The 71,708-nt window shown below is 49.6% G+C and overlaps 2 protein-coding genes and 1 pseudogene across 2 annotated transcripts; all 3 read right to left on the reverse strand.

Moving 5' to 3' along the window:
* Positions 1-24,887: 24,887 nt before the first annotated feature.
* On the reverse strand, positions 24,888-26,305 carry LOC125545331 (isoprenyl transferase-like). Its single transcript, XM_048709243.1, has 3 exons — positions 25,883-26,305; positions 25,720-25,787; positions 24,888-25,504 (listed from the first exon to the last, which is right to left on the reverse strand). The coding sequence occupies exons 1-3, from the start codon at positions 26,288-26,290 to the stop codon at positions 25,054-25,056; spliced, it is 927 nt and encodes a 308-aa protein (XP_048565200.1). The 5' UTR covers positions 26,291-26,305; the 3' UTR covers positions 24,888-25,053.
* A 3,495-nt stretch (positions 26,306-29,800) lies between these two features.
* Positions 29,801-35,212, reverse strand: LOC125545333 (annotated as a pseudogene).
* Positions 35,213-39,145: 3,933 nt separating this feature from the next.
* Positions 39,146-43,670, reverse strand: LOC125545332 (GABA transporter 1-like). The gene is made up of 5 exons (XM_048709245.1): positions 43,377-43,670; positions 41,538-41,768; positions 40,473-40,570; positions 40,048-40,365; positions 39,146-39,948 (listed from the first exon to the last, which is right to left on the reverse strand). Exons 1-5 carry the CDS (start codon positions 43,483-43,485, stop codon positions 39,334-39,336), a joined length of 1,371 nt encoding a protein of 456 aa, XP_048565202.1. The 5' UTR covers positions 43,486-43,670; the 3' UTR covers positions 39,146-39,333.
* Positions 43,671-71,708: the final 28,038 nt, after the last annotated feature.

Raw genomic sequence — 71,708 nt, forward strand, 5'->3', positions numbered from 1 at the left:
GCCTCGGGCCGGGCACAGCAGCACGATCGGAAGTAGGGGCGGATGTAATTTTTTACATCCGCGCCCTACGCGGTAGTACCGCTCCCTGTATGCGGTAGTACCGTGTCGGAGTTTTGCACAGATCGATACTCAACGGAAGTAGCCACGGATGTATTTTTATTCGTCCATGCCTTCCCAGCGCAGACAAACCCTGCCTTGCGGTAGTACCGCAAGGGCGAGCGGTAGTACCGCTCCGGCGGCTCTACCTCTCTTTGCTTCAACGGAATAGGGCTGGTCTAGCTCCTGTCGCGCAAGCGGTAGTACCGTTGTGCCATGCGGTAGTACCGCAGGCCCTTGCGGTAGTACCGCATGTCGCTGGCTGAGTAAATGGGTAACAGTTGGATTTATCCTATTTCTATATAAGGGGAGTCTTCTTCTCCGAGTTGTCTACCTCTTCCATCCCCAAGCTCCATTGTTGCTCTAAGCTCCATTTTCGCCCGATCTCTCTCCCTAGCCAATCAAACTTGTTGATTATCTAGGAATTGGTTGAAAAGGCCTCGATCTACACTTCCACCAAGAGAAATTTGATTCCCCCTCCCCCACTAATCCCTTGCGGATCTTGTTACTCTTGGGTGTTTGAGCACCCTAGCGTGGTTGAGGTCACCGCGGAGCCATAGTCCATTGTGGTGAAGCTTCGTGGTATCGTTGGGAGCCTCCAATTAAGTTGTGGAGATTGCCCCAACCTTGTTTGTAAAGGTTCGGTCGCCGCCTCCAAGGGCACCAATAGTGGAATCACGGCATCTCGCATTGTGTGAGGGTGTGAGGAGAATACGGTGGCCCTAGTGGCTTCTTGGGGAGCATTGTGCCTCCACACCGCTCCAACGGAGACGTACTTCCTCTCAAAGGGAAGGAACTTTGGTAACACATCCTCGTCTCCACCGGCTCCACTCTTGGTTATCTCGTACCTTTACTTGTGCAAGCTTATATTGTGCTGCATCCCTTGCTTGCTGTGTGCTTTTTGTTGTTGCATCATATATGTTGCTCACCTAGTTGCATATCTAGACAACCTACTTTGATGCAAAGTTTTAATTGGTAAAGAAAAGCTAAAAATTGTTAGTTGCCTATTCACCCCGCCCCCCCCCCCTCTAGTCAACTATATCGATCCTTTCAACTGATCAACTAGGGGTAAATATATGAGTTGCAACAACAACAAAAAAAACAGAGCAAGAGGGGGAATATGGGCAAAAGAACCGAGGTTGGGGCTACAAGTTATGAGGACAGGTGAAATTCTGCGTGTCAGGGAAAATTTAGATAAGTGAGATTGACAATAAAAGAACGAATTTTACACCCGAGAACAATATGCTACTCACAACTTAGGTCGTACTAAGTTGTTTCTATTTTGGTGCAGAATATGTATATCCATATTTTCCACCTATTTATCCTATTAATTTTAAATAATGACATGAGCTTGGAGCGACTGCATACCACACAGGAGACAACATAAAGTGCGCAGAATTGCCCATAAATAAATATACCGTTAATTCTCCAGACAAAAAACATCTAACATAATTTAGAATAGTAAGATTGACAATTGCGCAAGGATTCAAAATAGGTAAATGCCCCCCCCAAAGGTAAATGTTCGGAATCGCTGGGCGATGATGCACTCGTGTCGAGCACTACTCTTGCGCGCAATGTGCCTCCATGGCCCTGCACTCACTCTTTCCTTATCATCTCTAGAAGAATTTGGTCCACATATTTTTCTTTCCCCGTCGAGCGCTTGCCTGGTTCTTCCTCAACACTTCTTCTTCTTCTCACCACCTCTCTTCTCACATCCACCTTAATGCAACATCGAGGTGAACAAGTCACATTGCAAGACTATGTCGTTGTCACACTGTTATGCATGGCATATCTCTCTCAAGGTAGTTTTGGTGATTGATGACAACATGTTTGCGGACGAATCTTGTGCTTTGAATTATTCACAGATTCTCCCCTAGCACGAGACGCCTTCTTCCCCTCGAAGTGTATGTCAAGACGGTGTAGCTCTTTCGTTTCTTTCTCGGTGGACTAGTTGCGTAGAGGGCACCGTACTATCAAGAGGGGGTCCGCTGGGGTTTTGCATGGGTGGAATCATCAGGTACACATTAGCTTCTCACCCTCTGAGCATTTCCGTTCCATTGAAGAGATCTCTCCTCTCTCTTCTTTGTCCTGTCTGGGTCAAAGCGGTAGTACCGCGCACCCAGCGGTAGTACCGCTCAGAAGCCACAAGCGGCAGTACCGCTCTGCAGCGGTAGTACCGCCCGTGGCTCCACAGCAGTAGTACCGCTTGGGGCCTGGCACCTCCGCCTTGTCCTCAGCTTCTTTGAGAGATTTCTTCTCTCTCGCGCGCGCCCCAGCGGTAGTACTACACTGCCTGCGGTACTACGGTCGAAGGGTCACAAGCGGCAGTACCGCTCCACAGCGGTACTACCGCCCTTGACCCCACTGCCGTAGTACCGCTGGGCAGTCTGGTTCCTACCGCCTCGATTCGAGAGGTCTTTTTCTCGTGTCGGGTTTTGCGGCACTAGTCACGGTTGTAGTGGCGGTAGTACCGTTCCAGGAGCGGTAGTACCGCCCTACCACCGCGGTAGTACCGCATTTGGGTCTGTTCCCTACTTGTCTCCCCAGCGCGGCAGTACCGCTGGCTGGCGCGGCAGTACCGTTGTCCTGGCGGTAGTACCGCCCCATCTCAGCGGTAGTACCACCCTGTGCGGGGCTGGTTGGTGGGGGGCAACGAGATTGTTGCCCCCACTATAAAAGGGAGTCCCCTTCTTCCTTCTTACCCACCTCTTCCTCCCCCAAGCTCCATTTATTGCTCAAGCTCCACTAAATACTCCAAGCTTCATTTTCGCCCGATCTATCTCTCTAGCCAATCAAATTTGTTGATTTTCTCTGGAGAGGTTGAGAAGGCTCCGATCTACACTTCCACCAAGGGATTTTTGATTCCCCCACTCATCCCTAGCGCATCTTGTTACTCTTGGGTGTTTGAGCACCCTAGACGGTTGAGGTCACCTCGGAGCCATATTCCATTATGGTGAAGCTTCGTGGTCTTGTTGGGAGCCTCCGATTAAGTTGTGGAGATTGCCCCAACCTTGTTTGTAAAGGTTCGGTCGCCGCCTTCAAGGGCACCAATAGTGGAATCACGGCATCTCGCATTGTGTGAGGGCGTGAGGAGAATACGGTGGCCCTAGTGGCTTCTTGGGGAGCATTGTGCCTCCACACCGCTCCAACAGAGACGTACTTCCCCTCAAAAGGAAGGAACTTCGATAACACATCCTCGTCTTCATCGGATCCACTCTTGGTTATCTCTTACCTTTACTTGTGCAAGCTCTTTAGTGTTTCTACCCTTGCTTGCTTGTATGCTTGTTGTTATTGCATCATATAGGTTTCTCACCTAGTTGCACATCTAGACAACCTAATTTGATGCAAAGTTTAATTTGGTAAACAAAAGCTAAAAATTGGTAGTTGCCTATTCACCCCCCCCCCCTCTAGTCAACCATATCGATCCTTTCAATTGGTATCAGAGCCTCGTCTCTTTATTAAGGACTTTACCGTCCAAAGAGTATGGTTGATACCGTAGACGGTGTGGAGGAACACTCTAGTGTGAATCCGATCTCGTCTACGGGAGATGGGGGAACTGTCGGATTTCGGGTTCCGGTAGACCCTTGAGGTTCGAACACTGGGGTGCGCGCGGAGATTTCGCCTCCTACCTACCTGCACCCCTCCGCCTCGCTAAGATCTAAGCTATGGAAAGAACAACACGAGAGACACAGGGTTTATACTGGTTCGGGCCACCGTTGTGGTGTAAAACCCTACTCCAGTGTGTGGCGTGGTGGATTGCCTCTTGGGCTGATGATGATGAACAATACAAGGAAGAACAGCCTCGCGAGGGTCTGTTCTTGGCTGGGGCGATGAACTGCTGGGAGGAGTTCGGTCACCTTTCTCTCTCTCTCTCCGATTGTTGATGCCCCTCTCCCCTGGGGGTGGCTAGTCCTATTTATAGAGGCCCTGGTCCTCTTCCCAAATATCGAGCGGGAAGGGAGCCAACAATGGCGGGCTAATTTGAAGGGGGACAGCTAGTACCAGCTATCCTGACAAAAGCAGTCTTCGCCTGCACAAAGCTCTGGTGGTGACGCTGTCTTGGGCTCCACAATGACCTCCGTCTTGCAGTCCTCCTGGTCCTGGTCTTGTTGCACCGAAATGGCAACCCTTGCCTGATGCCTCGGTACTCCGCGGCTGCGCTTGCCCCCTTTGCACCAAAGAGGAAAGGAGGACACTGCGCGGGCTGGCACCCGCCTGGCGCCCTTGGTCGTCATGGCTTGCGTCACAGGCACCTCGTGAGGTACCCCGCCTTGATCTCTCCGCCTCCTCGCGAGCCAGCCTGATGAGGTCGTGCCTGAGGAAGCTCCGCGTCGTCCGCCCCGCGAGGCTTGGCCCCTCGCGAGGGTCTTGGGTCTGTGTTGGTGAAGATGGGTCGTGCTGGGCCCCCCTTTGAACCATGCCGCAGGCCGCAGGCAGGCAAGTCTGGGGACCCCCGTTCCCAGAACGCTGACAGTAGCCCCCGGGCCCAAGGCGCGCCCGGGCTTGGCCGTGCGGGGAGGCGAAAGGGCAAGAGCAAAGCGCCGCGGGCCCTAACAGCCTGCGGTCTTGGGCGCCGCGTGGCGGTTGATTGGACGTGGGAGTCTCCACTTCCCCATGGCGCCTCGGCAACTTCACGGATTGGACAAGTCCCTGCATGCAAAGCAGGTCATAATTACCTATGATCATGGGGGCCGTCGGTTGGCCCTCGCCAGCTAGAAGTACGGATCGGTGCGCGCCCTTCCAGTTCATCCCCACTTTGCTTCTCCTTCTTCTTCATGGCCCCGTCGAGGAGGTTCTCAGCCGCAGAGAAGGGGAAGGCTCACCAGGTTGAGCCTGCCTCTCCCCCGCCCAAGCGCGGCCGGGGGCGCCCTCGCAAACATCCTGTGGCCACCACGGCAGCTCCTCGCGGTCGTGGAGGCGATTTTCAGCACAGCGACGGGCGGATTGCTGCGGCCGCGGGGCGCGCTCCGGTCGCGTGTCCCCCTAGGCCGCGCTTTCGTGCTGCAGAGGTGCTGCCGGAGTTCGTCGTGTGGTCGGCGGAGCCAACTAGCACCCGGCTTCCGCTTCCTCGCTTCCTCCTCGGCGAGCTCCCGGCCGGCGCCCCGGGCGGCCTCTGGCTTCAGGCCGACAGCTGCTACAGCCGGGCCTCATGGGCTTCACTGGAGGTCTCCGCAGCCAGGAGCCTGGCCCTGGCCCGCGGTTGGCAGACGTTTGCCCGCGCGCGTGGCCTGAGCCGTCGCTGGACCCTGCACTTCAAGTTTGATGGCGATACCACCCTCTACGTGAGGGTGTTTGGGGAAGATGGTCGCCGCGCAGGGTGCTGCCCCGAGGACGACGACCGTGGCCGGGAACCCAGCTCCGGCGATGATGGAGAAGACAGCGCTCGCGTGACTGGCGGCGCTCGGGGTTCCCCAAGCTTCTCTGGTTCTTCTTCAGGCGGCGACTCTTCCAGCAGTGGCCGCGGTTAGCCTCCTCGCCGTCGCATCTGCTTGGGAGGTGGTAGCGTGTCCGCCCGCCGTCGCGCCCCGGTGAAGCACGAGAGGGAGTCTGCCTGAGCCCCGGAGGCAGCTCGAGTCTTCCCTGTAGGTCGGTGTGAGGCGAGCTGTGCCTGATCTGTTCTTTCTTTTCCTTTTTCCTGCGTAAAAAAGACAGTAGTGTGGAGCCCCGCGGGGGCGTGTTTGGGTTATTGCTGTTAATCATCGTTTTGCTTCCGTTATCGTGCCTTCCGGCTACGTGCCCGTGTGTGGATAGTTCCCGGCCCCAGTCGTGGGGGGGCGACCGATCCAGGCCCTATGTTCGTGTCGCGATGCCCGTGGGGCACGGACTGGAGGGGTGCTCCTGCAATGGACCCAGGTCGCGAACCCTTTGAACGACTAGGACAGGAACACTCGCGAGGGCGCTCGGCTGTCCCCCCCCTCCCCTCGCGAGGCCTTGCATAAGAGAAATCGAGACAGGAGAGTGAAAAGTCGAAGAACCACAAGCCAAAGACGGCAACAACTTCAATAAAACTTCGAATGAGAAGGAACAAGCCAACTGCGGAAAGCAAATGAAAAGCCGCGTCCGGCACCTAATCTAGTCTTCGACGTCTTCTCACCAGCGCGGAGCTAAGTGCTGCCACTGGGCGTGGGAGGGAGCCCCAGGGCCTGAGGCCGGCGCTCCTGAGACTCCGGGGCGTGTACAGCCCCAACTCATTATTACGTGAGAGTGTCACGGGTGGCGAGCTTCACAGGCGTTGGCCTTCTTCACAGGCTCCGGGCCTTTTCCAAAACGCGACAGCTTCACAGGCATTCGCCTTCTTCACAGGCTCTGGGCCTTTTCCAAAACGCGACAGCTTCACAGGCATTTGCCTTCTTCACAGGCTCTGGGTCTTTTCCCAAACGCGACACCTTCACAGGCATTCGCCTTCTTCACAGGCTCTGGGCCTTTTCCAAAACGCGACAGCTTCACAGGCTCTGGGCCTTTTCCCAAACATGACAGCTTCACAGGCATTCGCCTTCTTCACAGGCTCTGGGCCTTTTCCAAAACGCGACAGCTTCACAGGCATTCGCCTTCTTCACAGGCTCTGGGCCTTTTTAGGGGTAGAACCTCCGAAGGTGCTGGATGTTCCATGCGTTCTGGACCAGCACCCCCTCCTGAGTCTCCAAGCGCGCGGAGCCGGGCCTGGAAACATGAACAACTTTGAACGGGCCCTCCCACATGGGAGAGAGCTTGTGCAGCCCCTCCCTGGAGAGAACCCGCCTGAGCACGAGGTCTCCTACCTCGAGAGTTCTGGGGCGGATGTTGCAGCAGTGATATCGCCGCAGTGCTTGTTGGTACCTCGCCGCTCGCAGCGCGGCTTCTCGGCGATGTTCCTCGCCCAGCACGAGGTCCATCCCCCGCATGGCGTCCTGCTGCGCCTCGTCGAACGCCAGGACCCGCGCGGAGCGACGTCTAACCTTGTGAGGGAGGACCGCTTCGGCTCCGTAGACCAGGAAGAACGGGGTCTCTCCAGTCGGCTTGGTCGCGGTTGTGCGGATGGACCACAACACGGACTGAAGCTCGTCGTACCAACCTCTGCCGCAGGCCTCCAGCTTCTTCTTGAACGTCCTGGTCTTGAGGCCCCTCAGGACCTCTGCGTTGGCTCGCTCGGCCTGGCCGTTGCTTCGGGGGTGCGCCACCGAAGCGTAGCATATCTGCGTTCCAAGGTTAGCACAGTATGTTTTGAAGAGGTTACTAGTGAACTGCGGACCGTTGTCCGTGATGATGCGGTTCGGCACCCCGAACCGGCTCACAATGCCCTTGATGAACTTGACCGCGGAACCCGCGGGAATGGTGCGGACAGCCTCTACTTCAGCCCACTTGGTGAACTTGCCCACGACTACGAAGAGGTAGCGGTAGCCCCCTGGCGCCCGAGGAAACGGGCCCAAGATGTCCAGCCCCCAGACTGCGAATGGCCACGAAAGGGGTACAGCCTGCAGGCCTCCTGCTGGCTGATGGATCTGCTTGGCGTGGAACTGGCAGGCCTCACAAGCTTTCACTAGTTCGACGGCGTCATTGAGCGCGGTGGGCCAATAAAACCCACTACAGAACGCCTTGCCGACGAGGGTCCGTGATGATGAATGATGTCCACAGTCTCCGCCGTGTATATCTTCCAGCAGTTCCTTCCCTTGCTCCCTGGGGATGCAGCATAGGGATACATCGTTTGGTCGCTTCCGGTAGAGCTCTCCATCCTTGATGCAGTATGCCATGGCCTGGCGTGCCACTCGCTCCGCCTCCTCCTCCTTCTCCGGCAGGGTCCCTTGTGTTAAGTAACTCCGGAGCTCCGTGATCCAGCATCCCTCCTGAGGTTCCATCGTCAGGAGCAGGCGTGCTCCTGAGGCCGGGCCACAGGCCGGAGCTCCTGAGGCAGGTGGCTGGGGGAGCTTCTCCCGAGGTTGAGCCGTGTTTGACAATGACAGCAGGGCTGAGGGCTTGAAGAGCCGCTCCTCGAAAATGCCAGGCTCCTGAGGTAACCGCCTGGACGCCCGTTTGGCGATGTCGTCGGCCTCCTGATTGGTGCCACGGGGCACATGCTGCAACTCCAACCCCCAGAACTGCTTCTCCATCATGCGGACCTCCACAAGGTAGGCTTCCATGTGCTCATCTTTTGGCTCGTACACCTTGTTGGAGAAATTGACAAGGAGCTGCGAATCGCCCTTGATGGTGAGGCGTGTCACCCCCAGGGCAGCTGCGGCCTTCAAGCCCGCTATTAAACCTTCATACTCCGCTATGTTGTTGGAGACCTTTTCACCTTGTTGGAAACAGAGCTGCACAGCGTAGTAGAGCTTGTCCTGAGTGGGCGATATAAGCACCGCCCCAGCCCCAGTGCCATGCCTGGAGAACGCCCCATCGAAGTACATGACCCAGCCTTCTGGCGCCTCGCTTCCCGGGGAGAGGGACCGATCCTCGTCGGCCTTGAGGCCTGGTGCCTCCGTCCATTCTGCCACAAAATCCGCCAACGCTGCTCCCTTGATGACTCTGGTCGTGCTGAATTCGAGCTAAAATGCTTGCAGTTCTATGTTCCACTCAGCGACCCTTCCAGCTGAGTTAGGGCTCCTGAGCACTCTCTCCAGGGGGTATGACGAGACGACCTTGATGGGGTGACCTTGAAAATAGTGCCGCAGCTTGCGCGAGGCCACCAGTAGCGCGAGGAGGAGTTTCTGAGGCATGGGGTACCGTGCCCTCGCATCCCGCAACACCGTGCTGATGAAGTACACCGGGTGCTCGACGAGGTTGGGTGCATCAGTGCTGGCGGCTCCCTTCGGAGACCATGGCGCCTCTTGAGGCGATGAGGTCTCCTGAGGCTGGCCATCTGGGGGCGGGGCCTCTTCCGCCTCCGGTGCACTCCTCTGCGGCGGCTGATCCTCCTCAGCCGTGGTGGCGGTTTCTGTGGGCCTTCCTTGTTCCTGTTTTGCCTTGTCCCGGGCTGCTGCTACGGTTTTGATTCGACGCTCCTCTCTAACCGCCACCAGGGCTGCGCTGGCGGAGTACGGAGTGGCGGTGAGGTAAAGCACCAGGGGCTCTTGAGGGCGCGGAGCCACCATGACCGGTGGGCTGGTCAGGTATCTCTTGAGATCCTGGAACGCCTTGTCGGCCTCTTCAGTCCACTCAAAGGGCCCCTTTTTCTTCATTAGCTGGAAGAAGGGCAGCGCTCATTCCCCCAACTTGGAGATGAAGCGCCCTAGCGCGGTCACGTGCCCAGTGAGCTTCTGCATTTCTCTAAGGGTCTTTGGCGGGCTCATGTCTTCCACCGCCTTGACCTTTTCCGGGTTAGCCTCCATGCCTCGGTGGGACACGAGGAAACCCAAGAGCTTGCCCGAGGGGACTCCGAACACACACTTCTCTGGGTTGAGCCATAGGTTCACTGCGTTGAGGCTCGCGAAGGTTTCCTCCGGGTCTTGTATCAGGGTCCTGGCCTCCCGAGACTTTACCATAATGTCATCGACGTAAGCTTCAACATTCTTCCCGAGCTGCGGGCCCAAGGTGATGTGCATCAGCTGCTGAAAGGTCGCCCCTGCATTACGCAGCCCGAATGGCATGCATGTGTAGCAGTACACCCCACACGGGGTTAGGAAGGCTGTCTTTTCGACGTCTTCTACCGCCATCTTGATCTGGTGATACCCAGAGAAGGCATCCAAGAAGCATAGCAGGTCGCATTCCGCGGTGGAATCGACGATCTGGTCGATGCGTGGGAGCGGGAACAGATCTTGCGGGCATGCTTTGTTGAGGTTGGTGAAGTCGACACACATGCGCTCCTTCCCTCCCTTCTTTGGCACAACGACAGGGTTGGCCAACCAATCCGGGTATCGGACCTCGCGAATGACCCCAGCGGCTTCTAATTTGCGGGTCTCTTGGACGATGAAGGCCTGCTTTTCTGTGGACTGCCGCCTGGCCTTCTGCTTCACAGGGCGCACGTTGGGGCACACGTTGAGGTGATGCTCGATAACTCTCCTAGGGATCCCTGCCAACTGGTCAGGCTCCCAAGCGAATACCTTCTTGTTTGCGCGCAGGAACCCGACCAGGGCCTCCTCCTGCTCGGGTTCGAGGTTGGCGCCTACGGTGAAAGTGGCGTTGGTGGACCCGTCCTCATCGACGGGTATCTGCTTGGTTCCTGCCTTGTCTTGGGTGAAAAACGGTTTCTTCTTGGCGGGTGCAGCCCCCTTGGGCTCGGGGGTCTCCAAGTCGGTGGGCTGTGCCGACGCCGCCGTCTTGAAGGCGAGCTTGAGCACCCGCAGCGCGTCTCCGGTGTCCCCGTGCACGGTGAGGACACCGCTGCTCCTGGGCATCTTCATGAGGTTGTACGCCGGGTGCGTCGCGGCCATGAACTGGGCCAGCGCTGGGTAGCCGAGGATGGCGTTGTAGGGGAGGCCGATGGGGGTGATGTCGAAGTCGACCAGCTCCGTGCGGAAGTTGTTGTAGGTGCCGAAGGTTATTGGGAGCCGGATCTGTCCCAAGGAGCTGGATGATCCGCCCCCAACGCCTGAGAAGGGCCAGCTGGGTTGCAGCCATTCCAGGGGTATGCAGAGGAGGTTGAAGGCCTCGACCGAGAGCACGCTGAGGCCTGCACCGCCATCGATGAGAGTTCTGGTGACGGCCACCTGGCAGATGGTGGGGGTGCACAGCATGGGGAGCGCACCCGAGCAGGCCGAGTTGGAGGGGTGGTCCTCCGAGCTGAAGGTCAGGCCGGCCTTGGGCGCCGCCCGGTCCGGGAGAGCCCCCTGCCGCGTGGAAGCGGCGCTGACCCGGCGGATGAACGGCTTGACGTGGTGACTTGTAGGCGGCGCCCGCGAGCCGCCCAGGAGGGCCGCGACGACCGGGGGTGTTGGTGTAGCGCGATGGGCGGGGAAGAGGCTGCGGGGCTCTTCCCAAGAGGCCACGGAGGCTGCCGGCAGGTGGAGCAGCCATGTGCGCGGAGCGCCGGTGAGGGCCATGGGGAGCCAGTTGGCCATGACCCTATCGTCACCTCCAGCTTCGAGGAGGGCCTCCTCGCTCGCCAGCAAGAAGGCCAGCGGATCTGTCGCGCCGCCGTAGCGCGGCGGCGTCGTTGGCTTGAACTTGTCCGGCCATCGTACCCGTTGCAGGGCTGGGGCCAGGGATCGGAGCCCCCTGGCCCCCATGCTGGCGCCGGCGGCCGGAGCGGGCGACGCGCTACTCATCGCGAGGCAGGCCGTGGCGGTGGCGGAAGAGAAAACTCCGGTGCACCCCTACCTGGCGCGCCAAATGTCAGATTTTGGGTTCTGGTAGACCCTTGAGGTTCGAACACTGGGGTGCGCACGAAGATTTCGCCTCCTACCTACCTGCACCCCTTTGCCTTGCTAAGATCTAAGCTATGGAAAGAACAACACGAGAGACACAGGGTTTATACTGGTTCGGGCCACCGTTGTGGTGTAATACCCTACTCCAGTGTGTGGCGTGGTGGATTGCCTCTTGGGCTGATGATGATGAACAATACAAGGAAGAACAGCCTCGCGAGGGTCTGTTCTTGGCTGGGGCGATGAACTGCTGGGAGGAGTTCGGTCACCTTTCTCTCTCTCTCTCTCTCCGATTGTTGATGCCCCTCTCCCCTGGGGGTGGCTAGTCCTATTTATAGAGGCCCTGGTCCTCTTCCCAAATATCGAGCGGGAAGGGAGCCAACAATGGCGGGCTAATTTGAAGGGGGACAGCTAGTACCAGCTATCCTGACAAAAGCAGTCTTCGCCTGCACAAAGCTCTGGTGATGACGCCATCTTGGGCTCCACAATGACTTCCGTCTTGCAGTCCTCCTGGTCCTGGTCTTGTTGCACCGAAATGGCAACCTTTGCCTGATGCCTCGGTACTCCGCGGCTGCGCTTGCCCCATTTGCACCAAAGAGGAAAGGAGGACACTGCGCGGGCTGGCACCCGCCTGGCGCCCTTGGTCGTCATGGCTTGCGTCACGGGCACCTCGTGAGGTACCCCGCCTTGATCTCTCCGCCTCCTCGCGAGCCAGCCTAATGAGGCCGTGCCTGAGGAAGCTCCGCATCATCCGCCCCGCGAGGCTTGGCCCCTCGCGAGGGTCTTGGGTCTGTGTTGGTGAAGATGGGCCGTGCTGGGCCCCCCCTTTGAGCCACGCCACAGGCCGCAGGCAGGCAAGTCTGGGGACCCCCATTCCCAGAACGCCGACAGGAACTTCAGTCTCTCGTGAGGAGTTCAAGTGGCCTTGGAGACATTGAAAACCTCCATGACGACCGAAGTTGAAAGCATGTTTACTAAATTTCTTGAGGGGCTTAAACTATCCACCGCACCGTTGAAAGTGGATGATTCCGCCAACAAGGTGTCGGATGCTATCCCCGACAAGGGGGAAGCTAGTAGTGAAAAGTCTCCTTCATCTAGTGGCAAGAATGGCACCGGCATCTTTGCCCATGTGGAACCACCACTTGTTTATGGTGGACCGGTTCCTTCCACTCATTTGAATCATGCCGGTCCTCCCCCTAAGATTGTGAAAAATGAGGATTTTGATTCTTGGGTTTACCGCTTTAAACATCATTTAAATCATGTGAACACTAACCTTTGGAGAATCATTGAAGAAGGTTTCTATCCACATGATCCAAGCAACTTCACTCCTCGAGAAGCCGCGGACAATCAATTCAATGAGAATGCTCTCTTCATCATTCAAGATGCAATTCCACCCGAAGACCTACCTCATCTTCGTCCCTTTGCCTTGGCCAAAGATGCATGGCATTGTGTCGTGTCTCTCTACCAGGGAAGCGCAAGCATTCAACGCTCCAACTATGAAGTGGTACAAGATGAGGCCGATGAGTTTGTAATGAAGGAAGATGAAGAACCTCGTGAGCTTTATCGGAGAGTAACCAAACTCGCGGTCTCACTACGAGATCACGGGAGCAAGGACACGGATGACAATTGGATCAAGCGCAAATTCCTCAAGGCAATGATGCCCTACCACAAGGCCATGTCCTCCGTCATTCGTCAAAGACCGGACTTCCACACTTTGACCTCAAGCGAAGTGTTGGATGAGTTTGTGGCCATGAACATTTTGGACAAGACCGCCGACAATGCGGTGCTTCGTTCTCAACGGGCAAAGAAGCCTAACCTTGCATTGAAGGCCAAGCTCACCGTGGAAGAAGAAGAAGAGGAAGAAGAGGAGAGCAACCCCGAAGATACGAAGTATGCATATCATGAACACATGGCACTTGCTTCAAGGCAATTTTGGAGCAAGAAAAACTCGAGGCCTAATTTTAGCAAAAACAACTCGAGTGGCACAAGGGGAAAGCAACGTGTAAGGACTTGGTACAATTGCGGCAACGTGAGTCATTTTGTTGCGGAATGCCCGTATGAGAAGAGGGAAGACGATGGTGGCAAACTCATCCGAAAGGACAAGGCCAAGTCGTTCCCCAACAAGAACAACTTCACCAAGAAGACTCCTCCCAAGGCTTTGGTTGTGCGAGAAGAGTACAATGAGGATGATGACGATGATGAAGATGATGAGTCGGTTGCCATGGCCTCCGTTGCCATTGCAACAACGTCACGGGTGTCTCTCTTTGACTCACCCAACGAGAGCATCACCGCCAAGTGCCTCATGGCTAAAGCCACCAACAAGGTAACCTCCAACATCAAAACTACCATCATTAATCATCCTTCCCCAACGGATAGCATTAATGAACTTGAGGGAGATAATGTGGAGGCTAACGAGTTTGAGGTCTTTATGGGCAAACTCAAGGGAAAATCCAAGAAGCACTTTGTTGCTCTCATGGAACAACTTGGTGACGCCAATGACATGATCGAGGCTCACGAAGACACCATCTCTAAGATGGAAGGGCATAGTCGTGACTATGCCGATGAGATTTTGGATCTTTCCAATGCTCTTGAGGAAGAGCGTGGTCTTCGTTTCGCTCTTGAGGAGTCACACAACGTTGATCATGCTAAGTTAAAGAAAGATTATGATCATGCCCTCATTGTTTCTCGTGTGCTAAATTCCGAGAAGGCCAAACTCGGGGTTGATCTTGCTAGACTCAAAGAGGAGTTTGATATACTTGACAAGGCCCACAAGGCCTTGAAGGGTATTCACGCTAGTCTCAAGGAGTCTCATGATCAACTCCAAGTGAAGCTAACTAAGGAGAAAGCAACTTTTCCTCATATGGTTTTTATTGATAATGCAAATGCTACTAACCCGTGTTGTGACCATATACATCTTGTTGAGGAAAATGCTAAGTTGAAGGAGCAACTTGAGAGAGGTCTTGCGACTTGCATACAAGGCAAGAAGAACCTCAACGATCTCTTGATCAATCAAAAGGGGGGTGTGGCCAAGGAAGGGGTTGGGTACGTGCCCGACTCCAAGAACAAGAAGAAGAATGACAAGACCAAACGACCTCCTCCCGTCATGCAAACTTTTGTGAGGGAGGGAGAGAGTGCCCCCGAGGAGAAGAAGAACAATGTCAAGAAGGGCAATGTCATCCCTCCCAACAAAGCCGGCGATTTTAATCCTTCTTATGTGTTATGCCGTGCTAGTGATGGGCATGTTTATGCCAAATTTGTTGGTTCTCTTCATGAGTACATCGAATGGTCTATTTGGTTTCCTAAGACCCTTGTTACTAACATCAAAGGACCCATTACAAAATGGGTACCTAAAACCAAGCATTGATCTCTTGTAGGTGTTTGCTTCCGGTGGTGGATCATGGTTGCTCGATAGCGGAGCTACAAATCATATGACCGGAAGCAAGGACTTGGTGGTGGACGTGCACAAAGTTCCATCTATGCCCACCAATGTCGAGTGGGGTGACGCCTCATCCTCTAAGGTATTGGGACTTGGCAAGGTGGTCATCTCTCATGATCTCACGATCGAGAAGGTCATGCTTGTTGAGTCCCTTGCATACAATTTACTTTCCGTTCGTCAACTTGCAATCATGGGCTTTGCCACTTTCTTTGATATTGATACCGTGGCCCTCTTGTGGAGCAAGACTCTTAAAGTAGCTTTTGTTGGGCATGTCGAGAACGGTCTATATGTGATTAACTTCTCGGAGTGACCCACTAAGACCGCGACATGCCTAATGGCTAAAGTTGATGTGGGATGGCTTTGGCATCGCCGTTTAGCCCATGTCAATATGAGATCTTTGCAAAGTCTCCTCAAGGGGGACCATGTCCGTGGACTAATGAATGTTAGTTTTGTTAAAGATCGTGCTTGTAGTGCCTGTATCGAAGGAAAGCTACATGAGAAGGCTCACCCTCCCACGACTATCATTTATTCAAAGAGGCCCTTGGAGCTCCTTCACATGGATCTTTTTGGGCCCCCATCCTTCGATAGTCTTGGAGGTAGGAAGTATTGCTTGGTGATTGTAGATGACTACTTAAGGTACACGTGGGTGTATTTCTTCAAGAGGAAGAGCGAGACCCAACAAACCGTCATTGACTTTGCAAATGAAGCACAACGTCAACACAATGCAAAGATCTTGACAATAAGAAGTGACAACGGCACCGAGTTCAAGAACTACACCTTGGATGAATTTCTTATTGATGAGGGAATCAAGCATCAATATTCCGCACCATACACCCCTCAATAAAACGGTGTTGCGGAGAGGAAGAACCGGACGTTGATGGATGCGGCAAGGACCATGATGGCGGAGTTCAAGTCTCCATACAACTTTTGGGCCGAAGCCATCAACACCGCGTGTCATGCATCCAATCGGCTCTACCTCCGCAAGGGCTTGAACAAGACTCCATATGAGATACTCACCGGTAACAAGCCCAACCTCAAATACTTCCGGGTATTCGGGTGTAAGTGTTTCATTCTCAAGAAAGGTGTTCGGTTGTCTAAATTTGAGGCTAGAGCTTATGAGGGCATATTCGTTGGTTATGCTACAAACTCTCATGCTTACCGTGTCCTCAATAAATCCACGGGACTTATTGAGAAGACGTGTAACGTGGAGTTTGATGAGAATAACGGCTCCCAAGTGGAGCAAAGTGGCACTTGTGATGTAGGTGATGAAATTCCTCCTCAAGCCATAAGAAGAATGGGTGTTGGTTTCATCCTACCCATTGAGGAACCCCTTGTGGCCGAAGGAGAAGGACAATGCTCCACTCAAGTGGAGCCATCACCAACCCAAGGCCCACACGCTTCCGAAGAACAAAGTGAAGGCCCTCAATCTCATGAACAAGACCAAGGGCAAGATCATACTCAAGACGGTGTTGACACACCAAGTGATGCCCAAGGTCAAGTTCTCTCCCCCGAGCAAGTTCAAGATCAAGAACAAGCTCATGACGGCACTCAAGATGATCAAGTAACCGCTCCTCAACTCACCACCGAGGAGGAATTAGAGTGTCGTGCCGCCAAGGTTGCTTCTAATCTCTCCACCAAGGATCATCTCATGACGAATGTGCTTGGAAGCTTAAGAAAGGGGGTAAGCACTCGTAGACAATTAGCAAATTATTGTGAGCATCACGCTTTTGTCTCTTGTGTGGAACCCCACAAGGTCTATGAGGCGCTAGAAGATCCGGATTGGCTCAATGCCATGCACGAAGAACTCAACAACTTCGAGTGCAACAAAGTGTGGAGATTGGTGCCAAGGCCAACGGGGAACCACAATGTCATTGGAACCAAGTGGATATTCAAGAACAAGCAAGATGCCCATGGGATTATCATTCGCAACAAGGCTCGTTTGGTAGCACAAGGCTACTCCCAAGTCGAGGGTATCGACTACGGTGAAACCTTTGCTCCCATTGCTCGTCTTGAATCCATTCGCATGTTGATTGCATATGCTTCTCATCATAACTTTAAGTTACAACAAATGGATGTGAAGAGTGCTTTTATTAATGGTCCCATTAATGAATTGGTTTACGTCAAGCAACCCCCCGGGTTCGAGGATCCCTACTTTCCTGATCATGTGTATCAACTCGATAAGGCACTCTATGGCCTTAAACAAGCCCCACGTGCGTGGTATGACCACCTTACCGAGTTGTTACAAGACCGTGGTTTTGAAGTTGGGCTAATCGACCCCACTCTTTTTACTAACAAGGTCAAAGGGGAGTTGTTTGTGTGCCAATTATATGTTGATGATATTATCTTTGGTTCTCCTAACAAAGCTTTCAATGAAGAATTTGCCGCTCTCATGACCTCAAAGTTCGAGATGTCCTCCATGGGAGAGTTGAAGTTCTTTCTAGGGTTCGAAGTGAAGCAAAGAAGAGAAGGAACCTTCATCAATCAATCCAAATACACTCAAGACATGCTCAAGAGATTCAAGCTTAGTGACGTCAAGCCGGCCTCCACTCCAATGCCCACCAAGTGCCAACTTGACTTAGATCCCAATGGTAAAGTGGTGGATCAAAAGGTATATCGTTCCATGATTGGATCCTTGCTTTACCTTTGTGCATCTAGACCGGACATCATGTTGAGTGTGGGAATTTGTGCACGGTTTCAAGCCGCACCTAAGGAAAGTCACTTTGTGGCGGTCAAACGAATCTTTCGATATTTGGCTCATACCCCAAACTTTGGCTTATGGTACCCAAGAGGATCAAACTTCAAGCTTGTAGGGTACTCGGATTCCGATTGGGCGGGAGACAAAGTGGATAGGAAGTCCACTTCCGGAGGGTGCCAATTCCTTGGTTGCTCTTTGGTAAGTTGGTGTTCCAAAAAGCAAAGTTGTGTGTCTCTCTCGTCCACTGAGGCGGAGTATGTTGCCGCCGGTAGTTGTTGTGCACAACTTCTATGGATGAGGCAAACTTTAAAGGATTACGGTGTCACTTGTGACAAAGTGCCTCTTTGGTGTGACAATGAAAGTGCCATCAAGATTTCTCTCAACCTAGTGCAACACTTCAAGACGAAGCATATTGAGATTCGGTATCACTTCATCTGGGATCACATTAGGCGAGGAGAAATCGAGCTCAACTATGTCAACACTCATGACAACCTTGCAGATATTTTCACGAAGCCCTTGGATGAAGCAAGATTTCGCGAGTTAAGGCATGAGCTAAATATCATTGATTCGAGCAATATGGCTTGAACCCGTGCACACCCTACCACACTTAATTTGGTGTCTAGTTTAGGTGTAGGCATGGACATAGGGGGGGTGTTGTTCTCTCAATGAACTCTCCCTCCCCCCATTATGTATAAATTGATCAAGTCTTTCACTTTAGCCATTGTTGATGGCACCTGTGCTTAAAAGACGAGTTTTGGTCATGGGCCCAAGGTTAAAATCTTCGCAGTGCCATACCTTTTGACTCAAACATAGGTGGCCTCGGCCACCGCCCTCTTTTGAAGAGGTGTGTCTTGGTCGTTTGCTGGTGTGTGTTTTTTCTCTTGCCGTTTTTGTCGTTTCGTCGAGCTAAAGCCGTGTCTGTTTAGTTGCCGTGGCGTGCTGGGCGGTACTACCGCTGGTGGTGCGCGGTACTACCGCTTATAAGCGGTACTACCGCTGAGGGACGGGACCAGGGGGTTAAGTCGGGGCAGGGGGAGGTTTCTTCTCCCCCATACCCATTCACTTCGCCCCTCTTTTCTCTTCCTCTCTCTAGCCTCCTCTCGCCGCGGGAGGGCTCCGACGGATCTCCGTCTCCGGGGCATCCCTCTCCATTTCCTTTGGTGGAGTCGATCCCCACCTCGTCCTCTTGCCATGGATGCCGGTATTGCCCCCGTTCTTTCTTTCGTTTTGTCTCTTTTTAGTTCTTGTTTCTTAGGGGCAATGGTGGTTGCATCTCTAGATTTTTGGCTAAATCTAGGCTTGAGTTGGTTGGAGAAGGCAACTAGACTATCTCGATTAGAGTTTGGTAGGATTATTTTTGAATTTGATAGGCCGGTAGTGTCGGATCTGACTGCGGTAGTAAGGACCCGCTGTTTCACCGCCTTGTGCTATATGAAACTGCTGTTTCTCCACCTCAAGCAGTACTACCACTCCTCTTGGAGCGGTACTACCACTTGACCTAGAGCGGTACTACCGCTCCCTTTGGGGCGGTACTACCGCTTGGGGCAGTACTACCGCGGGCAGGTCACGGTACTACCGCCGAATGCCAATTTCCATCATTTTCCTGCCTTACCTTGATCTTTTTGTTGAGTTTGTTGGCTTATGCTCATTCTTTCTGGTTGTTTTGCGTGTTCTTGTGTTTGGCTCCAGGTGATGACCGTTCCGTGCAGCAAGGTCGCCGTATCAACCCCGGGCGTGCCACATCAAAACGCTACCGCACCTCAGAGCCAGCCGGTGGTTCCTCGAGCACCCAACCGCCTCTAGCAAGTGCATCTGCAAGTGTTCCTCCACCTCCTCAGCAATCGAAGCGAGCCGCCAACAAGCCAAAAGGGAAGACTGTGACTAAGATGACCAACAAGGAGTTTTGGGAGAAGCGTCGCCGCAACCCCTATGCGGTGGACCAAGAACCCACTTTGGTCAACCGCCCGTTCTAGAACCGTTTTCAGTTTGCCATCTACTTTGATGTGATCAAGGCCAAGAAGAATCTTTTTGTTGATGTTCGCTCCATTGACACTGAAGCTATGGAGAAGGACCCAGAGTACTTTGGCGAAGCTCTTCAGATGTGCACTCAGCTGAACATTCTTAGGATCATGCAATTCAACAAGGATTTCGATGCGGATTTGGTGGCTCAATTCTATGCCACCGTCCATCTTGGGACGGATGTCGACAGGACTCTGACATGGATGACCAATGGGAAGCTGCTGTCTGTCAAGTGGAAGGCTTTCATGGAGTTACTTGATGTGGTGGATAACGGGCTTGAGACTCCTGTCGGTTTCCGTCCTCACCGCAATGCTACATCCACCCACAAGCAAGCCCTTTGGCCCTACTGCACTGTGAAGGTTCACCCAGTAACTGAGAAGAAGACCTATGAGCTGTCTCCGTATCTAGACATTCTTCATCGCATATTCCGTGAGACTCTCTTCCCTCGGATTGGGAATCTGGATATGGTCCACTCTTACCTCGTGGACATGCTCCTTTTCTGTCAGCATGAGAAGGAAGCAAGCACTGGAGAGAGCCTGGATATCTCTCATGTCATGTGGTCTGAACTTCTATCTGCCGTGTCTGAGCGCAAGTGTCCTATCTATGGTCCATTCGTCATGAGGCTCATTGGGAGGGCCTGGGCACAGACTTATCCCAGAGTGCTGCTAGAGACTGGAGACTTGGTTTCTCATGAGATCAAGCGTCTGAGGAAGAAGGACAACTGGACAGCGCCTCACACAGGGGGTCCATCTGCTACTGCTGCCACAGGGGGCCCGTCTGCTGCTGTTGCTGCCATGGGGACCGAGGGTGAGGCTGCTACTGATCCTCATGAGGAGGACTTTGGCCCCTCTAATGCAGAACCGTCGTGGGCACAGAAGCTTAAGCGCAAGATGAAGAAACTTTTCTGCATGGAGTCCCATGGTCAGTACATGACTCATGTGGCGGAGAAGCATGCCAGGACGCGCCACAAGGAGCTCATGCGTCAGATGGGAGCAACAGTTGCCAGTGGGTCTGAGGGTCAGATCACTGAAGAGGAGGACTGGATTCATCAGAATTGCCACTGGACCGACTCCGATGCCGAGCAGTTTTCGACCCACGATGAAGATGCAGAGATGTGATGTTCGAGATCTTCCTCCTCCCATCACCTGGAGTCGTAGTGTCACTCTATGCCCTTTTTGGTGTCTCGCTGCCAAAGGGGGAGAGAGTGTAGGGATTTGCTTCTTGTGTCGTGCTTTGAGTCGTCTTGTGTTTTCTTGTGTGTTCCTTCTTTGGTTTGGTTTGGTATGAGACCTAAGTTCTAGTCATATGGTGTAAGACATATGCTCCCTATCGCTACCTTATTACTTGTCATTTCAGAGTACTGTAGTTTATTATGAGATGCATGCTTGTCCTGTTTATTCTCTTCTCTCATATATCTTATGCTTAGTATTGTTGGACTATAAAATATAGGGGAGGTGTTGATCCGAATGTGTGTGTCGTGCCATCTCTAGGTGCACACATTCTGGGGGAGCCCGTCTATATTTTGTAGTTCTTAGTTTTCTTCGTTTCATTTCTTTTCCTTGCGCAAATCCCTAGTTGTCATCAATCCACCAAAAAGGGGGAGATTGTTATGGCATATCTCTCTCAAGGTAGTTTTGGTGATTGATGACAACATGTTTGCGGACTAATCTTGTGCTTTGAATTATTCATAGATTCTCCCCTGGCACGAGACGCCTTCTTCCCCTCGAAGTGTATGTCAAGACGGTGTAGCTCTTTCGTTTCTTTCTCGGTGGACTAGTTGCGTAGAGGGCACCGTACTATCAAGAGGCGGTCCGCTGGGGTTTTGCATGGGTGGAATCATCACGTACACATCAGCTTCTCACCCTCCGAGCATTTCCGTTCCATTGAAGAGATCTCCCCTCTCTCTTCTTTGTCCTGTCTGGGTCAAAGCAGTAGTACCGCGCACCCAGCGGTAGTACCGCTGAGAAGCCACAAGCGGCAGTACCGCTCTGCAGCGGTAGTACCGCCCGTGGCTCCACAGCAGTAGTACCGCTGGGGGCCTGGCACCTCCGCCTTGTCCTCAGCTTCTTTGAGAGATTTCTTCTCTCTCACGCGCGCCCCAGCGGTAGTACCGCACTGCCTGCGGTACTACGGCCGAAGGGTCACAAGCGGCAGTACCGCTCCACAGCGGTACTACCGCCCTTGACCCCACTGTCGTAGTACCGCTGGGCAGTCTGCTTCCTACCGCCTCGATTCGAGAGGTCTTTTTCTCGTGTCGGGTTCTGCGGCACTAGTCACGGTTGTAGTGGCGGTAGTACCATTCCAGGAGCGGTAGTATCGCCCTACCACCGCGGTAGTACCGCATTTGGGTCCGTTCTCTACTTTTCTCCCCAGTGCGGCAGTACCGCTGGCTGGCGCGGCAGTACCGTTGTCCTGGCGGTAGTACCGCCCCATCTCAGCGGTAGTACCGCCCTGTGCGGGGCTGGTTGGTGGGGGACAACGGGATTGTTGTCCCCTACTATAAAAGGGAGTCCCCTTCTTCCTTCTCACCCACCTCTTCCTCCCCCAAGCTCCATTTATTGCTCAAGCTCCATTAAATACTCCAAGCTTCATTTTCGCCCGATCTATCTCTCTAGCCAATCAAATTTGTTGATTTGCTCAGGAGTGGTTGAGAAGGCTCCGATCTACACTTCCACCAAGGGATTTTTGATTCCCCCACTCATCCCTAGAGGATCTTGTTACTCTTGGGTGTTTGAGCACCCTATACGGTTGAGGTCACCTCGGAGCCATATTCCATTGTGGTGAAGCTTCGTGGTCTTGTTGGGAGCCTCCGATTAAGTTGTGGAGATTGCCCCAACCTTATTTGTAAAGGTTCGGTCGCCGCCTTCAAGGGCACCAATAGTGGAATCGCGGCATCTCGCATTGTGTGAGGGCGTGAGGAGAATACGGTGGCCCTAGTGGCTTCTTGGGGAGCATTGTACCTCCACACCGCTCCAACGGAGGCGTACTTCCCCTCAAAAGGAAGGAACTTCGGTAACACATCCTCGTCTTCACCGGATCCACTCTTGGTTATCTCTTACCTTTACTTGTGCAAGCTCTTTAGTGTTTCTACCCTTACTTGCTTGTATGCTTGTTGTTATTGCATCATATAGGTTGCTCACCTAGTTGCACATCTAGACAACCTAATTTGATGCAAAGTTTAATTTGGTAAAGAAAAGCTAAAAATTGATAGCTGCCTATTCACCCCCCCCCCCCTCTAGTCAACCATATCGATCCTTTCACACACTCCCTACCCATTAGTTTAGTTTCTGTACGCCTTGATACTACACGGCGTGAACTCACCGAAACTTATGGGTCGAGGGTAAATAGATGAATTCAAAAAAATGAGAGGGGGAAATAAGAGCAAAAGAACTGATGTTGAGGCCATGAGTTTTGATAAAAATGTGAATTTTCGCATGTGTCGGGAAGAAAAATTAGAACTACGAGGCTGAGAAGAAAAAACCATATAACACATGAGAACAACATGCCACTCACAACCCAGGCCATACAACCTGGTTTTGTTCTTGTACAGAACATGTGTATCCATACTCCTCATCAAGTATTGCAATATGTACATGTCATATGTTAGAACAAATGGGGGCGGGGGGTTCCCATCCTTTCTCTTTCTCTCTCCTCCACCCCTCTCTGTTCTCAACTCCTGTCCTCACCCCCTCCCAGACAACGCCCTCTCCACTTCACCTCCGTTGGCTTGTCCAGTTAGAAAGGAAGGGAATAGTGGCTCGGCCTCGTTCGTTCACTTGTATATCCACTTTGGTTTTCATCCTACATGGCTTGTTTTGGGTGCAAATTGTCGTTTTGGAGGCTCCGACGAGCGTTGTTCGCGATTGTTCTTGGTGCTGCTACAACCCTGTCCTCTCTCGGCTTCAACTCCACCAAAGATTTGTCAAGTAACGCCCTCTCCAATAACCCCCCTAGTTCTATGCTTCCTGGATCTAGTCTTTACTCTTCCCTTTTGACCATCGGATGGGGATTGAACGTTGGACCGATGTCGAAAGTTCGTGGTCATCCTTCTTCGAGTCCAATAAACCCCTTCTTACCCTTTCCGATCTCGCTAGATTATGTCCACAAAATCCTTTATTTTCAACAAGCCTATTGTGTTAGTGCTTATCTCTCATCTTCTCTCGGATCTGAGCGGGTCAGTCTGGAGATATTGTAGGCTATTATTTCCTTCTCATGGAGCGGTACCCTTCACCTCCGGTGATGTTTTTCTTTCTCGGCTCATGCTTCATAGGGAAACATTCCTTTGTCAAGTCCGAGATCAATTGGGTTTTGCCATCCCATGGACCATGGACGAGATACAACATAGACTATGCATACAAACCCATGTCAAATTTGATTTGCCGAAAAATATGTCGCAAATTATGCAGTCAAAAACATATAACCCTAAGTTTGAAGGATACGACTTATACTTGGGCAAGGGGTAGTTAGGCAGTGTTTGAAATAGGTAAATATTTGGAATCACTAGGGCGATGGCGTTATCGCATCGACGACCGCCCGTGGACACCATGTGCCTTGGTGGAACCCATGCATAGTCTTTCCTTATCCCTCCCTGGCGCACATCTTTTTCTTTCCCCCCTCAGCCGCTTGACCGACTCTACCCCAACTCTATTTCTTCCATCTCGGCTCTTTTCTCCCATCGACGTCAACGTGAGATCGGGGCACACCAGTGACGTTGCAAGGCTATGTCATTGCTGCAACCCTCTACCCTGAGCCACTGTTGTTGCAACCCTTGGCCAATGAAGTTGCAACCAGCTACCTACAGCACACACACACATACCACAGTTGCTACAAACCACCACTTATCGCTGCAACCGCACTACACATGGTTGCAGGTTGCTGCCTTTTATTTTAAACTCGTCATTGCAACTGCACTACGTCTTTCATGAAGTTCATACACAATACACTCTCACTGTCATCAAGTTCATACAAAATACACTCTCTGACACTGCAGATAGCAAGTTCAAAAGATCCTGCTCTTCATTGCCATGCGACGAGCTGATCTTCGCAATGTGGTTGGAGCAGACGTGGTCTGAGCATATGGGATAAAAGCTTCCAAGGCAACGGGAACAAAGGAACCGGGCATTCCTCTTGAGTCCATGGCTCAGGCTGCTCATCGGCCGACGGATCATTTGCAGCTCTCTTTTTTGGTGAGAGCTATTGCACTGTTGATGTTCTTGGTTTAGGTGATGATGAGTAGTATGTACGATATTAACGTCTAGAAGTTATGGAATTATGCTATTATTACTTTAAATGTGTGTTTGAAATGAATTTATGTTTAAAAGATGTGTTTGAATTTTTTGTTAAAGACTAAAATTATAGGGGGTCTGCTAGCTGCAAAATAGTGATATCCCTAAAAAAAGTAAAGTGGAATAAGGAGCACTTTTGACAGTTTACCCAGAAGAGATCTGCTAGAAATGCCCTTATCTGCCCAATGTACCTACTGATCAAGTGAGTCATGCACTAAAGCTTCTAAAAACACAAGTTTTGGTGGCCTTGCGCTACGGATTCCTCCGGCCAAACCGCCTGTCTCTGCTCTGGAAGGAGCACAGCGCTTCGAGGTAGTCAGCCTCCCCGGAGTCCGGCCACAGGGTGTCGGTGAAGAAGAGCTCCGAGTAGGCCGACTGCCACAGCAAGAAGTTGCTCAGCCGCAGCTCGCCGCTGGTCCGGATGAGCAGGTCGGGGCACGGGAGCTCGCTGCCGCGGCTCGTCTCGAGCTCGCCGGCGAACAGCGACTCGTCGATGTCCTCCGGCCTGAGCAGCTCGCCGCGCACCTTCTGGGCGAGGCTCCGGCAGGCTTGCACTATGTCCCTTCGCCCGCTGTAGCTGATCGCCAGCGTCAGGTCGAGCTGCGAGTTGTGCCTCGTTGCCTCCTCGGCGTCCCTTGCCGTACCCCGCAGAGACGCCGGCAGCCTCGAGCAGTCGCCGATCACACGTAGGCGAATTCCGTCCCTGCACAAAACAGTAACCCATCAGTGCTAGAGTAGAAATCGGGCTGTTCTTCAGCCGTAATCTTAGTGGTTATCACTTAGATTAGTGCGTTAATTCATCTGCCGGAGCCGGCCGGCACATGGAGCGGAGTGCTCGGGTGCATCTTATCAGAATGGCAATAGAGACGGCCAAAATGTGAGGCCATTAATCTACGGCGGACTGGCTGGCGTGCGTACCTCAAGAACTCGGCGACGCTGTCGTGGATCACCCGCTCGAACAGCCCCATCAGGAAGTCAACCTCCGCCTGCAAATTCCAAGAACCGTCAAGCTCAGGGCGGAGGCCGGAGGGAGCCGGCAAAAACGCGCGCGCGCGCGGCCAGGTCAGGTGTGATGTGCTACCTTGGGGCGGCTCCAGTTCTCGTGGGAGAAGGCGAAGGCGGTGAGCTCGCGGATGCCCCAGGCGCGGGAGAGCCGCACCGTCTCCACCAGCGCGCGCCGCCCGGCCTCGTGCCCGAACGCCGGCGGCATGCCCCGGGCGCGCGCCCACCGCGAGTTCCCGTCCATCACCACCGCCACGTGGCCCGGCAGCGACTCCGGCCGCAGCCCGCGGAGGAGGAGAGACTCGGCCGCCGCGCCGCGCGGGCATGGCTGTGCCGAGCGGCGCGTGCGGCGGGAGGAGGAGGTGGGAAGCTGTGGATGGGTAGCGGCTGGAGACTGGGAGAGCAGCATGGGATTGGGGTCTCTCGGTGGTGTGCTCGTCCTGTTGCCGTTGGCCGTTGCTTCGAAACCCGAAGGGTCAAGCCACATGTTTAACGTGTAGTTTTGATGAACATACACCTCTAAAAGCACGTTCGGCTAAGTAATTTCTTTGTTGGAATTGCTAGTCTTCGAGTGCAAGATGCTCTTCAAGGATTAATTTACTCAAATGATAAGTGTCATACCAGATGCGTGACACTCTGGTCTTATCTTTTTCAATGGCAATTTCAGTCATGCAAGGATTGCAGAATTCAGTGACATATGGTAAGTTTGATTCAAAAATAAATTGACCATGGAAATTGCCATGTTTGACAACTAAAGTTGCCATCCTCGCGTCATCAAACTTGCCATAAAAAATGTTCGGAGTTGCCATGTGCTCGTGTCACACGTCAGGTACTTATGAGGGTCCGTTTATGCTTGCTGAACCATTGTGTTGTGCATACTTTTATTTTGTAATCTGTAATGAATTTCTTTTTTGACACAACCGTAAGCAAAAGTGGGTCAAACAAACATTAAAATAGGGAGAAACAGGTGAAGCAAACGGGATTAAGTGAATTCACCGCAATGCCAAAGGCAGCCTAAATCGAAGTCAGATGGCGTGGAAGCCACAAGCAAAACTTAAGGATTTCATAGTTGACCAATACTTAAGGATTTCACGGTGAAATCAAGTTTGAATCCCGTGACAAGATTGCCATTAAAAACCGTGAAATCAAGTTCGAATCTTCCTCACATTGACAAGATTGATCAACCATGAAATCCTTAAGTATTGGTCGATTGAGACCTGTTTTCAAAAATGCTCAGGAGACGATGTTTATTTCTAAATTGGTGATCACACTTGTTGATTCTTTGTCCAACGTGGGTTGAGTAAAATGCAAATTTTAGAAATCGTGTGTAGCTTGATGGACTTAGAAATAACTATTTCTCGGTTCACTTAGATCCATGATTGAGACTCCACCTCGCATTCCTCCGCTCCGTCAACTTGAGTCGACGATGCTAGGATGCATGATTAATCTAGAGTCGACGTGGAGTGAAGGCAAGATAAAGCTGAGGACCAGTGACTTAAGTAAAAAATATTACGGGTTTAGGGTTTCGAGCGAGGTTATCGCCACTATCACATAACTAATGATCTCCAAGCATAAAGGGAACCAATTAGGCAAAATGGACTCATAGTGGAGATGGTGTCTGAGAGTGTGTGTTTTTCACGGGAGGGTGGGTTGATGCGATGAGTCGTAGGAGCATCTCTAGCAAATCCTATACTAAAGCTACAAAGGTGCTCTCTATTCTACTTTACTTTTTTTAGGAAGATCACTACTCCAGAGCTAGCAATTCCCCTATTGTATAAATTTTGGTTTCACAAATGTTCAAATTTATTGCTCAAACTATTCTAATAAATTGATCACATTTTGAACACAAAGTAGAGAATTTGAATACATCACATCACAATTGAACTACAAGCATAAATATAGTTTAACAAATCCATCGGACATAACCATATTCTGCGCCAAAGTCATCGAATGAGCAAGTTCACTCAAAAAACCACCAACACACGGTGGATCAAGTGTCAACATAGTTCAAATAGGCTCACATGACACTACTGCCGCTGCCTGAACGATCGCCACCAAACGCCTTGGCCATGATGTTGCCATAAGTAAGCTCCCAAAATCTTCTCTCTATCTTGTCCATCTTGCTAGGATTCATAAACATAACAACACTGTCCCTGGCCACCCTCTTCTCATTTCGCTCGTCAGACACCACTGCTAGCTTTTGTACCTCAATGTCAAGCAATTTCTTGTTCTCCACCTCCTCCATTCCAAGCCTTTTCATCTCAATCTCAAGCCTTTTCTCCTCCGCAAGCACCTTTGTATCCTCAGTTGTGGCCTTTGCCCTCCACTTCTCCTCCATGGCCTTCATCTAATAGAACAATTCATATTCTTTTCTTTGCATTGGGTCACCAAAGCACTTTATGAATCCACCATTGTAGTCAACTCTTCCTTGTAAGCTCCAACACCACCGCTCCTCTTGACTTGATTTGCATGCTTTCCTGCATCTAGATGCACAAGAGTAGTAGTCGGGTTATCTACAGAGTCCTCTTCTTCACCATTGTTGAGCCTTTGCCTCTCATGTGGCTTCAAAATTTCTTTTTATCCACTTGTCATGTCCATCAAGCTTGTTATAGCAATGGTGGAAACCAAACAGTTTGCTGTCGTTTTTTTTGTTCCTTTCTTCATAAATAGCTTGCATTGCTTCCTCGTATTGGTAGGTGGGCATTCCACTTGTCGGCTACAAGTTTACTTGCCCCACACAACCGCCCACTGGTTGTGTTGTTCTTGGATGTTACCCCAAAGATGACTAAGAGAATCGATTGTGCGGCTAGAGGGGATGGGCGCAATGTTGCACCGATCATGGCATCGAGGGAGACGTTGATCCAAGCTTCACACAAAGCTTTGCCTTCATCGATCTTGTAGTTGCCCGTCCTCGGCTTCCTCTTCACTTGACTCTCGCCGATCTCCTCGTCCATCATCTCAACATCTCTCGTTTGGTTATATGGCATAGTCATCGCAATGTCATTGAGCCCAAGTGTGTGACTTGAATTCAATTCATTCATGAAATATTGGGCATCATTGTTCATTTGCTCACTACAAAAGTAAAGGAGGAACCTAGCAATCAATACCGACGAATGCATCAGTATACTAAGCAAAATGCAAACAATAACGAAAAGAGGCATTTTTTAACCTTTTGGGCATTCCATCGAGCATGTAGTCGTCGCGGGTTGTAGCATTTCAAAGCCATCCCATCCTCGGCCGCCTGCGGTGGAGGGGTTGCCGGTGTGGCAACAAGAGGTGGGGTAGTAGTCGCCGAAGCCACAACAGGTCGAGGGGGAAGCAACAGGCGGCCACATTCTTCTTTTTCTTCGTCAGTGTCACCATGTTGACCGTCATCTTTTCCGTTGGCTGGCGGATGGACTGTCAACGACCGCCGTCGACGCTTTGTTGCCAATGAGATTTCTCTCCTGATGCTGCCTTTTTGGTGGCTGCACCGCCGAATTCATGGCCATCGATGGGTCTCTGACGCCGGCGCTAGTGTCCAAGGGTGCGGCGGGGGAGTCAGCCGAGCTGACGCAAACTAAAATTGAGAGAAAGGGAGGAAAGCTTTGGGGGGGGGGGGGTCAAAAACTCAAATTTAGTAAAGTTTTGTGTTTAGGGGGTCTACTAGTTGGCTCTTTTTGGCCCAAATATCACTTTTGCTCCTCAATTTTCAGTTTCATGATATTTGTTAGAGATGTCCCAAGACAAGGTGTTAGGGCTAGGAGTTTTCTTTAGGGAGGGCTGGAGGTTTAGTGCGAACAATGAAATTGGATCCAACAACTCCCTCAAAAAAAAGTTGAATCCAACAACAGCAACTAAGTGAACATCTTGGCCTTGGTCTTTTCCATGCGGACAGGCAGTTAAAGCACGCACTGCGCGTTGCACAATGAAATGGGGGCAGCCAGCTCGTGCTAATCTGCAGACTGGTCATACGTTTGCCATTTCCGTTCCTTTCTGAAACTGCACGATAGTACGGTGCCACCAATAAAGTATTTTTATTACAAGCTTAAAAAGGACAAAGGTCATGCTCATGCACATGGCAGAAGATCAATCATGTGCAGTTAACTGCCAATCTGCCACCTTCCTGAACTAAATTTGGGTCTCATTTTGAAATCTATGCAACGACTTGACAGCCGATCGATCAACCGACACAGGTCTACGGCATACGTACAAAAATTGCAACCACGAGTCATGGGATAAGAATAACAGGAGGCCCAGAAGAATTTTCCAGAAACATACTGCTAGAATGCTGAGATAGGAGTAAAGCGAACAGAATAGAGAAAACTAGGATGGGGATACTGTTCCGGCGTTCCTTGAAGCGACTGTAGGACTAGTTGGGTTGCATATAATTTGAGATCTGTCTCCTTTGTCACCACTCAGCAGACATGTGATGTTCGGTAGTACTACTATCATATGAAAACTGCAAAACAGGTTGTACGAAGAAATTATTGAGACCTCCGGCTTTCGGGAGAGAGGGTCGCCATGCATTCTGAAGCAGTCCCTGAAGAAATCCACTGGCAGACACAAATGTGTTAATTGTTGGTATCATCAGTACAAAAGAATGTTACATGCACACACAGTGGGGGACTTACGGAGACTTTAATCAACTATTCCACGTTTCTGTTGGGCGTCCATGGCGAACCTGGAGACCAGATTCCATACACGGTTCACAACTCCATGCGACATGATGGAAAATGCATCTTTTGCAGCTCCTTGACGTGCTTCTAGAGCTTTGGAATCGCTAAGCAGTTCTTTTAGCACCTCCAGCAGTTCAGCTTCTCCTGTCAACTGCCAAGAACATTGGCATCAGTTGTCTAGCTAGAGTGGGAGGAGTGAAAAGACCAGCCTTCACCGATAGACCCGATCACAAGATCTTGTGCCTAAAGAGCAGTCTATGGGCTTCCTGTTATTAAACATTAATATTACTTCCTAAAAAAATTCCCAAATAGAAAGAAAGCCAACCAAGAAAGTACCACTATGCATGATCAAACTACCCTTGGCATTGGTTAGTGGTGTGCAGGAGCAAGTCATTCAATAAACAATGCAAATGATGCGCCATAGTTATGTTTCAGTGAAGGGACCCCTTAAATAAATGGGAAGTTACAGAACAACTTGTCACCTGCTTGACAGCTAGAGGATTTATTCACCACATTTCAACCAGCATATGATAGAAATGTCCAACATGGGGACCTGAAAGCCGGTGCAACTCGTCAAACTCTGCATACTCTGATTTTGTCAAAGAAACGATGCAAATTCAAATAGGTAGATACCTTTGCCTTACCAGTAAGAACAGCACAACCAGCTGCAGCAGCCTCGGAAAAATTATGGCCAGACAAGCTAGGTAAAAATGAGCCTCCCACAACTGCTATTGGAGTGACCCTGTAGAGCATTCTTAATTCCCCTGCTTTCCATCATATTTTCTGCCATTAACTATAGTTCAAATGGATATATACATAATCTGTACAGAAATAATGCACAAACTTTCCGATGGAGGGATTACACAAACCTAAAGTATCAACCAGGTATACCCTAGTGTTTATAGACACCAATTCCATTGTTGATCTCAGCACAAAATTGACCTTTTGTTTTTTCAGTGCCTGCAAGAAATTGTATACAAAGATATGGTTCAGGCCTATTCTAGTACCAAGTTTACGTTAAAATGTATCATATGCTCTTTATGCTTTAAAAATAATAAAAGAAAAACATTAGAATTACAGGGAGTAGCCTCTTTGTTTGTTTTTCATAAAGAACGAGAGGCAACCCTGAGCTCCCCGTGGAGTTCGCAATACGAAAGCAAGTGGGCTGGGCATCCACTGACACACCTAACTAACTTGGCAATGCTCAGTTGTCTGCTTTTCATGCTTTAGAAAAACTATCAAACTTCAAGACGTGCACAGTTCTGTTATTCACAGTACTCGAGCCTTATACAGTAAACAGAGTAACTCCCATAACACTTGCTCCTCATCTTAAGTATATTTACAATCATTTGATTTTTTAATAACCAACAAAATATGATACTTACTTCACTCCAAATTGTAAGCAGTTTAAGCATTCGTCCAAGTCAAACTTTTAAAAGTTTGACCATATTTATAGGAAAAGAACTGGTAGCATTTACAAAGCCTAATTAGTATGATTAGATCCATTGTGAAATATATTTCCATATTGTATATAAACTTTTGCTTTACACAACATACATATCGTAAAAAAATACTGTTCAAAGTATCAACTTGGAGAGTCAGTGTCTAAAACTACTTACATTTTGGAATGGAGAAAGTATTAGAAAACTGGTAAGTAGCCAAATAACTAACGTTGTACTCGGGAACTGGCTCATACACCAAACAGGGTAAAATAGAAGGGGTACGAAAAGGCACCATTAACATACTAAAGAAACATTCTTGATGTCCTGAGGATGTCTTGGCACGAGAATTAAAAGTAGCGAAGGATACGCCTTGATTAACTCGTCATGAACGCGGAGAATGACTGAAAAACAAAAATAAAGTTAAGGTAGCCTCAAGGAATCGTTTTATGTTGAGAACACTGCCATTATGACCTAGGAAATGAATTCTTTTACGTTGCTTCACAAAAAAACACTGTGCAAGGTCCTTTTCCATGATTGGTGTACTACGAGAATGGTAGGAAAACTGAAGGAAAGGACAGAAGATATGAAATGATAGGCGGGCCCAAGAACAGAGACAACTATAATTATAAATTTTGGCAACCTGGAGAGTACAGAAGTCTTTGTTGACTAGGCAATCTTAAATATATTGAAGGCATATTCCATGAACATAACAGCTCGCAAAGGCAATCTGCTTATCTACTCCCCATTCCTAATCCAAGTCCCCTTCGTAAACAGCTGTCAAACATTTAAAACTTGCAATTCTGACCCCTTGATTGGCCATGTGAAGATTGCATGAATATATTCATCATGTGAGGTATTTTACTTAATGTTGATTTCATGACTTGAATAGCACTTAGCAATGGATAAACTTGTACTTGGAGACTGTAAGGAAGTCAGCAAAGAGGTTAGGCTAGCAGGGGGCCACCATATAGTTGATTGAGCGCACAGTTCACTGGAACGGCAGATGCACAACAAATTATATTGGTGCACTTAATAGCAAAAAGGTGCACTTCTGGTGTGCTTACCTTCCTCTTCACCTCTGTGAATTGAAGCTGCCATCCAGATGGGCCTATCATTGAACTGCCGCTGCAGATCTTTGATTGTATTCAACTCTTTCTCCCGAACCTCAACATCACCGACAGCTAGGTAAATCATGAGTCACAATAAATCACTTCACTTGTGAACAGGGTCATCTTTTCAAGCTCCTGAGATTACCTTTAGAATTGTGCCACTCGTAAGTTCACTACCAAATGTATTCTCAAAAGTCAAAACGATGAATGACTAGAAAAGAAAAAGATAAACAGAAAATACCATATTTTAAATCGCCAGCGAAATGGATTTTGTACGGTGGTGTATGGAGCAACTGAAAACGAACAGCCTGGATGGTACTCTGCACCAGATAAAATGAACGCTGATGGGGGTAACAGTTGTACGACATAAAAGTAGGGCTTAAACCTCTACTACTACTTACCAGTGGGATAACAAGTGATAGTTTAGAGAGCATCAGAGACTAATGGTAACCCTAGAGGCACAGACCAACGGTTGAACGACTTCAGTGACATGCGGGCATTTAAAAGAGCCACTGCAATCTGAAAATATGCAGGCCAGTTATGTTCATAACAAACAATTAGCTAGGGAACGATGCAGATACTAATGAACAACACAAGGCAATAAAATCTGCTCATGTACAGCATGCAGGAAGTTTTGAAAAGGCAGCCCAGACTCTAGAAATTGGAATACGGGAAAGATCATTAACAGAGAGCAGGTGATGCACAAGATCATGAATGAACTGCTCACCCCTTTCTCTGCTGCAGACATGATGAGGTTTGGCCACAATTCACTTTCCATGAGAAGTATCAAACTTGGCTTCCAGTATCCAATGAAACTTTCTATTGCGTCAGGACAGTCAAGAGGTGCAAACTACAGACACTCAACAAATGCATCATTAGAATTTAGAAGGACAAACAGGCATAATCACACAATTCACTATCAACGCTCTTATATTTCTTTACAGAGGCAACCTAACAATCAAAAGTAAGTGGACATAACAGAATCTTATGAAGTTTAGGTGGTACAGCCGAACAAAGTAGTATCATCACCAAACAAATTCCATTAGCCATATGTTGAGGCAGAAACAGTTTTCTTGAGAGAGGTGAACAAAGCAATTACAATTACCTCTTCTGGGTGTCGAAATGGTTATATTATCTCTTTTATACAGATAGTTATATGCATAAGTACCGGATAAGGTTAAGCAACAACGCTACAAAATTAGCACCTTAATTTTTTGAACCTTTTTTAATGATATGACCTACGCGATTGCTAAGCACCTGCATTTTACATAGATGGTTGCATTTTCTCTTAGTTATAAATTTATTCTACAGCTTGTTGAATTATTTTGATGGATTCCCTCATTTCACCAACTCGTACTAAATAGCGAGCTAACGAATCTCATTCTTTTTGCCACTGAACAGGTATAGTTGCATGCATAAGCACCTGGGAATGCTACAAGGCTACAAGACGAGCTCATTATCTATCATATGTGGCAAGATCAAATGATTTCCTGTTACCAAACGCCTCTCCAATCATCTAAATTAGATATGGCATCACTAAATACGTTTCAAAGTAAATAAATTAACTCTAGCATAACACGACAGCTCTGAAGGTGTGGAGCAATCTCCAAACTCACCTGATATATGACAACATCCGGTAGCAAATCCTTTATCACTTCGCTATATCAAACAAAGAAGGGAACTCAAAGCTTGACCACATCTATGTAAATAAAATAGCCCGCTCAAATGCTCAATGGTGATTGTGGGACTCACAAGGCGGAGAGAGTGGTGGTGGTGAGGAGGATAGGGAGGCCGGGGTGGAGGCGCGCGCAGTGACGGACGACCGGGAGCGCGGCCATGCCCTCGCCTAGGGAGACGGCGTGGAACCACACGAGCGGCGAGCCTGGCCGAGGCCGGGCGACTGACGGCCGGCCCAGCCGCTCTGGCCAGCGCGACCGGTGCTCCAGCCCTCGCATCCGCCGCCACAGAAGCACCGCCGGCGCCGCCGCGCGGCTCGCCGCCCTGTACAGCTCGTACAGCGCCCGGCCTCCGCGCGCCGCCGACGCCGGCGCATGGGCCGGCCGCATGGTTGGAACCTGGCCGATCCAACGAAAGAGGCAGTGACTAGTTTTTTTTTTTAGGGGTATGAGGCAGTGACTATTTTTGTTTTCGGGGAATTCAGAGAGCTTTATTATGGAAAAGTATTCGCTGGGCAGTCAATCAACAGGCTGCTAACCAAGAAGCTAGGGGTAGAATCTAGCCAGCTTTCAGTCATAGTAAACGTACATGCACGCTTAGCACACAAGTGTGCTGGACCGTTAGCGGCTCTAAGTACATGAGCAATATGAAAAGACAAAAGGCTAGCAAAGAGCTCTCTAATTTTTAACAAGAGTGGTGCTACTACCGAGCGATCCATGTAGCCAGAGTTCTAGAGGTTAACTGCCTCAAGACGGTCGGATTCCGGTCGCACGTGCGTGTAGCCTCGAAGCTTCGTGAAGATGACACCCTCTCGCAAGGACAACACTTCATCAATGAATGGATCCGTGACCCCTACATGGGGTTTGCACCATGCCCCAGGAATGCCGAGGAAGAGCGGGCTACTCCCCCCAAGCCGGCGTTGCCAGCATCGCGGTGAATCGCCGCGTCCGTGTTGATCTTGATACATTCATCTTCAGGGGGTCGCCAGCCATGACCCAGCAGTGATATGAAGCTCTGCCGGGGGATGTCCAGTAGTGCCAGGTCTTCGCGAATGCGTCTAACCGAGGCCGCTGGATCAATGATCTCCTGGTCGTGTGTTCTCCTATTGTGAGACATCCAAATAGCCCACATGACGGTGATAATTGTTGCACCATCCTTCTCTGAGAATTGGCTGTCACAAAGAATATCACGTGCCCAGGTGGTAGGATGGAGACGTGGCATGTTAAGTGGTTCAATATACAAGCCCAACCTACACGAAAACGACGCATTCGAAATGTGGTTGGGCCCTTCCCGGGCCTCCGTAAACTTGTCGTGCTCACGAACAGGAGGTTTACCCCTAAAAAAACAAAAAACGAACGGGAGGTTTTGTCTAAAAAAAAGCTACCAAAGTTCAGAAGAAGCCAACATGCAGAGAGTTCTTGCTTGCTCCCGTCCTTGGACTCATAATTCAAACACTGTGGAGCATTAGGAAAGACCTACGATGAAAACCCATCTAAATTGATATCGATATGTACAATTTTGGCACACTTTTGCTAATCTCAGTTGATTGAGACCTGGTTATGTCTCAGTCGATGCTATATTCATATGATATCTTATATTGAGATATGTGCAAAAAATATCGATTTTCTTTTCTTTTCTTACGTGTTAGAGCAACTCGCCGATCTTAATAAAAAGATAGACGAGTATCTGGCCGAATAAAACTTAGTGGAGTATTTTTACTTCATTAACTTTTGGCTGGACCTAGCTAATCTCCTAAATATAACTGGAGTAAAAAGCAAATTTGGATATGAACAGAGATTTGATTTAAACAAGCTTATAACCGAAATTCAACATATAATTCACATTAACATCCACCTAAACATAGTCTAGTTTAACAAAAAAACTTAAACTTTGTGCGGGCCAACCAGTCCGCCCTAGACATCCCACCGCCCACGGGGTCAGGCCCTGTGCCGTCGTCACGGAGTCGGGGAAGATTCCTCGCCATTTTTCAACGTGGAAGTCGTCGTCGCTGCCGTCGTCGTTGCCTCTCCATTGCCCTCCTGTCGCTTGAGAGGACGATGACCTCCGCCCCATCGGCCACTTGCTCCTCGTATAGGCGGTGCCCTGCCTCCACGAGCTCAGGGTACTGTTGCGCGAAGGTCCGCCATGTACGCCTTGTTGGCGGCCTCCGCCGCAAGCCGTTCCCCCGCCTCCTGGTCCTCCCCCGCCACTCGCGCGTTCACCACCCTGGCTCAACTGGATCGAGCAGTGGCATCTCACGGCACTCAAAATTCTGGCTACCCGCGACGCCATGTAGTCGGACCGACCATATGTCGTACTCGCGGGCCGCAAGCTCGGCAGTGTGGAAGGATCCGGGCCACATTTTCTTGTGGGCCTCGCGATCCGTAATCTCCGCGACCCACGTACCCCATGCCTACTGTCGCACGCCATGGTACTGCCTCTATGGTGGCTGCGGCACGGGGAGGTCGGGGGAGCCGGAGAGCCTGCCGGATGCGGCGGCGGCGTGAGAAGGATGCGCCCGTGTTGCGCTCGTGGCGGCGCGGATGGGCGGCGGGGAGCAGCGGCCACAGGATCTGGCCATGGCGACAACAGTGGAGGACTCGTCGGTGGCGGGGATTAGGGGGGGGGGGGTAGACGAGGTGTGGGGTATTTTACTCCAAGCCCGAGTGGTGGAGTATTTTTTTTTCTCGCTCTAAGCGGTGAAGTAAAATATATACGCGGGTATAGCTTTTAGGAGATTGGCTAAGTCTCAAACCAGATTTTACTTACCGGTTTTAGGGGATCAACTAGAACTGTTCTTATGTTATTAGACTGAGACTTCGTTAAATGTTAGTCAATTCAATTCTAAGCACACCCATTTCGGTGATTTCGGTGCACATGGTTTTGCAGCATTAACAGATACATAATGAAACTATATATAAGAGCACACTTCAACTCTTCCCCTCGAGTATAAGAGTACAGAATTGACGGGCTGAACACTTGTCGGGTCACATTCATCTGCCTACATAACTTATCCAAAACCAAAACTCGATATGTACTCAGCCGACCAGCAATTTCCGACGGTTCGTCGGCAAAGTCGAAGCTCAATGCCAAGCCACAAACGGGAGTAAATTGCATGAAACCATCATTTTAAAGGCTAGGTTTGCAGAAAACACTACGTTATATATTTTTGACAGAAAACACCATATCTAGTGTAATTTTTTGGCAAATAACACTGATCGGCATATTAGGGTCGTTTGAGTGTGTTTATGACAGGTCGGGCACACTTGTCAGAAGTTGACTTGGCAAAAAAATGCCACATAGACGTGTTGACTAGTATACTCTTTCCTCTCCCTCTGAAAAAACAAATGTGCCGGCCATCCCTTCTTCCCCAGCGCGCCCCTCGCGTCCCAGCCCTCGCGCCGTCCCTCCCGGCGCTGCGCCCACCGTCACCGTCGTACCCCCAGCTGGATTCGGAGACATCCATCTCCATCGTCCCCGCCCTGCACCAGACTCGTCGGAAATGCATAATCGGTGTGCGTCGGCTGCGGCTCGATGCCGGCTGTCCAAATGCATCTCGGTGACATGAACAGAAGAAACTCCGCAGGAATCTCATCTTGGACGCCTTGCTAGTTGCTACCTTGGGATCTAGATGGGGTGCCGTGTGCGGCCAGAAATCGTGGGGGTCAGTGGGTGCTTAGCTAATCGCTGGACAATAGCAATCGAACAAGCTCGTACCTCCAATCGGCCTGAGATCACGGACGGGGCAGAAACGGCAGGGGCGCGAACCGACGTCGCGGTGAGGAGGGGGCGTGCTAGGCGGCGGCGTCAGGGGAGAGTCATCTGTCCCAGGACGAGAGGTTCACAACTCGCCGCACGCGAACTCCGCCGGATGCGCTCGTCCGTGGGCAGCGGCTGCAGCGCCTTCTTCTTGATCCCCTTGCACGATGTCGCGACTGCCCCGGCGCGTCGACGAAGAAGGCGAAGGGATTGCACAGGCGGGAGCACTGGGCACCATGGCCAGCCCGACCATGCGGAGCATGAAGCACCGCCGCCAGGATGAGCAGCGTGTTCGTGAGCACGCTCGTACCACCGCTGGTCGCCGCCGGCGCGGCCAAGCGGTGGACGGACTGTGTGGGACGGGGAGAAGCAGCTGGACGCAGCGGCGGCGCATGTGAACCTGGTGCTGCGGTGGCTCTGCGTCGTCCCCGGACGGATGCAGCGGAGGCGGCGTGTGGCAAACCTACTGCTGTGTGGCGACGGAGGACAACGGGGTGCGGATCTGCAGCACTTTGGAGCTCGTGGCTCAGCAGCCTCGCCGGACTCCGGCGAAGGCTGCCGCCACGGTGAGTGCACACGACTTGTTCGACGTAATGCTCAAGAGAGGGAGAGAGAGGAGGAAGAGTCAACACGCCTATGTGGCATTTTTTTGCTAAGTCAGCTTCTCACGAGTGAGCCCCACCGGTCATAAGCCCGCTCAAACAACCCTAATACGCGGATCAGTATTATTTGCCAAAAGATTACGCTAGACATGGTGTTTTTTGTCAAAAAACTGTAACGTAGAGTTTTCTGCAAACTTAGCCTTCAAAATGGTGGTTTTCTGCAATTTACTCCACAAAGGCGACCTCAACATTTCCTCGCTTGCGTACCACCTCAAGCGGAGCCTCACACGTTCGCGAAGAGCTTGTACGTGCCGGCGTCGAGCACGATCTGCCTGACGGCGGCCATGGACGCGACGACGGCGACGGCGGAGAACACGACGGCGTTGGCGGTGTTGAGCCAGAACACGAAGCCCTTCTTGGAGGGCTTGAAGGTGAGGTTGTAGAAGAGCGCCGGCACGGCGAAGTCGAGCGGCATGAAGCCGAAGGCCCCGATGAGCGCGTTCATGTCGCCGAAGAAGGGTATCATGGCGGCGATGGTGGTGCCGAAGGCGACGGCCAAGGTCCGGGACACGAGGCGCGACACCACGTTCCGCGCCGCGTACTGCCCGGCCTTGGGGTCCGACAGGAGGCCCTCCAGGACCTCGTTGGTCGGCTGCAGGTACACGGTGGCCGTCGCCGACAGCTGCACCAGCGTGAAGAGCTCCGCCATGAGCAGCAGCCACACCGGGATGACGGGCCTGCCGTCCACCATGAAGTTGTTGAGCAGCAGGCCCTGCGCCGCGTTGCCGAACGCCCAGTACCCGGCCGTGGCCACGCTGAAGAAGGTGGTTACCACCACCGCGTAGCACAGGCACAGCCCCTTGAACATCTTCCCCGTCACCGGCGCCGCCACCGTCGCCTGGAATCAGCATGCACAGCAGGTATACATAAGCAAGTAGTCCGTACACGTGAATCGTAACAAGCCATGGATCATCAGAGGGTTCAGACGTTCAGGTACCTGTATCTCGGGAATGATGCCGTTGCCGTAGGTGGTGGCGATGACGGCGAGGGCGTTGAAGACACCATAGACGCGGGCGTGGGTATCGCCGACGATGGAGTAGTCCTTGGGCGGCGCCCGGTCGGAGGTGCCGAGGTAGACGCAGCCGGCGACGGCGCAGAGGCTGTAGGAGAGGCAGAGCAGCAGGGAGACGAGGTTGACGTGGCGGAGGGAGTGGAAGGACGGCAGCTGCGCGAGGACGACGAGGAAGACGCCGAAGATGGCCACGAAGACGTAGAGCTTGACGGTGCCTCCGGGGTTGGCGATCAGGTAGATGGTCTGTAAAAAGTCAGGTCGATATCAGCGCACAAACGTGCATGCGCACAAGCACGTCCCGGCACGACCGACGTCGATCGGAATGAACGTGGCTCAAAGGGAGTCCGTACCTTCATGCTCTGGCCGGCGAGCAGGGTGGACGCGACCACGGCGCCGAAGCACACCATGAACTGGATCGGCCCGATGTAGTAGCGCGCCCATCCGGGTCCTGCGTCAGAAAAGGAGTGTTACTAAATGGGTGTGGCTAGGTCTCAGTCGAGTGAGATCTAACCGAGTTTTAGTCAAGTGACATAATATGCAAGAAAGAAAAACAAAAGATGAAAAGAAATTTTTACATGAATCTTAATGTAAGATCTCACGGATATGATAAGTCTCAGTCGATTAAGACTTGACAAGACTGTTACTAATTTTTTTTTGATAACTTGTTGTTGTTCGAACATAGTTTGCTGCACGTCTGTAAAACTTGGATGTCTGATGGAGGTCTTTTCTGCACGAGGGAGGTTGGGGATTTTGGCAAAGAAATCCGCTCCCGTCAATGCTTGTTTTCACCTTCGGAAAATTGCTCTCCTGCCATGGCATGCCGGCGGCGAGCCCACGGTGGTACGTGCGTGCCCCCGCCCACACCGTCAAGACCAGATCTGTCGCCTGTGCGAGGCGCAGGAGTCGCAAATTATTGGAAGAAGATGCTCACGTGATGGCATCTCATGATCCTTGGGTCCGAAAGGCTGGAGCTAACTGCTGGATGTCGGCTAGTGCTGGTAGTCCTTGACCACGTGCTTTTGACCTCCCATGCATCGGTGATCGGTCATGCATGCATGACCAAAGCCAAAGCCAAGATAACATAGCGATTCGCGGGACACTGCCGTGGACTGGTCCGACACGCCCATCACTTGCCCATCGGTGCCACACACGTACAGATGTCGGGCATGCTGGTTTTTACGCTCGAAACATATGGCGGCAGGATAAGGATAATGCCACGTACAGGGAAATGGTGCGTGGAATTTGGATATCGGCCGTGCCATGCTTGACGTGGACTATTCGCAAAAAAAATTTGCTTGACGTGGACTCGTGCGGCCGTACACGGCGCCACGGCGGTGTGTGTAGTTGAACGGTTGCATACGTATAATCGCTTGATGTTGATGATGTGTCAATTCTTTTATTATTAGTGTACTGACCTAGTATGTCGGCGGCCATGTCTCTGAAGCGGAGTTGGCGGCGGCCCTGCTGCGCGTGGTGCTCGAGCACGCGGGAGAGGAGGTTGTAGGAGTAGAAGGTGACGGCGGCGCCGACAACGAGGCACACCATCCCCGCCGACCACCCCAGCGCCGCGAACGCGAACGGCAGGCTCAGCAGCGGCGGCGCCACGATCGACGTCGTCAGGTGGTACCCGCAGTGCAGCCATGACCCTGCAAACACGCACATGCATCAACAACATGTCAGTTCATGATCAACAAGGGATGATTTTCATTGTATTTTCGTTGATTGCAAAATTTATGGAAAGAGGTGCGAGCCCGGTTGGAAAAAAAACAAACGATGATTTTTTTTGTTGTTAACATGATAATGGCATAATAATGTCACGTTCATGCTGTCAGAAATGGGGCCCCGGCGTTTGTGTCCACTCCAACACGATCGCTGCTCGGTCAAAAGTTGGCGGGTATCAGAAGTCCCACGAATCCACGGTGCACCACGTCGAAGAAATCATGTGCCGAGGATGAACTTGTTTATTCTTGCGTGTGCCAAATTTCCGGAGGCGCGCGTCAGCGCACTGAACTCTTCTCCTCGGAATCGGAACGCTGATGAGCGTGTGGTTCAGGGGTCAACAGCTCAACATACAAGACGTGCTGGGAGACTTGGCATTGATACTGACATAAACCTACAGCCGCACTTGTTATTATTCGTCTTCTCTAGCTCGAGTGGATAATCATGCATAGTACTCGAGTATGATTGTTAGCGTCGAATTTCAAGCCGTGCCGGCCGACCGCTCTGTAGTCTACTTCTGCAAGCCGTTACTACTTGATGTTGTCCAGCCTATGCAATATGGATGCGCGATGTGTACCCGCGAGATGGTGATTGTGTACCAGTCCGGCCACGGTGCACACACCACTACCAACACCTCGTTTAGCACACAAGGAATTGCCGGAGGTGCAAAATTCAGTGGAAATCCTACGTTAACATTAGTGTACTTTTGGCAGTTCCCTAGTAATATAATTACTTAATGCAAGTTGAGAAAATATTACTTGCTGGAGCATCATAGTTAGACCAGTTGACTGGCTGCTAAGCAGACTAATACATGTTGGGGTGATCTGGCTGCACATGTTTAGAGACACTAGATAATATTTGGTGCACATGTTTTCTAGGAATAAAAATGCAGTGCTCTGCGCACATTTCGCGGGAATGCACATGGAGGCGTATGGGGTATGGCTATGGATGGCCAAGAATCCCAGCATGCCGCGAGTACTATTGTGTTTTGTCTCTTCTTTCTTCGCCGCTAAAGAACATTTGGGCACGCTGGGTGAAGAGGGGAGGGAAAGTAAAAAGAGTGACATTTGCAGGGGGGAAAGCAGGTTCGTAGAAAGCACAACTCTCGTAAAGCTATCCGTCTAAAAAAATCACATAAAGTAGACGGTGAAAAAAGGATGAAAACTCTTGAAAGGATAGATATGGGCAAGGGGCCAATTCAACACATGCATCCACTACCCAGCAAGAACTTTTGATCAGGAGATCCCCGTAGGTGGAAGCTTCAATGGCATGGCCAAATCATTGCCTTGTAAACCAAATATTGTTTGCAGCTACTCCTACATCGATTTTATCTTGCTAGCAATAGCATAGCCAAAGCCACCTTGGCTCCCTTTGGTAGATATGTACAGTTGGTAATCAGGGCTGCTGTTTTAGCTGGGGCAACCAACCAACAGTTTCATGCAGCGGCATGATCCTGACGCTCTCTCCACGAACACATGCGGTCATGTGCTCCCCTGACGCGCTAAAGAAGAGAAAGAGAAGATGGGCTCCGGCACCTTTGGACTGGAGGACGAAGAGCGCGCCGGCGTCGAGCTTCTGGCCGACGGTGTCGCCACCGGCCTCCATCTTCTTCGCCTCCTCCTCCTCCCTGCTCGGAGCCCCCATGCCGTCTAGCTAGCTTAGCTATCTCCTGACAGGCGGGGGCAGGACAAGACTGGCCCGGAAAGAAAGGTGGCTAGCCGAGCTACCAGTGCCAGACTCACACGTCGTGAAAATAATCTCACGGATCGAGAAGGTTCTCTTCCCCTCTCTTTGACCCCTTTGCTCGACCGATATGTGCAGGGAGCCAAGAGCTGAGCTACTCCCCTATATAGGCGCCGCGGTGCCGTGCTGAAAAGCCGACTGATGTGAGCGCACGCCAAAAGCGCGCGCACGTATCAGGCTCCTGAATCCTGATTCTCTTTGGCCGCTTCACGGGCAAAATAACTGAGCCTACAGCAAAATACTCACTTCGTCTCATAATATAAAAGCGTTTTTGACGGAGGAAGCAATTAACACGTTCAGGCATGCTTTTCTTGAAAAACAAAGGCATGCGATTATACTGATTGTTACACCCAGGTTTCGTTGTCTCGACGGATGGAACGACCGGGGCGTGCCGGTGGAGCGCATCTAGCTGATGGGACAGTGGAGAGGCGTACATGGTTGAGTCCGTTGCTGCGTAGATGCGTGCGACAAGTTGCCCACCGATTGATGAACAGAACAGAAGTGCAGGTGTAGGAGTGGGAGTTTTCGTTGCCGGCCACGGCGCCAGGCTTGGCCGCTAGCTGGGTTCGTTGGCAGTGCGTATCAACGGCGTGTTGGGGGCACGACGGGGACGTGCCAGAGGAGGAGGATGTCGATATGCTCCAGTGGGTAAGTAGCGTTCGCTGTCATGGCAATTGCAACAGTCCGATCCACAGCCTTCTGAAAATAAATAAACCGGTGATCTTGGAATCTTTGGGTCGGTGCAATCAGTTAAACCTGCCAGGTTATCAGCCTCCTCTGGCCTATCAACTTGATTCTTCTTTAGGCCGGCCGGGGTTATCGATCAACTTCAGAGCTAATAGTTTAAAAAAAACTTCGGAGCAAATAATTCTCTTTGTGAAGCAAGCATGCTGTCACAGCTGGCTATCTCGCGCGCGAGCGTTGGCACGCTCGTTTTCCGACAAGATGTGTTCTCCAAAAAGGGAAAGTGTACAGCACCTTTTTAGTTGCCTTAGGATTAGTTGCAGGATCAAATTAGAGCGGCCCTCATCCCCCTGAAAATCAGGGGGGGCAATTAAATGTTGATTGGGTTGGGTTCTTACCATATCAATCGCTGCATGCACGGAGTGCTTGCTTTCAAGCAGTACTTCGCGTAGGCCTGCTCCCCATGCAAAAGAAAGTAATCCTACGCAATTAATGCTAGTACTTGTGAGGATGCTACTCTGTGGAGTACTAATCTGTGGATTGATTCGATCGTTGGCACGCGCGGCCGTGAAAGAGTCAATTCCCTCATATACTCACAGGCTCTCTCGGTCTCAGGCTCGCTCAACGACTCAATAACTCAAGGCATGTACAATGGTTCTATCTTAGCAATGCCACGTAGGATAAATGATGAGATGGAGAAGAGAGAAATCATAAGAAAAAGCTTGTCTTTTCTTATTTATTAAGAGAAGACAAGAAATGATCTCTTAGCACAATTTGTCTCACCACATTTTTAAGAATAGCTAGTTATTTAAGATAAGGCTAAGATATGATCTATTGTAGACATATTTTTTGTATTCTCTAAATTACATGCAAGACTTAAGATAAGACTATCTTATCAACCATTGTACATGCCCTCATGGACTGAAATCTGTAAGATTCGCAATCACGACCACTTGCTAGTTTTGTGCGTAGGGGAATATTTATAATCGAAAAATCTCGTGGGAGGCCTTGTGTGGTGGCATAATAATGAACTTCAACGCGATTACCTTGCAGGTGTTGACTTCACAAGCTCAAATGCGCTCGCTCATCTTCAACGGTTGGTTAACAGATGTGATGATCTTTGACTGCTTCGCACAATTAGCCAGGTGCACGTGATGTGTATAATAAGCAAACACTTTGCATGCACCGAAGGAGTAAAACTTTTCCTCAATTGCAGGCTTGCAGCCTGCATTTTCTTGTTTGACAATGTATTGGATTCTGGGTGCCCGCGGGTGCACGCCGCTCTCCTCTCCATTATAATTATCAAGCACTCTGTCATCCCCGTCAAATCAAAATAAAATAAAACTGAGTACTTTGTCAGTGCGTATTTATCAGTTGATGCGACACCGCAACAGAAAATGACAAGAAAATCAGACATTACAAGCATTTACTAGTAACAACATTTCACCCAACCAGGGTTCAAACCTCAAAGTGATATTGAACCCCTTCACGTTGATCTGCCGTCTTGACAAGTCGACGTGGTAGGCGACGTCTTCTTCTCGGCATGGGCACAGGCGTGTTTTTTCTACCGGAAAAGAGGGGGCAGGGGAGGAGGTTGTCTAAAGCTGACGACCCGGACGCACAAAAGTTCAGAGAAGATTGGATTTGCCATAGAAAGGGCCTCCACTGACGACCGATCGCCGTGAGTGGGTTATGGTAAAACAGTGGCAAAGCCAGGAGCAGGCGGCCAGGTTAATCGCCGCGTCAACCTGTGATCATGCCGGAGAACCGTTCAACGGAGACGAACTGGGACTAAGAACCGAGAGGGAAACTTCTGTTCTCGTCAGTGGGTAGTGCCCGTGTGATTAGGAACAGAGAGCGTGTATGTCTCACGGTCTCTGATGAGCCCTTTTGAATTAGCCCTGGTTAAAGCATCTTCAACCGCCGCGCTACGCGCCACATGCAAAAAACTACTTTACCATGCGCCTTTCATTTGGTTTTGTGCGGCTGGCGGTGCTGGCTCCAACAGCCGCGTTAAAATGCAGCACGCGTCGCTCCAGCAGAGCGCAAAAAATGCAGCGCACGTGACTCGCCGGGGCATTGCATATGTTGCATTTTGGACACAAAATGGATTTGAAACCTTCAAAATGCAATGAATATGACATATAAATCTCACACAAACAAGTTGATGAATAAAAGTTCATGCCCACAAGTTCAAAATCATGCCCACAAGTTCATCCAATCAAGTTTAAAATGCAAATCAAGTTCATGACACAAACGAAAGACACATCAAGCCTCGCCCTAGTCTTCGTCCTCATCTTCGGAAGACGGTTCTTCCTCCTCCGAAGATGATTCTTCCTCCTCCTCCTCATCGCGCACCGCATCACGTGAAGCTCCGACGGTTGGCAAGATCTTCAACGGCATCTTCATGGGAATGTGTGTGAGGAGGCACACCGGAAGACATTTCGTCCATCGCGGCCGGAGGTGCACCCATGCCTCCCATGAGAGAAGCAAAACTCATGCCTCGCATGGCGGCCATAGCGTCGGGGGGTTCTCCAAAGCCACCCATGCCTCCCATGGTCTTCATGGTAGCTCCAAAGCCACCCATGGCACCTAAACCGCCCACGGTACCTCCGAAGCCACCCATGCCTCCCATGGCGGCAAAGCCACCGCCACCCATTGCGCGAATCATGGCTCTTTTTTGGATAAAGACTTCTTCGCGGACAAGATTGACATACTCCTTTTGCACCTCATAAAAACTTAACCTTTTCTCAATTTTAGTTCTTGGCAGATTTTAGCTATTTTAGGACAAGTCAAGCAATCATCACACAATTCAAGCAAGCATGCAAAGAGTATATTGGCAGCGGAAAGTAAAGCATGCAACTTGCAAGAATGTAAAGGGAAGGGTTTGGAGAATTCAAACGCAATTGGAGACACGGATGTTTTTCCCGTGGTTCGGATAGGTGGTGCTATCCTACATCCACGTTGATGGAGACTTCAACCCACGAAGGGTAACGGTTGCGCGAGTCCACGGAGGGCTCCACCCACGAAGGGTCCATGAAGAAGCAACCTTGTCTATCCCACCATGGCCATCGCCCACGAAGGACTTGCCTCACTAGCGGTAGATCTTCACGAAGTAGGCGATCTCCTTGCCCTTACAAACTCCTTGGTTCAACTCCACAATCTTGTCGGAGGCTCCCAAGTGACACCTAGCCAATCTAGGAGACACCACTCTCCAAGAAGTAACAAATGGTGTGTTGATGATGAACTCTTTGCTCTTGTGCTTCAAATGATAGTCTCCCCAACACTCAACTCTCTCTCACAGGATTTGGATTTGGTGAAAAGAAGATTTGAGTGGAAAGCAACTTGGGGAAGGCTAGAGATCAAGATTCATATGGTAGGAATGGAATATCTTGGTCTCAACACATGAGTAGGTGGTTCTCTCTCAGAACATATGAGTTGGAAGTGTAGATGTGTTCTGATGGCTCTCTCCACGAGTGAAGAGGAGGTGGAGGGGTATATATAGCCTCCACACAAAATCCAACCGTTACACACAATTTACCAATCTCGGTGGGAGCGAATCAACAAACTCGGTCGGACCGAAAAGGTAAACCTAGTGACCGTTAGGGATTTTCGGTGGGACCGACATGCAACTCGGCAGGACCGATTTTGTGAGGGTTAGGGCATAACGTAATCTCGGTGAGACCGATTACACAAACTCGGTGAGACCGATTTTGGTAATTAGCTAACCAGAGAGTTGGTCAGGCAAACTCGGTGGGACCGATTTGCTCTTTCGGTGAGACTGAAATGTTACAAAAAGGAAACAGAGAGTTTACATTGCAATCTCGGTGGGACCGATCCGCTCTTTCGGTGAGACCGAAAAGTTACGAAAGGGAAATAGAGAGTTTGCAATCCCATCTCGGTGAGACCGAGATCCCTATCGATAGAACCGATTTGCTAGGGTTTGGCAGTGGCTTATGACAAGTGAAACTCGGTGGCGCCGGATAGAAAGAATCGGTAGGACCGAGTTTGGCTTAGGGTTTAGGTCAAATGTGGATATGGGAAAGTAGTTGAGGGTTTTGGAGCATATCACTAAGCACATGAAGCAAGAGGCTCATTAAGCAACACCTCATCCCTCCTTGATAGTATTGGCTTTTCCTAAAGACTCAATGTGATCTTGGATCACTAAAATATAAAATGAAGAGTCTTGAGCTTTTGAGCTTGAGCCAATCCTTTGTCCTTAGCATTTTGAGGGTTCCACTTTCACCATCCATGCCATGCCAATCATTGAGCTTTCCTGAAATAATCATCTTGGAATAGCATTAGCTCAATGAGCTATATGTTGTTATGAATTACCAAAACCACCTAGGGATAGTTGCACTTTCATTGTACTACATGAAAACAAAGCAAGTTAGCACTTCGAACACCAACAACAAGTATGATGAACATGTATGAAATGCCACTTTATCGTCCTCATTTGTGCCACTTGGGTTCAACTTGTCAACCGCCTTTTGTGCGGCAGCCCACCTTTGACAATCCGAGTTGATTGTCGACCATCGGGATCAAAGTGATCTCTCGGAGCGATCAATTCCACTCACGTTGCAAACATCAAAGTGTTCTTTCATCCGCCCCCAATAAGCATCTCTACTTTGATCACCTCCAACGGATGGATCCCTCGACACTTGCAAGCAAGTATTGCATAGTAAGATGTCATCGGCGTTGGTGTAATTGCCCGCTCTTCCTTTCGGCGCGTCGACAATGCCCTCACCATCCTCGTCCACCTCAAACTCATGCTCTTTGAAATGCATGTCATTGGTCCAATGCGAATTGTTGGAGCCAACACCCATAGTTGACATGTATGCATCATCGTTGACACTACAAAATATATAGAACAATGCCAATAAGTTATCTATATGGATGCATTCAAAAAATAACAAGAAAATAAAAATTGGAAAAGTTTTCTACCTTTGGGGCATATCGTCGAACACGTTGTGCGTGTCGGCCGCCGGCTCAACGAGTGAGCTCTCCGGCGCTTCAGTAGCCGCCGCGCCCGTCACACGCCCCGCAAGCTTCTTTCTCCTCGCCTTCGAGGTGCCGGAGCCGTCCGCCGCTGTAACACCCATGATGCGGCTATATCTCCCACGTGTCGAGGCATGACTTAGAGGCATAACCGCATTGTGGTTTTGTCGCAAGAGGGGTAATCTTCACACAATCCCATGTACTGAATAAGAAAGGGATGAATAGTTGGCTTACAATCGCCACTTCACACAAATAACAAGTTAAACATACATCATACAGAGTACAGTCAAGGTCTGACTACGGAACCAAAATAAAAGAAGACAACCCCAAATGCTAGATCCCCGATCGTCCCAACTAGGCTCCACTACTGATCAACCGGAAAAGACACATAACAGCTATCAAGATCATCATCGAGCTCCCACTTGAGCTCGGTTGTGTCACCATCACTGGTATCATCGGCACCTACAACTGTTTGGAAGTATCTGTGAGTCACGAGGACTCAGCAATCTCACACCCGTGAGATCAAGACTATTTACGCTTATGGGTAGGAGAAGGTAGTGAGGTGGAGTTGCAGCAAGCACTAAACATATATGGTGGATAACATACGCAAATAAGAGCGAGAAGAGAAGCAACGCAACGGTCGTGAAGCTAGAAGTGATCAAGAAGTGATCCTGAAACTACTTACGCACAACCATAACATAAGACCGTGTTCACTTCCCGGACTCCGCCGAAAAGAGACCATCACGGCTACACACGCGGTTGATGCATTTTAATTAAGTCAAGTGTCAAGTTCTCTACAACCGGACATTAACAAATTCTCATCTGCCACATAACCATGGTCACGGCTTTCGAAAGTTCAAACCCTGCAGGGGTGTCCCAACTTAGCCCATCACAAGCTCTCATGGTCAACGAAAGATATTCCTTCTCCCGGAAAGACCTGACCAGTCTCGGAATCCTGGTTGCAAGACATTTCGACAATGGTAAAACAAGACCAGCAAAGCTGCCCGATGTGTCGACAATCCCAATAGGAGTCGCACGTATCTCGTTCTCAGGACACATCGGATAGGTCAAGCTACGAGTAAAACCATCCCTAAAGTTGCCCTGAGGTGGCCCCGTAGGTTGCTCGGTTCAGACCAACACTTAGAGAAGCACTGGGCCCGGGGGGGGGGGGGGAGGGGGGTTAAAATAAAGATGACCCTCGGGTTGGCCGACCCAAGGGAAGGGTAATAGGTTGTTAGGCAAATGTAAAACCAAGGTTGGGCCTTGCTGGAGGAGTTTTATTCAAAGGACTGTCAAGGGGTTCCCATAACACCCAACCGCGTAAGGAACGTAAATCAAGGAACATAACACCGGTATGACGAAAACTAGGGCGGCAAGAGTGGAACAAAACACCAGGCATAAGGCCGAGCCTTCCACCCTTTACCAAGTATATAGATGCATTAATTAAATAAGAAGATATTGTGATATCCCAACATATCCATGTTCCAACATGGAACAAACTTCAGCTTCACCTGCAACTAACAACGCTATAAGAGGGGCTGAGCAAAAGCGGTAACTTAGCCAAACAACGATTTGCTAGGAAGGAGGGTTAGAGGCTTGACATGGCAATACGGGAGGCATGATATAATAAGTGGTAGGTAGCGCGACATAGCGATAGAGCGAACAACTGGCAAGCAAAGATAGAAGTGATTTCGAGGGTATGGTCATCTTGCCTGATATCCCGCAAGGAAGAAGAACGAGTCCATGAAGAAGGCAAACAGACGTAGTCGAACGGATCCTCACAACTCCGAAACGAAACCGAAGCTAACGTGAGAAGCAACCCGGAAAGAAGCAAGCAACATAGTAAATAACCATCACATAAACATGGCATGATGCATAATCAATCATGATGCATGTCCGATTTAAAGAGGAATGGCATGGCAGAGTGCAACAAACAATACTACAAATTAAGTGGAGCTCAATATGCAACGGAGTTGCATATTGACGCAACATCACATCAATTATTTACTTCTCTCTCATTTAAACTACTCAACAATATTAAATGTTTTTAAACATGGAAAGAGGTGAAGCATAATTAAACTAACTATCTAGGCAAGTTTAAATGAGGCCGGAAATAACAAACAACAATTTCGGAAAATCCCCATGTGCATATTTTAAGGTTGGTACTGTTCTGTCCTGAAGCATATTTTAGAGTTGTTAAACATGAAAAGTAATGCCACCATGTTAATCTATGCATTTTTCTACCCCATTTACATATAAAGTTTATTAAATTTGGAGCTACGGTTATTTAGTTATGAAATAAAGCATTTTAACATGGCAATAAGGAAAAATATAAGCAAACAACATTTTAAACATTTTTAACATGCATGCAAGTAGCATATTAAGAAACTAGACAAAATTCTAGTCACCTTTCATATATAAAACATTTTAATATGATGCACGGTTCATGAGATATGAAATGCATGATCTAGAGGGACTTTTCTGTAAAAACTACAGTCTCTGGTTAATTGTGAAAATCACAGGATCAGGAGAAAAACAACGGGCTGAAACTGGAGGTGCTGGGAGCTGCTCACATTGGGCCAAGCCCAGCTGGAGGAGAGGCTGGGCCGCAGCGCCTTGCTGGGCCGCGATGAGGCACAAGGCGAGGCCGGCAGGGAGCGGATGCAGGCCTTGGAGCTGCTAGCGATGTTGGGCTGGGGAGGTCGCGGCCCACGCGCAGCCACACGCGGTCAACGCACACGAGCGGACGCTGGACGACGGCAGGAGGTTGATGCCGGCGCGAAGGGAGGCCGGGGACGAGCACCGGCGAGCGGATCCGGGCGGGATTCGCCGGATCCGACGAGGAAAAGGCCTGGGCGGGCAGATCCGAGAGGGCAGCCTCGTTCTCGATGCGGAACGACGATGGACAACGGCAGCGGGCGGAGCTTCGAGCTCGGCGCGCCATGGAGGCTCCCTGCAAGGAAAACCGAGAGGGCGTGAGGGAGAGAGCGGGGAAAGGAAGGAGGCAAGGGCGCACTGGCCTGCTGGAGGTCTCCAGCGATGGGCGGCGCTCGTCGCCAGCGAGTGCGGACGGCGGGTCAGCGAGGCGGCGAGGACGCGCTGGATCGGGAGCTCTCCTGCACGGGGAGCTCGAACTTGAGGGCAGCGGCGGCTCAGGTCCTGGATGGGCTCGGGGCGGGCTCCAGTGGGCCCTGAGGGCCGCGGGAGGTGGAGGGAGGCAGGAAGACATGGAGGTGCCCGGTTGGTTGGGGCGGCGGCGTTGGCGGCGGCGAGGAGGTTGGATGGGCATGGAAATGGAGGTGGGGGCGGCAGCTGGAAGGTGGAGGTGGCGGCTGTGGGTTGGGGGGCACGGAAAACAAGGAGGGGAGGAAGGAATGTCCAGAATTGGAAGGGGGGTCTCCTTTTATAGGCAGGGTTGGGGTTTGGGGGGATTCGTGGGGTTTCTGGACCCTCCGTTGACGATCCGACGGCTCCGGCGAGAGGGGAGTTCAGGTGGGTGATGATGGGTTGTGCAAGTGGACTAGTGGGCTGAGAAGAGAGGAAGATGGGCAGCCCGACACATGTTTTCGGAGACCAAAAACGTCCGACGTTTTGGCCAACTATTATGCCACTATAGTTAATCGTTGGGGCGTCAAACGGACTCTGAATGCGATGAAACTTGGCAGGTGACCTACCGATGACATAACAACACCGCATGTCAACTTCCAACCCATTCCGAGAACATTTCCCGGCCACTTATAAAATAATATTTCAGACATGCCGCGGGCGCATGCGAGTGTGCCTGGGCTCAGAACGGACAAGGACGGAACTGGGGAAAGCCGGACGGATGCAAGTTTTGAAAACATGATGATACAATGCACATGATGACATGGCAAGATGCAACACGCAAGCGAATGGCAAGGCAACAACAGCAAATAACTGGAAGACACCTGGCGCAACGGTCTCGGGGCGTTACAACACTCCACCACTACAAGAGGATCTCGTCCCGAGATCTAGGATGGCACCGGGCGTAACGGAAGAGGAAGAAAAGAGGTAAAACTAAGTTGCTTCTTTGACAAATGAGTGAAACCAAATAACCTTGAGAGGTTGAACAAATTGAAAGAAAGAATACAACAAAGATAAACAAAGTTGAAAACACTCCGTTAGAAAAGAGGAACAAGGACCATTACTAGAACCTTGTAGGTTGAAAGACATAAGAAAAGGGTTGCAATGGACAAGAAGTACATGCAAGCACTCCGGTTGAAACGAGATGTACAAGGAACAATAAAGATCAATTACGAAAACACTTCGGTTGGAAATGGAAGGCAATAATATGAACTTGGCAAAATGAAAGCACTTGGATGAGACTCCGGTTAGAAGAGGAATGATAGACACAACACTCCGGTTAACACAAGATAGAGACGGAATAAGAATGATATAATTTGGACAGCACTCCGACTGTAAATGGAAGGAATTGAACATGAATTTGTCAAGATGAGAGGATACTTGATGAAATCAACAACACACTGCCTCCGGAACTATTGAAAGAATGGCATAAGGGGTAAGAAGGATTTCAGACAGCACTCCAGTTGAGAAGAGATGCAAGACTTGACAAAATGGGAAGAACTTGAAAAGAGGGCATGACACTCCGGTTAAATGGATAAGCACGAAAAAAACACAATCCTCACAACTCGAGATGATGAGAGAAGAGATCAACATCACAATGCCTCCGGAAGAAATGAAAGAATGGAATGGAATGAACGGACGGAAACAAGATCTTGAGAGAGCACGCTTACAACAAATGCTAGAACGGAGTTGTTGGATTATCAACAACGAAAGGATAAGCTTGACGCGGGCTTATGGAAAACATCTCAAAACTATGAGGTGAAATTCTGCCACTAACGGAAATAATAGATTGGATTGATATCAACAAGGAGAAGAGAAAACTTATTTCACCAGGAGGATAAATGAAGAACTTGGTCATTTATGAACACCATAAATAGCAACAATCCTTAGGGAAGGCTTAAGGTGAAATATGACACAAGATAACCCCAATGAAGAGATTGATGGGTTGAAAAGATGTCTTGAGCGAAGAGAAAATGATGGATTTAGATATGTCACTCTTGAAAACTTGTGAATCATGAAAATACGAAGGGAAATTATAAACAATGACATAACACCACCTCGAAAGATGAGATATGAAATAATTGCACTTCAGAATGCAAGATGAAGAATGCTTGAACTCCTCAAAACAAGACATGTGTTGAACACCATGTTTATTTTAGAGTATAGCTTGTCGTATCATAACTCCGACAGAAATCTTGAGGAGAATTGAAGAATGAAAGGAATCTTTGATGAACCACAATGTAGAGCCTCCATGAAGAACTTCGGTAATAAAAGGATGATAAAAAGAAAGAGAAGTTGAGAACATAAGGTGAAGCCTTGAGATGATTAGATGGAGCTTCGCGACGAGATAATGCAGAAAAAAACCTGGAACTCCAGAATAGAAAAGATGAAGGATCTCAAACCGAGAAATGTGATATGACGAACAACTCCAGAGAGAAAGATGAATCACCTGGGTGAACCAAGAATAAGAATTATGTTATGCATATCCTTCAGCAATTTAGATTGGTGACAAGCAATGGATTTGGCATACTACTTATTCTCGTTGAAAAGGATTAAGATAGATATAGCGCCAACTTGGGAAGGTCTTCAACGAACCACCGATAGGATTTGGAAACAATGAATGAATTGATATGAAAACGAAGGAAGAAGAATCTTGAACAAACCACTGTAAGAATTGAAAATGAAAATGGCAAAAGCACAATTCACCAGGAAGAATTGGAAAATGAAGTAAGATACTTAAGAGAATCAAGATGCAAGAGAACGAAGAGATCGCAGACTGATTAAAGAATGCTTGAATGATGCACCAATAAGATTTGGAGAACGAGAGCTGAAAGATGAGAATAAATAATTCTGAGATGATGGGCTCCGAAGAATCTAACTGAAAAGACTCTTGAATTGCTCCGGATGGGTGAAAAGAATTCTCATAATCGAAAACAATTAAGAGAGGATGGCATCAAGCTAGAATCACGAATCTTTGGAAGAACGGGTAAGAATTTAAGAGGAACTCCTCTTCGGTCTTCAAATGTTGAGAATGACGACGAGAAACACCACCATGCATTGTTGAGGCACTCCGGAATGACAATTAGAAAGGTTGAACCAACGATGAAAAGAATTTGAAAGATCTTGGAGAAAAGCATTTGACTGATGATAACTCATTCTTACGTCAAACTTTGAGATGAATTTGAGAATAACTCCGGGAAAATTAGAAGAGTCAGGTAAGATCCCGGGAAAAGACCTGTGGGTTAGGGCCCACTCAAAAGAAACTCCATTGAAAAATTTGAAAGAGAGATTGCGCCAGTTGAATTAAATGGCTTGAATAAGGTAAGACCTCGAAACAGCTTGAAAGGATTACTAATAGAAACTTGAATCTTCTGGGATATCTTCAGCACTCCAGATAAACATGAATAGCAAGAGGTGGATGATTAAGAAGTGCATCGGCATGAGAAAACGTTTAAAACGAGGAAAGGAATATGATCAACAAAGCTTGAATTGAATCCATCGGAGAAGAAAGAGAACGAAGAATGATGAACTTGAAGCTCCGTTAGTATCTTCCTGAGAATCATCGGAAGAACATTGACGAAAAAGAATGGAGAGACTTCACATCCATAAGATGATACTTGATTAAGAAATATGAGTCCTCGAAGAAAAAGGGTGGGAGGGCGGGAAAACAAAGGCAACTTGGGGACGGATGAAACAAACACCGGTGAGAAAACTAAGATTGGATCTTGCAAATATTGAAAGGATAGGATTAACTGCGAGAGAAGCACATCGGTTGAAAAGGATTGGCATGACCATCTCGATGATCGAAAAGGATTAACACTCCCATAGAAATATGAGAACACCATTTAGGAAAAGGTATGAATTCAACACTTGACATTGAAGCAACTAGAATACCACATCTGAAAACAAAAACAAAGGATTTGGTTTGCAGGATAAACTGGAAACAAACATATGATAGATCCCATATCGTATCATGTGTCTGTTGGAAAGATATACCATGAGATACTTGAATTCCCACTTATAAACTCCCGAAACTTTCTAGTTATGCAATCAGGTGTTGGGGATACACGGGAAGCAATATATCTCACCCAAACTAACAATCCCTACATCCAGTTGTATCCATCCTTCAACACATAACCAAGAAACCTTCGGAAATCATGCACCTCAACCTTTGAAAAGCATCCGTTATACTCCCGCCCTAGTACTGGGTGGCGTTGAGGTTATCTCACCAACAACTGCATAAAAGAGATTTTCGATGTCGGCGAACTCAGGTATTCCAGAACTGCAACGATAAAATTGTGACGACAACACCTCAGAGCTCAACTCCCCAGGACACTGCCACAACCCCTAAATGTCAGGAGGCACCAAGAACAATGTTCTTGTCACAAGACTATTGGAACGATCCCAAGATACCCGAGTGATCCTAAAAAAATTGTGAAATTTGAGGAGAGGGAAGTCAAAACATCTATGTCAGGAGGCCTCACCAGAGTGACGAAGGGACTGAGGAGTAAAAAGAATCCTACTCTCCGATATATATAATCCTAAGACTCAAAACATTTTGTTCTAGACTCAACAATGTCAACGATTCGATCAAGCAGGGGGCTCCTAAGTCAGGGATGGCTCTGATTACCAACTTGTAACACCCACGATGCGGCTATATCTCCCACGTGTCGAGGCACGACTTAGGGGCATAAACGAATTGTGGTTTTGTCGCAAGAGGGGTAATCTCCACACAATCTCATGTACTGAATAAGAAAGGGTTAAAGAGTTGGCTTACAATCGCCACTTCACACAAATAACAAGTTAAACATACATCATACAGAGTACAATCAAGGTCCGACTACGGAACCAAAATAAAAGAAGACAACCCCAAATGCTAGATCCCCGATCGTCCCAACTGGGATCCACTACTGATCAACCGGAAAAGACACATAACAGCTATCAAGATCTTCATCGAGCTCCCACTTGAGCTCGGTTGCGTCACCTGCACTGGTATCATCGGCACCTGCAACTGTTTGGAAGTATATGTGAGTCATGAGGACTCAGCAATCTCACACCCGTGAGATCAAGACTATTTAAGCTTATGGGTAGGAGAAGGTAGTGAGGTGGAGCCATAGCAAGCACTAATCATATATGGTGGGTAACATACGCAAATAAGAGCGACAAGAGAAGCAACGCAACGGTCGTGAAGCTAGAAATGATCAAGAAGTGATCCTGAAACTACTTACGCACCATAACACAAGACCGTGTTCACTTCCCGGACTCCGCCAAAAAGAGACCATCACGGCTACACACACGGTTGATGCATTTTAAATAAGTCAAGTGTCAAGTTCTCTACAACCGGACATTAACAAATTCCCATCTGCCACATAACCGCGTGCACAGCTTTTGAAAGTTTAGACCCTGCAGGGGTGTCCCAACTTAGCCCATCACAAGCTCTCACGGTCAACGAAGGATATTCCCTCTCCCGGAAAGACCCGATCAGTCTCGGAATTCCGGTAACAAGACATTTCGACAATGGTAAAACAAGACCAGCAAAGCCGCCTGATGTGTGGACAATCCCGATAGGAGTCACACGTATCTCGTTCTCAGGACACACCGGATAAGTCAAGCTACGAGTAAAACCATCCCTCAAGTTGCACCGAGGTGGCCCCGCAGGTTGCTCGGTTTGGACCAACACTTAGAGAAGCACTGGCCCAGGGGGGGGGGGGTTTAAAATAAAGATGACCCTCGGGTTGGCCGACCCAAGGGAAGGGTAATAGGTTGTTAGGAAAATGTAAAACCAAGGTTGGGCCTTGCTGGAGGAGTTTTATTCAAAGCAAACTGTCAAGGGGTTCCCATAACACCCAACCGCGTAAGGAACGCAAAATCAAGGAACATAACATCGGTATGACGGAAACTAGGGCGGCAAGAGTGGAACAAAATACCAGGCATAAGGCTGAGCCTTCCACCCTTTACCAAGTATATAGATGCATTAATTAAATAAGAGATATTGTGATATCCCAACATATCCATGTTCCAACATGGAACAAACTTCAGCCACCTGCAACTAACAACGCTATAAGAGGGGCTGAGCAAAAGCGGTAACTTAGCCAAACAACAATTTGCTAGGAAGGAGGGTTAGAGGCTTGACATGGCAATACAGGAGGCATGATATAACAAGTGGTAGGTAGCGCGACATAGCGATAGAGCGAACAACTAGCAAGCAAAGATAGACGTGATTTCGAGGGTATGGTCATCTTGCCTGATATTCCGCAAGGTAGAAGAACGAGTCCATGAAGAAGGCAAACAGACGTAGTCGAACGGATCCTCACAACTCCGAAACGAAACCGAAGCTAACGAGAGAAGCAACCCAGAAAGAAGCAAGCAACATATTAAACAACCATCACATAAACATGACATGATGCACAATCAATCATGATGCATGCCCGGTTTAAAGAGGCATGGCATGGCAGAGTGCAACAAACAATATTACAAATTAAGTGGAGCTCAATATGCAACGGAGTTGCATATTGACGAAACATCACATCAATTATTTAGTTCTCTCTCGTTTAAACTACTCAACAATATTAAATGTTGTTAAACATGGCAAGAGGTTAAGCATAACTAAACTAACTATCTAGGCAAGTTTAAATGAGGCCAGAAATAACAAACAACAATTCTGGAAAATCCCCATGTGCATATTTTAAGGTTGGTACTGTTATGTTCTAAAGCATATTTTAGAATTGTTAAACATGCAAAGTAATGCCACCATGTTAATCTATGCATTTTTCTACCCCATTTACATATAATGTTTATTAAATTTGGAGCTACGGTTATTTAGTTATGAAATAAAGCATTTTAACATGGCAATAAGGCAAAATATAAGCAAACAACATTTTGAACATTTTTAGCATGCATGAAAGTAGCATATTAAGAAACTAGACAAAATTCTAGTCACCTTTCATATATAAAACATTTTAATATGATGCACGGTTCATGAGATATGAAATGCATGATCTAGAGGGATTTTCTGTAAAAACTACAGTCTCTGGTTAATTGCGAAAATCGCAGCATCAGGAAAAAACAACGGGCTGAAACAGGAGGTGCTGGGAGCTGCTCTGGGCCAAGCCCAGCTGGAGGAGAGGCTGGGCCGCAGCGCCTTGCTGGGCCGCGATGAGGCACAAGGCGAGGCCGGCAGGGAGCGGATGCAGGCCTTGGAGCTGCTGGCTATGCTGGGTCGGGGAGGTCGCGGCCCACCCGCGGCCACAAGCGGCCAACGCACGCGAGCGGACGCTGGACGGCAGCAGGAGGTTGATGCCGACGCGAAGGGAGGCCGGGGACGACCACCGGCGAGCGGATCCGGGCGGGATCCGCCGGATCCGACGAGGAAAAGGCCTGGGCGGGCAGATCCGAGAGGACAGCCTCGTTTTCGGTGCGAAACGACGATGAACAACGGCAGCAAGCGGAGCTCCGAGCTCGGCGCGCCATGTAAGCTCCCTGCGAGGAAAACCGAGAGGGCGTGAGGGAGAGAGCGGGGAAAGGAAGGAGGCAAGGGCGCACTGGCCTGCTGGAGGTCTCCGGCGATGGGCGGCGCTCGTCGCCGGCGAGTGCGGACGGCGGGTCAGCGAGGCGGCGAGGACGCGCTGGATCGGCAGCTCTCCCGCACGGGGAGCTCAGACGCGAGGGCGGCGGCGGCTCGGGCCCTGGATTGGCTCGAGGCGGGCTCCAATGGGCCCTAAGGGCCGCGGGATGTGGAGGGAGGCAGGGAAACATGGAGGCGCTCGGTTGGTCGGGGCGCCAGCGCTGGCGGCGGCTGGCCATTGACAGCGCGCCAAGTGGTGGCGAGGAGGTTGGCCGGGCACGGAAATGGAGGTGGAGGTGGTGCCTGTGAGTTGGGGGCACGGAAAACAAGGAGGGAAGGAAGGAATGTCCAGAACTAGAAGGGGGTCTCCTTTTATAGGCAGGGTTAGGGTTTGGGGGATTCATGGGGTTTCCGGACCCTCCGTTGACGATCCAACGGCTCCGGCGAGAGGGGGAGTTCAGGTGGGTGATGATGGGTTGTGCAAGTGGACTAGTGGGCTGAGAAGAGAGGAAGATGGGCAGCCCGACACATGTTTCCGGAGACCGAAAACGTCCGACGTTTTGACCGACTATTATGCCGCTATAGTTAACCGTTGGGGCGTCACACGGACTCCGAATGCGATGAAACTTGGCAGGCGACCTACCGACAACATAACAACACCGCATGCCAACTTTCAACCCATATTTCGGATATGCCGCGGGCGCGTGAAAGTGTTTCTGGGTTCAGAACGAACAACAGACGGAACTGGGGAAACCCGAACGGATGCAAGTTTTGAAAACATGATGATATAATGCGTATGATGACATGGCAAGATGCAACACACAAGCGAATGGCAAGACAACAACAGCAAACAACTGGAAGACACCTGGCGCAACGGTCTCAGGGCGTTACAGTCGCCTTGTTCTTCTTCACGGTTGTCTTGCCCTTCTTCGGCCGCGGCGCATTGGGGAGCTTCGAGGGAGGGGGGGGGGGCGGCGCCGGCGCGACGCCACCCGCCGCCGTGGTCATCCGCGGCGGCATAAAGTGGCTGCGCGCGAGGCCGATGCTCGGAGGAGCTTCGGCGCTGGCGAGGCCAATGCTCCCCGCGCTAGGGTTTCCGGCGGCGGCGGCGAGGGAGGGGTCGCGGCTATAGGATGGGGTGAGCGGGGTGCAGGCGTGAGCGTCAATCGGGTCAAGTTCGCCGGCGCCGGCGCACGCGGGGCGAAGGTGGCGGGGAGGAGAGAGTGCGGCGCGAGTGCTCGTGTGTGCCGCGCGCGGAAGCTGGCGCCCCAAATACACAGCGTGAGTTGGCGTTTCGGACCGCGCGCCCAAGTACATATGCCGCGCGCGCGGTTATTGCGCGCTCGCTGGAGCTTGTCTACACGTGGCGCGCGCGCTAAAATGGCAAAAATTGTGGCGCGGCGCTTGTTTAGCATGGCTGTTGGAGATGCTCTTAAAGCATCTGCAGTCCGACGTCCCAAAACCGGCTCAAATGCCTCGATGAACGGCCCGGTCACTGAGCGGTCACGAATCAAACATGCCTCAAATGACCGGCCTGACCGGCGGGATATGGCGGCACCCGGGCGCGTCTGTCACGTCGGACCGACAATGGGGTCCCATGCGGAATCGCTCATAAACTCGGTGGTCCGACGAATGTCTCCTTCGGTGGGGGTGTAAACGTCACGTGGCGCCACTTCGGCTCGCCGCCCGAGGACAAATTCAGCTATTTAAGCCGGTCGGGGTCCCCAACCCTAGCCTATCTATGACGCCCCCGAAATTAATCGTGCACTAAACATCCACGCAACATGCACGATCAATATTAGTGACTCACAGTATAATATCACAACACAACTCTACGACTCAAATATAAACAAAGAAACAATATAATACAAGCCAGGGTCGCAAGACCCGATATTATATCAAGAGTTAGGTCTTACTACAGACAATTACAAAGGTGCCTTGAGAATATGAAAACAAAAACGACTCTAGATCGAAAAGTCGTGGGCCTCCTACCTGGGACCTCCGAACTACTCCTCGACATCGAACTCCACGTAGAAATCATCGGCGATGGAACCCGCATCCGGCACACTACTATCTAATAGCAGCAACCGGGTGGAAGAAATGGGGTGCAAAGCAACGATGAGTAGTCATCCGAAGTACTGGCAAGACTTACATCAGATCTATACTACATATGCATCGGTATCGAAGGAATGGGGTATATCTGTGGATTATACTGCAGAAATGTGAGAACTAGAGGGGGAAGCTCTGTGTATCACAAAGGCCACCATCTTGCACCAATAGATCAGAGGAGAGCAGATCATCTTGCAGCAAGGGAAGGAGTATAAGAATATACGATACCAACTTATAATTAACACAAATATACAATACCTTGAGATCCTTTCTCGACTCCCAGCGAGAAAAGATCCGCGGGCATTCCATATTTATTGAGCAATGTATTTCGTCAAGTATATGGTTAAAGTTGTATAAGATCGGGATACAACTCCGAGCGTCCGTTACCATGGACACGACTGTTCAAATAGATTATTTCCCTGGAGGGGTGCACCAACTTACCCATCACGCTCGATTAACTGCGACCGGACATACTTTTCTGGGTTATGCCCGGCCTCGGCTGGTCGACATACCGTAGTCTTACCAAGGCTCTCTGGAGAGGCCAACATGCCGATCTACATCCTAAGCGTGAAGGGTTGTTCAGTCGCTCGCCCTAAACACTCCTGCATGTTGTGTGTGCAGTCCAACTTAACATGATCTGCAGGATATTTGCTAGTCTCCGTGCCGTATCTCTGAACTATGACATCTGAAGAGCTTTCAGGAGAATAGTACGACGCCGAGTGCCCATAATTTATCTCGTGTGGTGGTTAGTGCAAAAAGCCAGAGGCCTACTCAGATCACATATCCAAACCCGTGTGTTGGGAGCTCGCGGTGACGATCAATGCTCTTGTCGCCCCGTCTCACTGTTGGGGAACGTAGTAATTTCAAAAAAAAATCCTACGCACACGCAAGATCATGGTGATGCATAGCAATGAGAGGGGAGAGTATCGTCCACGTACCCTCGTAGACCGTAAGCGGAAGCGTTATGAGAACGCAGTTGATATAGTCGAACGTCTTCACGATCCCACCGATCCAAGTACCGAACGCACGACACCTCTGAGTTCAGCACACGTTCAGCTCGATGACATCCCACGAACTCCGATCCAGCAGAGCTTCACGGGAGAATTCCATCAGCACGACAGCATGACGACGGTGACGATGTTGCTACCGACGCAGGGCTTCGCCTAAGCACCACTACGATATGATCGAGGTGGATTATGCTGCAGGGGGGCACCGCACACGGCTTGGAACAATCAACTTGTGTGTCTTTGGGTGCCCCCCGCCCCCGTATATAAAGGAGCAAGGGGGAGGCTGGCCAGCCTTGGTGCGCCCCAAGGAGAGGAGGAATCCTCTTCCTCCTAGTACTCTTCCTACTAGGAAGAGGATTCATCCTTTCCTAGTCCAACTACGAAGAGGGAAGGGGGGAGGAAAGAGAGGGAGAGGGAGAGGGAAAGAGGGGCTGCGCCCCCTTCCATAGTCCAATTCGGACTCCCTATGGGAGGGGGCGCGCCACCTCCTGGGCTGCAGCCCTCTCTCTCCCCTCAGGCCCACTAAGGCCCAATACTTCCTCAGGGGGGGGGGGGGTTCCGGTAACCCCTCCGGCACTCCGGTTTTCTCCGAAATCATCCGGAACACTTTCGGTGTCTGAATATATCCGTCCAATATATCAATCTTTACGTCTCGACCATTTCGAGACTCCTCGTCATGTCCGTGATCACATCCGGGACTCCAAACTACCTTCGGTACATCAAAACACATAAACTCATAATGCCGATCGTCACCGAACATTAAGCGTTCGGACCCTACGGGTTCGAGAACTATGTAGACATGACCGAGACACGTCTCCGGTCAATAACCAATAGCGGAACCTGGATGCCCATATTGGTTCCTACATATTCTACGAATATCTTTGTCGGTCAAACCGCATAACAACATACGTTGTTCCCTTTGTCATCGGTATGTTACTTGCCCGAGATTCGATCGTCGGCATCTCAATACCTAGCTCAATCTCGTTACTGACAAGTCTCTTTACTCGTTCCGTAATGCATCATCCCGCAACTAACTCATTAGTTGCATTTCTTGCAAGGCTTATAGTGATGTGCATTACCGAGAGGGCCCAAAGATACCTCTCCGACAATCGGAGTGACAAATCCTAATCTCGATCTATGCCAACTCAACAAGTACCATCGGAGACACCTGTAGAGCACCTTTATAATCACCCAGTTACGTTGTGACGTTTGGTAGCACACAAAGTGTTCCTCCGGTAACTGGGAGTTGCATAATCTCATAGTCATAGGAACATGTATAAGTCATGAAGAAAGCAATAGCAGTAAACTAAAACGATCAAGTGCTAAGCTAACGGAATGGGTCAAGTCAATCACATCATTCTCCTAATGATGTGATCCCATTTATCAAATGACAACTCATGTCTATGGTTAGGAAACATAACCATCTTTGATCAACGAGCTAGTCAAGTAGAGGCATACTAGTGACACTCTGTTTGTCTATGTATTCACACATGTATTATGTTTCCGGTTAATACAATTCTAGCATGAATAATAAACATTTATCATGAAATAAGGAAATAAATAATAACTTTATTATTGCCTCTGGGGCATATTTCCTTCAGTCTCCCACTTGCACTAGAGTCAATAATCTAGATTACACAGTAATGATACTAACACCCATGGAGCCTTGGTGCTGATCATGTTTTGCTCGTGAGAGATTCTTAGTCAACAAGTCTGCAACATTCAGATCCATATGTATCTTGCAAATCTCTATGTCTCCCACTTGGACTTGATCGCGGATGGAATTGAAGCGTCTCTTGACGTGTTTGGTTCTCTTGTGAAATCTGGATTCCTTTGCCAAGGCAATTGCACCAGTATTGTCACAAAAGATTTTCATTGGACCCGATGCACTAGGTATGACACCTAGATCGGATATGAACTCCTTCATCCAGACACCATCATTTACTGCTTCCAAAGCAGCTATGTACTCCGCTTCACACGCAGGTCCCGCCACGACGCTTTGTTTAGAACTGCTCCAACTGATAACTCCACCGTTCAATATAAACACGTATTCGGTTTGCGATTTAGAATTGTCCGGATCAGTGTCAAAGCTTGCATCAATGTAACCATTTATGACGAGCTCTTTGTCACCTCCATAAACGAGAAACATATCCTTAGTCCTTTTCAGGTATTTTAGGATGTTCTTGACCGATGTCCAGTGATCCACTCGTGGATTACTTTGGTACCTCCCTGCTAAACTAATAGCAAGGCACACATCAGGTCTGGTACACAACATTGCATACATGATAGAGCCTATGGCTGAAGCATAGGGAACACTTTTCATTTTCTCTCTATCTTCTACAGTGGGCGGACATTGAGTCTTACTCAACTTCACACCTTGTAACATAGGCAAGAACCCTTTCTTAGCTTGATCCATTTTGAACTTCTTCAAAACTTTATCAAGGTATGTGCTTTGTGAAAGTCCAATTAAGCGTCTTGATCTATCTCTATAGATCTTGATGCCTAATATATAAGCAGCTTCACCGAGGTCTTTTATTGAAAAACTCTTATTCAAGTATCCTTTTATGCTATCCAGAAATTCTATATCATTTCCATTCAACAATATGTCATCCACATATAATATTAGAAATGCTACAGAGCTCCCACTCACTTTCTTGTAAATAAAGGCTTCTCCAAAAGTCTATATAAAACCATGTGCTTTGATCACACTATCAAAACGTTTATTCCAACTCCGAGAGGCTTGCACCAGTCCATAAATGGATCGCTGGAGCTTGTACACTTTGTTACCCCCCCTTTGGATCGATAAAACCTTTAGGTTGCATCATATACAACTCTTCTTCCAGAAATCCATTCAGGAATGCAGTGTTTACATCCATTTGCCAAATTTCATAATCATAAAATGCGGCAATTGCTAACATGATTCGGACAGACTTAAGCATCGCTATGGGTGAGAAGGTCTCATCATAGTCAACTCCTTGAACTTGTCGAAAACCTTTCGCAACAAGTCGAGATTTGTAGACAGTAACGTTACCGTCAGCGTCAGTCTTCTTCTTGAAGATCCATTTATTCTCGATGGCTTGCTGATCATCGGGCAAGTCAACCAAAGTCCACACTTTGTTCTCATACATGGATCCCATCTCAGATTTCATGGCCTCAAGCCATTTTGCGGAATCTGGGCTCATCATCGCTTCCTCATAGTTCGTAGGTTCGTCATGGTCAAGTAACATGACCTCCAAAACAGGATTACTGTACCACTCTGGTGCGGATCTTACTCTGGTTGACCTACGAGGTTCGATAGCAACTTGATATGAAGTTTCATGATCATCATCATTTGCTTCCTCACTAATTGGTGTAGGTGTCACAGGAACCGGTTTCCATGATGGACTACTTTCCAATAAGGGAGCAAGTACAGTTACCTCATCAAGTTCTACTTTCCTCCCACTCACTTCTTTCGAGAGAAACTCCCTCTCTAGATAGGATCCATTCTTAGCAACAAATGTCTTGCCTTCTGATCTGTGATAGAAGGTGTACCCAACAGTCTCCTTTGGGTATCCTATGAAGACACATTTCTCCGATTTGGGTTTGAGCTTATCAGGTTGAAGCTTTTTCACATAAGCATCGCAGCCCCAAACTTTAAGAAACGACAACTTTGGTTTCTTGACAAACCATAGTTCATAAGGCGTCGTCTCAACGGATTTAGATGGCGCCCTATTTAACGTGAATGCAGCTGTATCTAAAGTATAACCCCAAAATGATAGCGGTAAATCAGTAAGAGACATCATAGATCACACCATATCTAGTAAAGTATGATTACGACGTTTGGACACACCATTACGCTGTGGTGTTCCGGGTGGCATGAGTTGCGAAAGTATTCCACATTATTTCAAATGAAGGCTGTCGGTGTCAAAACCAGCGGATCTCAGGTAGGGGGTCCCGAACTGTGCGTCTAGGCCGGATGGTAACAGGAGGCAAGGGACACGAAGTTTTACCCAGGTTCGGGCCCTCTCGATGGAGGTAAAACCCTACGTCCTGCTTGATTAATATTGATGATATGGGTAGTACAAGAGTAGATCAGAGAGGCTAAACCCTAGAAGCTAGCCTATGGTATGATTGTTGATGTGTATGTTGTCCTACGGACTAAAACCCTCCGGTTTATATAGACACCGGATATGGTTAGGGTTACATCGAGTCGGTTACAATGGTAGGAGATCTAAATATCCGTATAGCCAAGCTTGCCTTCCATGCCAAGGAAATTCCCTTCCGGACACGGGACGAAGTCTTCAACCTTGTATCTTCATAGTCCAGGAGTCCGGCTGAAGGTATAGTTCGGCTATCCGAACACCCCCTAATCCAGGACTCCCTCAGTAGCCCCTGAACCAGGCTTCAATGACGACGAGTCCGGCGCGCATATTGTCTTCGGCATTGCAAGGCGGGTTCCTCCTCCAAGTACTTCATAGAAGATTTTGAACACAAAGGTAGTGTCCGGCTCTGCAAAATAAGTTTCCACATATTGCCATAGAGAGAATAATATTTACACAAATCTAATCTGCTGACGCACTCCGTAGTGTGACATCACACCATGGCCAAGCTTTTATTCGAACCGTTTTATTGTCCCATCTCAGCGCGTTATGCGAGGTGGTTTCCTTGGCACGTCTTGTTAAAGCAGAGATTGTGTCCCCTTATTCCGGGATTCTCATCAATACGGGCGTGGGTAACCCAACCGCGCCTTTGATTACGACGCTTGGGAGATAAGCGAGTTTTACAGGCTGGTGGGGACATGTAGTTGCGTCCACCCATATAAGGGGATAAGGATCCACCTTTTCACCTACGCCTTCTTCCTCCTTCGCCTATCATTCTTGCGCACTCGAGCTCCAGCGCCCAAGTCCGCACTCCTCACCTCAACCTTCTCCAGCCATGTCCGGAGCGGGAGGCAAGTGGATGGTCTCCTCCGTCACGGAGGGACACATCAAAAAGCTGAGGAAGGCCGGATATCTGGCTAGCGACATCACGCACCGGCTTCCTGAAACGGGGCAGCTCATCCCCACCCCAAGGCCCCATGAGAGGGTGGTGTTCCTCCCCCACTTCCTCCGCGGACTGGGTTTTCCTCTCCATCCATTTGTCCGGGGCTCATGTTCTACTATGGCCTGGATTTCCACGATCTGGCCCCGAATTTTGTCCTCAACATCTCGGCGTTTATCGTCATGTGCGAGGCTTTCCTCCGCATCCGCCCCCATTTCGGCCTATGGCTCAAGACCTTCAACGTCAAGCCAAAGGTGGTGCGCGGCAACCAGGCGGAGTGCGGAGGAGCCATGGTGGGCAAGATGGCCAACGTCCTATGGCTCGAGGGCTCCTTTGTGGAGACCCTAAAGGGGTGGCAATCGGGATGGTTTTACATCACCGAGCCGCTCGACGCCGAATGGGTCGCACCCCCTGAGTTCCGGTCTGGACCCCCAACGCGGCTCACGTCCTGGAAAGAGACGGGCCTGTCGTGGGGTAAAAAAGGAGAGCTGACCGGACTCCAAACATGCATCAAAACCCTAGTGGACAGGAAGCTTAAACTTGTCAACGTAGTCCAGGTTATGCTCATCCGCTTGATCCTCCCGTGTCAACAACGGGCTTTCAACCTGTGGGAGTTTGACCCGGCGCGGCACCAAACTCTGAGCAGGCTCTTCGACACGACATACGAAGATGCCTGGAAGGTGCTTTTCAAGGGCGCCGTGGCTCCCGCATCCGCTACTGAGGATCGCGGATTCAGTGCACAGCGTCACGCTCTTGCGGTAAGCTGTCTTTTTCCTTTTACAGGGTATCAGTGTTTCATAGTTTGACTCCATGCGGGATCTAAGCTCCCTTTCCTTTGACAGGATTGGCAGGTGACGTCCGGACAGATCAACTATCCGGCTCCTTTGCCCGAAGGCCCAGCGGACGCTCAATTGGCGAAGCTGCTGGTTCTGGCACCCTATGTGGTGCCGGAGAAGAAGGCCAAGAAGAAGGCCACAGGGACTCGAAAGAGTGCCCGGCACCCGGAGGTGTCGGATTCATCATCCGACGAATCCAAGACGCACTCCTCCCACGAAGATGAGGAGGAGGAAGAAGAGACTGAAAGTGCAACTATCCCTAGGTGGTTTTGGTAATTCATAACAACATATAGTTCATTGAGCTAATGATATTTCAAGATGATTATTTCAGGAAAGCTCAATGATTGGCATGGCATGGATATGAAAGTGGAACCCTCAAAATGCTAAGGACAAAGAATTGGCTCAAGCTCAAAAGTTCAAGACTCTTCATTTTATATTTTAGTGATCCAAGATCACATTGAGTCTTTAGGAAAAGCCAATACTATCAAGGAGGGATGAGGTGTTGCTTAATGAGCCTCTTGCTTTATGTGCTTGGTGATATGCTCCAAAATCCTCAACCACTTTTCCATAGCCACAAATGACCTAAACCCTAAGCCAAACTCGGTCATACCGATTTCTTCAATCCGGCGCCACCGAGTTTCACTTGTCATTTGCCACTGCCAAACCCTAGCAATTCGGTCCTACCGATAAGGATCTCGGTCTCACCGAGATGGGCTTGCAAACTCTCTGTTTCCCTTTCGTAACTTTTCGGTCTCACCGAAGGAGCGAATCGGTCCCACCGAGAATGCAATGTAAACTCCATGTTTCCTTCTTGTAACTTTTCGGTCTCACCGAAAGAGCGAGTCGGTCCCACCGAGTTTACTTGACCAACTCTCTGGTTAGCTTATTGCCAAACTCGGTCTCACCGAGTTTGTGCAATCGGTCTCACCGAGATTACGTTATGCCCAAGCCCTAACCGAATCGGTCTCACCGAGTTGCATGTCAGTCCCATCGAAATTCCTAACGGTCACTAGGTTTACTATTTCGGTCCGACCGAGTTTTTTGATTCGGTCCCACCGAGATTGGTAAATTGAGTGTAACGGTTGGATTTTGTGTGGAGGCTATAAATACCCCTCCACCTCCTCTTCATTCGTGGAGAGAGCAATCAGAACCTATACACCATTCCAACTCATATGTTCTGAGAGAGAACCACCTACTCATGTGTTGAGACCAAGATATTCCATTCAAACCATATGAATCTTGATATCTAGCCTTCCCCAAGTTGCTTTCCACTCAAATCTTCTTTCCACCAGATCCAAATCCTATGAGAGAGAGTTGAGTGTTGGGGAGACTATCATTTGAAGCACAAGAGCAAGGAGTTCATCATCAACACACCATTTGTTACTTCTTGGAGAGTGGTGTCTCCTAGATTGGCTAGGTGTCACTTGGGAGCCTCCGACAAGATTGTGGAGTTGAACCAAGGAGTTTGTAAGGGCAAGGAGATCGCCTACTTCGTGAAGATCTACCGCTAGTGAGGCAAGTCCTTCGTGGGCGATGGCCATGGTGGGATAGACAAGGTTGCTTCTTCGTGGACCCTTCGTGGGTGGATCCCTCCGTGGACTCGCGCAACCGTTACCCTTCGTGGGTTGAAGTCTCCATCAACGTGGATGTAGGATAGCACCACCTATCCGAACCACGGGAAAAACATCCGTGTCTCCAATAGCGTTTGAATTCTCCAAACCCTTCCCTTTATATTCTTGCAAGTTGCATGCTTTACTTTCCACTGCTAATATACTCTTTGCATGCTTGCTTGAATCGTGTGATGATTGCTTGACTTGTACTAGAATAGCTAAAATCTGCCAAGAACTAAAATTGGGAAAAGGTTAAGTTTTTATTCGGTCAAGTAGTCTAATCACCCCCTCTAGACATACTTTCGATCCTACAAGTGGTATCAGAGCTTTGGTCTCCATTTGCTTTGATTTCCATAGCTTTTGGTGGTCATAGCCTTGGTTTCACAACCTAGGAGAGTATGGCGTCTAGCGAGGGAAACTATCACCGTAGAGGTCCTTACTTTGATGGCACTAATTTTGCTAGTTGGAAGCATAAAATGAAAATGCATATTCTTGGACATAACCCCGCCGTATGGGCTATTGTTTGTGTTGGTTTGCAAGGTGACTTCTTTGATGGGAAAGAACCAAACCATGAAGCTACTGCGGATGAGTTGAAGATGTTGCAATACAATGCTCAAGCTTGTGATATTCTCTTCAATGGATTGTGCCCCGAAGAATTCAACAAAATCAGCCGCCTTGAGAATGCAAAGGAAATTTGGGACACTTTGATTGATATGCACGAAGGTACCGACTCCGTCAAGGAATCCAAGTTGGATGTGCTCCAAAGTCAACTTGACAAGTTCAAGATGAAGGATGGTGAAGGTGTCGCTGAAATGTACTCTAGGCTTGCTCTCATCACAAATGAGATTGCCGGCTTAGGAAGTGAAGAGATGACCGATAGATTCATCATCAAGAAGATCCTAAGAGCCTTGGATGGGAAATATGATACCATGTGCACATTAATCCAAATGATGCCTAATTACAAAGATCTCAAGCCAACGGAAGTAATTGGAAGGATTGTTGCTCATGAGATGTCACTCAAGGATAAAGAGGAACTTCACAACAAATCAAGTGGTGCTTACAAAGCGTCATGTGAAGTCCCCACATCATCAAGTGAGAAACAAAACTTCAATGAAGAATTGAGCTTAATGGTGAAGAACTTCAACAAGTTCTATAAGAGAAGAAGCAAAGATGGAAGCTTCAAGTCAAGGTC

Source organism: Triticum urartu, chromosome 3, assembly GCF_003073215.2.
Source record: "Triticum urartu cultivar G1812 chromosome 3, Tu2.1, whole genome shotgun sequence".
Classification (NCBI taxonomy): Eukaryota; Viridiplantae; Streptophyta; class Magnoliopsida; order Poales; family Poaceae; genus Triticum; species Triticum urartu.

Bases quoted from the DNA above. Each gene is read 5' to 3' on its own strand.
- LOC125545331 (XM_048709243.1), bottom strand. From the start codon at position 26,290: ATGTGGCTTGACCCTTCGGGTTTCGAAGCAACGGCCAACGGCAACAGG. The intron at 25,788-25,882 runs GTAGCACATCAC...TGGAATTTGCAG, and splicing joins AGAACTGGAGCCGCCCCAAG to GCGGAGGTTGACTTCCTGAT. The intron at 25,505-25,719 runs GTACGCACGCCA...TGTTTTGTGCAG, and splicing joins AGCGTCGCCGAGTTCTTGAG to GGACGGAATTCGCCTACGTG.
- LOC125545332 (XM_048709245.1), bottom strand. From the start codon at position 43,485: ATGGGGGCTCCGAGCAGGGAGGAGGAGGAGGCGAAGAAGATGGAGGCC. The intron at 40,571-41,537 runs GTCAGTACACTA...TTTCTGACGCAG, and splicing joins CATGGCCGCCGACATACTAG to GACCCGGATGGGCGCGCTAC. The intron at 40,366-40,472 runs GTACGGACTCCC...GACTTTTTACAG, and splicing joins TCGCCGGCCAGAGCATGAAG to ACCATCTACCTGATCGCCAA.